Consider the following 72,089-nt stretch of genomic DNA (forward strand, 5'->3'; position numbering starts at 1 on the left):
TTAGTTAAGCTCACAGAGCCCTCAAGCATACCCTCTTCTATCACAGCCACCACCACGGGTTCGGGTTGGGATATGGACGTGCTTATCATGCACAAGTCTGTGCTTTCTGGGATGAACAGCGCCGGCTTAGGCAAGTGAGAGGGAGTGATGTATATGCTAGGGTCGTATGGGACGGCCATTGTTTGGATTAGGTTTACTTGCCTGGGTGGAGGGAATTTGTAGTGACGTTTGGTTTCTCAGGAGGCCCTATCACTTTGTTGTCAATGAGATCTTGAATCTCATGATGAAGTCTAAAGCATAAGTCAGTATCATGCCCATGCTGCTGATGGAAGGCACAATATTTGGCTGGGTTATGTGTAGGAGGGAAGGGATTTGGCAATGGGCATGGTTCTAGGGGCTTCAGACGCCCTTTTTTAATCAGAACCCTCAAGGCCGCAGACAGAGACATGTAGAGTGAAGTGAAAACCCTCTGGCCCCGAGGTGGGTACTTTGCAGGTTGTGGGGTGGCTCCAGATGTATCGGTAAAGGATGTGGCTGTTTTTGGTGTGGTGGCGACCATACCTACGTCAGAGGTCCTTGGAGCTGCATTGCTACTCATAGCTGCATTTGAACTGCATGTAAAAGCCCGTTTGGGCTTCTCCTTTTCATGGTCAATTAGACCCTGTTTCATTGTGTCCTCTATCTGTACCCCAATCTCATGAAGATCAGCAAAGATAGGTAAGGGCAAGACAATCATCTTCTGCAGTAGCTTCGGTTGCCGATTACGCACAACCATTCTTATCTGGTCTTTCTCAGCTGGCCTGGTGGTCATCATGGAGGCCTTGGCCCTCCACTGAGTGACGAAGTCAGAGAAGCCCTCCTTCGGCTCTTGCCTAGTTTCCTCAAGATCACGAGTTGTGACCTCGATTTGAGTATTATAAGTATATTGGGCAATGAAGGCCTCAGCCATCTCTTCCTAACTCCTTTTCACTAAATCCTCCAGTTTAGCATACCAGATAGCCGCAATACCCGACAGGGTTTGGCCAAAGAGGGATAGCTTCTGCAGTCTAGTCAGGCCCATCGACCGCAGAATATCTGAAAATAGCCTCAAATGGACCATGGGATCTCCCGAATTGTCGAAGCAGTCTATGTGAGGCATTTTAAATCTATCCAGCAATGTCACCGCCAAGTTTGTGTAGCCATCCTCTATATCTAGCATCGAGTTGACTCCCTAAGCTCGTTTGAACAGCTTCTCAAGCTTGCTTACTTTCAAAGCAGTAGAATCGACCTCAAACTCGAACGGTGCGTCCGTTGGGTAGGCCGGTGCTTTGGAAGTCTGGGATAGGACTGGCCCTGCTGGAATGTCTGTATTATCCTGGACATTGGTAGTATCCCCGGGTATCGGAACCCTAGGTGGGGGTGGGTACGAAACAGAAGCTACTGCTTGTTGTGGTTGCTGCCGCTATTGAAGCTTGGAAATCAGTTCAGCCTGTTGGGCTATAACCTTTGTTTGACGAGCGATATCTTCCGCTTATTGAGCAGCATCCCGCTGCATGGCCTCGATAGTCTGTTGGAGTTGATGCATCATGTCCTCCATACTGTTAGAGTGGTGCTGATCTGTCAGAACCAGTTATATTCCCTTTCTAAGGTGGAAACAGAAAACTGAGCCCAACTGCGCACAAGGGACATAGATAGTGACCGCTGAATTTGCGACTATTGAACCGGTGATCTACGCCTGACTATCCTCCGTCTCGTAACCAAGGGTAGTGAAGCGAACACTGGTTGTCCTCCAATAAGATCCTCAGATCTGTAAATCCTCCTGACTCTGGTCCAAAGTGCTCGGGGGGAAACTGCCTCGTCGGAAACAAACACTACCTTGCAAAAAGAAAAATAAAGCAAAAATGAAACAACAATCAACAAACGCACAACATCTCGGCTTAGATAGAGACAACACACAGTTGAAATCATAAGCTAGACAATCTGCACTCAAACACTGATTTCTGTCCCCAAATTTTCTGCTTCAAAACTGATATTCTCAAACTGATACCCAAACTTGCAACTGATACATACATTCCTGTAGAGACACACCCTAACAGCACATATCAAGCAAGTGAGAGCTAAAACACCCCTATGGTGGGGTAGGGTTTCCCTGTCCTAGTTTCGTCAGGAACTAGGGATTCACTGCAGACGCATGCGGTTTCATAAATTCCTGCATTCGGGTGAGCAACCTGTCCTAGTTTGGAACAGTCTCTCTGGCTTCCGATATGCAACTAGATCAATTGCTCAAAAAGGGTGCCTCAGCAAGACCACCTAATATACCTCTCGCTTCTAACACCGAGAAGTGAAAGGAGGATCAAATGGTACAGCGGTGATCCATATCCAAGGTTTATGTTCCCATTGTGGCAGAGCCCGTAACCGAACAGCCTTATGGCATGCTTTTCTAAGCAAGCCTCCGACAAACCGTTCAGGAATAGCAGATGGCAAACACTGTGACGTAGGCGTACCTATGCAAATGTAATGCAAAGAAATACATAAATGTAGATAAAACAACATATCATGCGTTCGAGTCAAGTTCTCTAAATCCCCAGCAGAGTCGCCAGAAACTATGGACTCGATTTTCTTCGCGCACCCCCCTTTCGGAGAGCTGGGAATTGGTCTCCTACAGTTCAGACTTCTGTCACAGTTCTGAATCTAATCTCACAAAGTGCAATATGAGACTGATAAACACCAAAGAGTCCAATCCGGCAAATTATTTGAAAAATTGATTTTAGATCAAATAATGCCGAAATTGGATTGCTTTGCCAGATTATAGAGTCGCCACCTAAATATTTTATTTTTGAAAAATTTAAGAAACCCTAACTCATGCCAAAGGCCACGTGTCTATCATCACCAAAGTTGTCTCGGCTCGGGAACTTGGGTACGAGAGGAGAAAGTCCTGAAATGAGCACCTCTACTTGCCCGATCAAAGGATCAGCCTCTACTAAGCATGATATGTTGTTTTATAAACCTCATGTGTTCTTATCCGGTTATTAGCCAACTTTACTATATGACGCACGCATACAAGTATAGCCTAAGTCGCGAGAATTTGAACAAATCGACTTGTGTTTGTTTTCGAAAATGGTTTGAAAGTGTCACTCGCAAGTGGGTGTAGACACCTCATTTTTGACCGACCTTAAGACTCAGACGCCACCGATTGAGCGCTTGGTGATGTTGCATATTGTGCTCGTTCTGAGGTTTCAGAGTCTCGGCTACGAGCCTCGCCTCCGGACTTCCGGACTCTTTCATGTCTTGCCTCGGTTTGCGAATCAGGCTCTATTTTCTCTTCCTGAAGGGAGGGAGAGGTCTCGTAGATCATCTCTCAGTGGCCATAGGCTACGTTTCGTGGTCGTAGGCCATTTTGCCCGTTTGGAGTCCGGTTTTCGGTTTTTCGGAGCCGTTGATCGTGTGCCTCGGTTCGAGACCGCTTAACCACCTCCGTTTGCTCCGGTTTTTGGCATGCATCTTATTTACTCCCTTTTGAAGGACACTGCGGGCCGAAAAACCAACTTCGTGGTCGAACACCACTTCCGGTGCCTAACAGTCAGTTTTCGGGGCCTCGGGCTGCGCGTTTCGGCCCTCGAACCTCCATTTTGCATCGGTTTGAGTTCATTTTTTGCAGGGACCTCTGTTTCATTGTTAGGAAGGTCATAGAAGGGTGGGAGGCCAGTAATTGTTCTGACAACCAGTTTTATTCCTCCATCGCCCTCCGTCGCCCGTTTTTCTCACTTGAAAGCCAATGTTGACCACCCTAAGGCCACTTTTTCTTGCCCCAAACCACATATTTGTGTTGTACACACCTGGGAGGCCACCAATATCATATGGCCGGCCAGTAATTGTGTGTGACCCTTTTGAACCCCTTCTAAAAGTGGCCTTTTCTCTCTCCTGGTTCATTCTCTCCAGTTTTTGACCACATGGTTGTGTTGTGCACACATGAGAGGCCCTCTTTTTGGCATGGCCGGCCATTAACCTTCATTGACCCTTTTGACCCTTGGCCGACCGGCCATGGGGAAGGCCGACCGGCCACCTAAACCCTAGAAAACCGGCCAGCCATGATCTTCTCTCCAGGTACTTTACAAAAATGCCCTCTGTTTCCCCCCAGATTTTATATCCGGGGGGGCCAACTTTTGCGGGGAAATTTAAATTCCATTCCCCCCCTTTTTCCTCCCCTCTTTTGCCTATATATCCAGGCCCTCCAGCTCCCATTTGAAGGGTTACAAAATTTTCTTTAAGGCTCTTGCATTGCATCTCTCTCTCTCTCTACACTCCAACCCTCAAAACCCCTCAAATCCCACACCCCTTTCTACACCACCACATAGCACCATACCACCACCATCCTTTCCAACACTTGGAGCCGGTTTTCCAGAGCTTAGGAGCACCTTTTCTCAAGCCAAGAGCTGCTGAAGCTTGGTCTACAATGGTGAGTCTTCATTCTCCCTCTTTTGTGCTTTATTTTGTTCTATATCTAAGCCATAGTTTCTTACATTTTTGGGCTCCAACCCTAACTGAAAATAGTCATGTTTTGATGTCTTTTTCATGATTGATTAAGGGTCCTTCCATGTTTAAGGTCTCTAGCTACCACTTGTTTCTTTACCTCTCTTGTATGCCTCTTTCTTGCATAGTATTTTAGGCTCATTTTTAAACTGTTTTGAGCTTGGTCATAAACTGAAAAGTGGCTTATTTTGAGCCCTTATTCAACATTATTGAAGGGCTATTCACTGTTTGAGGCTTCCTTTTGTCACTTGCCTCTTTATCCCTCTTTTGGCCTTATTTTTGCATGTTTTGTTAGCCCCTTGTGCTTGTATTTTTGGGCTCTGGTCCAAACTGTAAATAGTCTTATTTTGACCCCTTCTTCATGTTTTATCAAGGGACTTTTGCTTTTTGAAGCTCCCTTTTTGCTCTTTGTGTTTAAACCTCTTTTTAGGCCTTATTTTGCATAGTATTTTAAGCTTTCATGTGCACTGTTTTGGGTTTGGTCACTAACTGTAAAATACCATGTTTTGGGCCCCTCTTCAACTTTGTTGAAGGGCCCTCCTCTGTTTGAGGCCAGCAACCATCACTTGCTTCTTTGTCTCCCTTTTGGCCCATTTCTTGCACAATAGTTTAGCCATACTTGTGTTTGTTTTCGTGGCTTGTTGTAAACTGTAAAGTGTTTCATTTTGAGCCCCTATTTAACTTTGTTGAAGGGCTCTTGGCCATTTATGGCCAGAAGACACTACTTGCTTCATTATTTCTTTTGCGGGGCCATTTTTGCATGCTAATTTAGCCCTATTTGTGTTTGTTTTTGGGACTTGTTATAAACTGGAAATATGTATGTTTTGGGACTGCCTTGAATCTATCTTCATGCTTCATGATCAAATAATGCATGCTTTGTATAGCTATAGGCCAATGCATATGCCTAGTTTTGTGTTTCGGGGCCATTCCATGCATCGGGTGCCATGTTTCCATGTTTCGGGTTCATTTTGCATCACATTTCAGTGCTAAAACTTGCATGTTTGTGTGCCATATTTCGTGTCTTGCCATGCCTTGTTAGAGTGGCATTTATGCCTTAGACTTGGTCCTCAGTTTGCGTGCACGTGTGCACGCATTTCGAGTGTTTTATTTTCATCTCATGGCTACTAATGTGAGTGTGGCTGAGGTCCACTCATGTTGGTGTAAGTCCATCGTGCATTGTGTATGCCATTTCATTTCATAGCATTGTGTATGCTAGGTTGCATGTTAATGCATTGTGTATGCTAGGTTGCATGTTAATGCATTGTGTATGCCATGTTACCTCGTGCATCGTGTATGCCATTCCATAGTATTGTGCATGCTAGGTTGTATATTAGTTGCATTCATGCATGTCATGCATATCGCATTGTGTTTGGGATAGGAGTTAGCCCGAGCACGGGAAATGAGGGACGTTTCGTACTTCGAGTGACGGAACGTGTCTCAATTCCCAGTCACCGACACTCCGGATTATCCATGATGGAGTTTAGGTCTTGTTGTGTTTATATGTGCACTCATTTCATATTGAGTCATGCAATTCGACTCATCGGCCATCATGCATCGATATGCGTGATTGGTGGCACGAGGATCAAGGACTACACTCCCTGAAGAGTAGTCAAGCATACATATGTGAAAATACTTTGCCATGTCCCTTTGTTGCTCTCTGTTGCAGCAAATCAGAAATCAGCAACCTTCTGGAGCCTGGCACGCATTCCAAGAACAATTGCAAACAAAGACAAACCGGGGCATCGCGAGGGATTCTCCGCACAAGGCAACCCGAGCATGCATCATTCATCATCCGGAGCAGATTTGAGGCAGTCCCTGACTTGCATGCCAATTTATTGCTTCCTAGTTTAATTTGTTAATTAATTAGGGTTTTGTAATTATTTGGACTGTAATTATTCATTCGGGACTGTATATTATTTATTCGGACCCTCTGCGCGAGGGCACAACTGTAATAAGTGTGCGTGTGTGTGATGTATGTCTTCCAACCCCACGTCTTTCTTCCTTTTATTTACCCGCTTATGATGGTTAGATTAGGGCATGTTTCAATTAACATACAGTATGATAGCATATTTGCATTCATTCATCTGTTTTGCATGCACCGGGCTCGGTGCATCATACTAACTGCATTGTATTTTCAATTCCAAGTTGAATACATGTTAGCTGTAGCATTTCATATACCATGTTTAGAATAGCCGAGCCTGCTATAGTTGCATTTTTGCATGTGTTGTATTAGGCATTTCCGTATAATTAAGATCATGCATGGATTTCTAATTAGCTTCTGTTTTGGCTTGGAGTACTCGGTAAGTTTTATGTTTTAGCATCCTTGCATGCGTGTGAGTGACTGCCATGAATAGCATGTTTACCATGAGGCTATATGCTTATGTGATATAACTACCTGAATGCCTGTGGGTGAAGGTTGGGTTATTTGAATTGGAACAATTCATCAAATGTGTGTTTTAAGCCCACTAAATAGTGGCAAAATCATGTTTTTCTAAGCCCACCCGAGGGTGGCAAATCCACGTCTTAGCCTACTTGCGAGTAGCACCATCAAACCATTTTCAAACAAACAAACACGAAATGTTTTGTTCCAATTCAGGCGATCCAGTCTATACTTGTATGCTGTGCGCATCATATAGTAAATCTAGGCTAATAACCGGAATAAGAACACATAATATTTTCAAAAATAGATATCATAGTTAGTAGAGGCCGATCTTTGATCGGGCGAGTGGGGGTGCTCACGAAGTGACCTTCCCCAATTGTACCCAAGTTCCCGAGCCATGGCAACTTTGGTGATGACGGACACGTGGCCTTAGGCAACGAGTTAGGGTTTCCTAAATTTCCCCCAAAATAAAATATTTAGGTGGCGACTCTGTATCTGGCAAAGCAGTCCATGTTTGGCACTTCTTTCAAAATCTGTTTTCTCAAAATGATTTGCCGGATTTGGACTCTTTGGTTCAGATTTAGAACCGTGACAATTTGAGAGTCCGAACTGTAGTGAACCCCAAATGAACAGAACGGGACTCATCCCTCCCGGGGCGTTCGGGGGACGTCTACAGTTTTTGGCGACTATGCTGGGGAGTTAGAGAACTTGACTCGAACTCATGATATCTGGTTTTGACTACACTTATGTGTTTCTTTGCATTGCATTTGCATTGGTGCGCCTAGGACACCGTGTTTGCCATCTGCTATTCCTGAACGGTTTGCCGGAGGCTTGTCTTGTCAAGACATGACCATAAGGCTGACCGGTTATGGGCTCTGCCAGTATGGGAACACAAACCCCATTTTTACCGGGGCACCCTTTTGACCATTCGACCTAGTGCATATTCAGAATCCATAGTGACCATTCCAAACTAGGACAGGTTGCTTACCCGATTTAGGTTGTTTGAAACTGCTGCGTGCGTAGTGAAACCCTAGCTCCTGACAAAATAGGACAGGGAAACCCTACCCCAACACAGGGGTGTTTTGGCTCTCACTTATCTGTTATGTGCTGTAAGAGTGCGTCTCTACAGGGGAAATGCATGTATCAGTTTACAAGTTTGGGCATCAGGCCTGCGGGCACCAGTTCAGCATTTTGGGATTCGGTTTACCAAAGGGTAACAGTTTACAGGCCGAATTTTGGGGCAGAGTTCAGTAGAGGGCACAGTCATCCTGTTATGCTCATATCTGTTTTGGTGAAATCAGGCTGAGATGTTGCATGTTTCCTCTTTTGCTAGGGGTAGTCCTGGAACTATAGCTTCAGAAAGCTTCGATATCCTTCGGGTACATTGGACTGGTGCTGATAGACTTTGTTAGGCCAGAGATTCAATTCAAGGGCAACCAGTGTTCTTTCGCTGAGGCAAGGCAAAGAAAAGCTAGTCAGGGCTCACCGATTCATCTGATCCGTCAGTCGCCAGTCACATCACCTTTGTTCAGACTCAGCAGACCATGATGGCACAGGGTTCGGAAGAATTTGTGGCCGTGACAGCAGCGCTAAATCAGGGAACTGCCATGCAGGCTAAGACCAGTATTGAAACGCAACGCCCATCTAGGGCATCTGCCTCACATCCAGCTTTGGGACCCCAGCCGAACTTTGACCCACTTCCGCCAGCTGAAGATTTGCACGGTCCAGATCCTCGAGAAGGGTTGGCTCAAACCCGAGTTTCCAGACCCCTGGTGCAGCCTAATGAGAGGCTTTATCCCCTTGATGCTAGTGACCTCGATCCAACCGCGGTGAAAATCGCAAACCTTAAGAAGCAATTCAAAAAGGCACATGGCCTTAACTCCATTCCCGACATTGAGGATGGGCACACGGAGTCTACCGTACGGCTCCTAGACAGATTCAAAATGCCATATATTGACCATTTCGACGGGTCTGGGGATCCAATGGTACATATCCGACTTTTCTTGGATGTCCTAAAGCCGATGGGTCTGACTAAGCCACAAAAACTCTCTCTGTATGGAAGAACCCTGTCGGGTGTAGCAGCCACTTGGTACGCTAAGTTGGAGGACAAAGTGAAGCAAAATTGGGAAGAATTGGCTGAGGCCTTTGTCGATCAGTATTCCTACAATACCCAAGTTGAAATGACCATCCAAGAACTTGAAGCAACCTGCCAGAACCCAACAGAGCCTTTTGTGGAATTTGTTACAAGGTGGAGAGCAAAGGCAGCACAGATGACAGATCGTCGCCCTTCTGAGAGGGATCAAGTGCAGATGATGGTGCGAAACCTCGAGCATGATATGTTGCAAAAGTTGATAGTCGCTCCGCTATCCACTTTCAAAAGTTTGCACGAACTGGGGGTCCAGATTGAGAATGCGTTCAATAGTGGGATCATTCCCAGAACAAGTGAACCGACAAGGAGGGTGATTTCAGGGAGTACCAACGCTGGTAGTAGCGCTATTCCCAACCCCACCGAAATCAATACAGTTGCCACAGTTGACCCTTTTGCCAAACCAAGCCTACAAACAGCTGGCCCAGCCCGAGCTTAGGGCAGAACTTTCACCCCCTTCTATATGAGCCTGACTAGCGCACTAAAAGCCTTGATGGAAAGAGGGCATCTCAAACCCCTCGATCCTCAAACTCTTCCTGACCCACTCCCAGCCAGACATAACCCCTCCAAGTACTGTATGTACCATCAGCAGCGCGGTCATGGCACCGACCATTGCTACCGCCTTCGTCATGAGGTCCAAAATCTCATCGACAATCAGACGATAGCTCCACCTTCAGACCCCAATGACCAAACATCTCCTGCCTACCTCAATCTCATCCATATACTGCCATCCACCTATGACCCCAGCATATACATCACCCCGACCCATCTACCCAAGCCTGAGGTGTTTATCCCAGAAAGCATGAACTTATGCATGATGGGTGCACCTGAACCTCAACCATCTCAAACCCCTTGAGCCTCGGCCTCTCCTGAACCCTCTTCCGGCTACGCATGATGTCGCCCAGTACTGTACCTTCCATCAGCAAACTGGCTATACTACCGACAACTGCTTCCGTCTTCGCCATGAAGTACAGGATTTATTTGACAACGGGGTCATTGTCGCGCCAAGCTCTACAAAGTCTATCGGCACTGGATCGGTGAACTTAGGGGATAATGTGATCATGTGATCGGGGGATGAACCAGCTGTGGGTGGCACTCGATTAAACTCTAGACGTAGGAATGGCACGCACTGTTCTGAGCAATACGCAAACACCAGTTTTTGTGCTTTCTAACATGGACATTGAGTTAGTCTTGTTGTTTTGTTTTGAGTCTGTCCTTTTGTTTTGAGTCAGTCTTTTCATACTGAGTCAGTTGAGGTCTGTCTTGTCGTATCAAGTCAGTCCTGTTGTATAGGAGTCGGGTGATCCCAGGGGCGTTACCTCAGACATCACTGTTTTGTTTCGTGTTTGTCTTTTTGCTTTCTTTGAGTCTGTTTCTACCGAGGAGCCAGTTGTGCCAACAGATCTCAATGAAACAGCAGTGATATTCACACTCTTGTATTTGCTTCGGCCGTGCGCCAGTTGTGCCAGAAAATTTGAATCGAACGGCAGTACTTTTCACCTACTTTTCTGTGCCTTGAATTCATTGCATTGACCTAAGTTTTTCAAAACTTTTTGAACACTACGGTGAAAACAAAGAGGAAAAAATTCCTCGGGATTTGAAAAAAAAATTTGATCAAATGAGAGAAAGAGAGGCATGCTAAGCCTTTAATGATCGAGATCATGCTTCTTAATATGAGTACTGAGAAGGATCCTGGCTTAATCCAAATTGGTTCTACATTGTCTTCAGCGCAAGCGACTAGTCGCTTTCTTAAAAGATTTCAAAAAATGTTTTGCGCGGTCCTGCGAAGACCTGTGTGGAATCGCTCTTCAGATTGTGCAGCCTAGGATCGCTCTCAGCCTCGAGACTTGACCCCTTGCTTTCAAACCTCAAACTCGAACTCAAAAAGTTCAAAGGTCAACCATAATGTGAGGCCTGCGTGGCCAGATTCGGAGCAGCCCTCAAACTAGGGGCAAGAAAAGTCAGATCAAGAAGATCAAGTGTTTTCAAAGGAAGCTTGCGAAGCTAGATCAAAAGCCCTCAAACTAGGGGCAAAACTGTCAGATGTGCTCGAAGAGTCAAAAAAATTGGGATGTTTCTCAAGCTAACAAAGATCGGCAAGAATGCCAAATCCCAGAGGGGAAGAAAGAAGAAAGTATTGCTGAAGAAAAACTGAGTTCTGATCTACAACACTAGGGGCAAATTCAGCCTCCACGGGATGGACTCCTGCATCGTCAGCGAATAGCAGCCACTCTCTTGGATTCAGACGAATTCAAGATCTCAGAACCATTTGACATGGACCAAGCTACACTTTTACCCTTGAGAGGCTCGCTGGGCCGAAAACCCGGAAGGGCGACCCAGGCAAAAGTTAGAGCAAGAAAAGAAGAAAAAGAACAAAAAAAGAAAATCAAAAAAGAAATGAAAAGAACACAAAAATTGAAAAGAAGAAAAACATAGCTCGCAAGGTTGAAAACCCGCAAAGGGCGGCCTTGGCAAAAGTTAGAGCGCAAAAGGAGAGGTTAAATACCTAAGTGTACCTTAACCCCGAACTACGTGAGGCTTGATTCCCATCTTTGGGATACGTAGGCAACTTCATTCTGAAGTCCAGCCGTAAAACACTGCGCCCATGTAATGGTTTTGATCATCTTTGCTTTCTCTGAATCTGAAAATTTGGTTGTGTTCGTCACTCTGAGGACTGACTATAATGCGCCGCGGTGCTATCCAAACAAGGGGCAACTTTCCGTTGCCATTCAATACACTGTGGTGCCGTTCAAACAAGGGACAACTTTCCATTGCCATTCAATACGCCGCGGTGCCATTCAAACAAGGGGCAACTTTCCGTTGCCATGTAGCTCTCCTCAAGCAAGGGGCAATTTTCCTTCGAATCTGAGGTTGTGCATCTCGAGAGTGGGTTTTATGCTTGTTGAGCAGTGGTTGTTTGAAAAAACAGTTTTTGAGAATTTTTACTAAGGTTAACTGATCTTCTCTCGAAAACTATTCCATTTTTCCAAAACTGGACCTTTTTCTTGGACCCAAAAAAAAAAAAGGAAAATTTTCAGTGCTCAGAACCTAACTTGCATGATTTTGAATCAGAAAATCGAACAAGCGTGTTAATCTAACTCTCATTTTGGTTAAAATTGTTTTAGTAGAAAGCCAAAAATAAAAAATGGTCAAAATGATGAACTAGGGGCACAGTTGAGTCAGGTGTTCTGTCTTTTCCCCATTGTCAACATACCTGCCAGAAAAGGCACAACTAAAGGCGGTAGCGAAAGGGCTGAAAGCTCTCTCATCCTCCAAGCAGCAAGATATCAAGCCAAGTGCGAAGCACAAGATTGGAACGGATCATGATACTCCATTCCCTCATCCAGCGCATCGACAGATGTCACTGGAGGAAATAGCCGCGAACTGATTATGTTGGGCAAGAACCCGCAACTTTCTGTTTATCCATCAACCACCCAGGGGAGGGATAAAAATGAGAGATTGAAGAATAGAGAGATGTGCGCTGAGAGAAAAAGTGAGGAGAGGGCTTTTTCAGAAAAACAGAGCCTGAGGGCCGAGTGATGTGAGAATCATAAATAAGAAAATGGTGGGAAATAATACCCGGAGAAACTGGCTCCTCGTGCACCAAGAGGTCTCTCGTCTTTGTAACACGTCTGAGTGTTGTGTCTTTTGTTTTGTCTCGATTCTTGCTTTGAGTCAGTCCGAGTATGTCTCAATGTGTTTAGGTTGTTTACCTTTTGTTTTCCATTATTGAGTCTTTTTCGCTGTGTTCAGTTGTAGGCTCAATACTCGGTCGAGAACTCATTTCTCAATTTCAAAAAAATCATCTTGTGCTTAGAGTGCTGTGACATTCTCCACATTTGTGCAAAACAGGATTTGTTCTTTCATAAAACTGCAGGGTCCACCCCCGATAAGTGTGAACGGTAAAACAAGGACCTATCTGAAGCTATTTAGGTTCCAAACTGCAAAGCAAAAGAAAAGAGGAAAAATTTAGAGCATCTTAGCATGTTTCAACTTTAGCAAAATCTGAGAATGCATTCCAAGTGCACCTTCTCAGGCCTCGCTGTTTCTCTGGAGTATGAGTGTATCTCGACCCCAAATGTAAGCCTGCTTCAAGTCAGAATGGCAGTCCAAGCAGCACCCAAGGGTTTCACATGCAGATGTTATCTCTCGCCAATATGAACAGGGTGTGCCCTTTTTGAGCTGAGTGTGTTGCAAAGTCCTCTAAGAGGTAAATCAGAGGCACCAGAGTACATATTTGATGCTCCTCTACTGCATAGAATGTGAACTTTCATATACACTGTTATTGCATGCGTGCCGCGCATCGTTATGATTCATTCATAGAATATGCTTGCTTTCGATTCCACATAGAATATGCTTTGCTTGTTTCATGCATAGAATATGCTTGCTTTCAATATTGCATAGAATGTGCTTCCATACTTGCATAGAAAATGCTTGTATCTTTTGCATGGAAAATGCCCCCATACTTGCATAGAAGATGCATTTTGTCGCACTTTCTTGTGCATTTTATCTCACTCGTACTGTCTTGTGCACTTACATTTTGTATCTCACTTGCACTGTCTTGTGCATCTTGTGGTTGTATCTCACTCGCACTATCTTGTGCATTTCAAATCACTCGCGCTGTTTAGCGTATCGCGCTGTTTAGTGTATCGCACTGTCTTGTGCGTTTCAAATCACTCGCGCTGTTTAGCGTATCGCACTGTTTTGTGCATTTCTAATCACTCGCGCTGTTTAGCGTATCACACTGTTTTGTGCATTTCTAATCATTCGCGCTATTTTGCGCACCTCCGTCGCACTGGTCTGTGCAGTTTATCACTCGCGCTATTTTGCGCACCACAATCGCACTGTTTTGTGCAGCGCTATTTTGCGCACCTCCATCGCACTGTCTTGTGCATTGCATTCATCGCGCTATTTTGTGCTTTGCATATCACATCACACTATCTTGCGCATTTCAAATCAATCGCGCTGTTTAGCGTATCGCACTATTTTGTGCATTGTATCATTCGCACTATCTTGCGCACCTCACCTGCACTTGTTAGTGTATTACATCGCGCTATCTTGCGCTGTGACCATTACTTGCATTGTGCATGCATTTTATCGCGCTATCTTGCGCACCTCACCTTTAGCATTGCACTATTTTGTGCATTCACTCTACTCGTACTGTTTTGTGCACCTTTAGCTCACACTGTCTTGTGCACTCACCTAGTCTAGGAGACCTTAAATCCTCCGGTCTAAGGAGACCTTAAATCCTGTATCATCACTCGCACTATTTTGCACATCGCACTTGCATTTATTCGCACTGTCTTGTACACTCACCTGGTCTAGGAGACCTTAAATCCTCCGGTCTAAGGAGACCTTAAATCCTGCATCATCATTCGCGCTGTTTTGCGCATCATACTTGCATTTCATCGCATTATCTTGGGCACATTCGCTGGTCTAGGAGACCTTAAACCCTCTAAAGGTGCAATTCCTTTGGTGTTTGTCGTGCCCGAACGACTTCCAGTGGTCTGGTATAGCCACCTGCCTGTGTTTGCGGTGAGTTCCTAGGAGACCAACTGAGACGGTGGAAACTAGAGTTCGAATGCCTTATGCCTAGAACGCAAAGGTTCGGGATTTCCGAGACTAAAGTCTGGTTTAAATACCCAGGGGTATATCCTCGACTTGAAATCTGTATGGCAGCCCCATAGATTGAGATAGCATCTGTATGCGCCTCAATTCTGGATACTGATCCAACCTAGTCTGTCACCTTGTTGGAGAATAGGGAAAGCTGCAACCATAGTCTGGGAGAAAAGTAGTACCTGTGGTTCAACTGAGAAGAAGAGGAAGATTCCCACATCAGTATGAGGTAGGACATTGCCGAGGTAAGTCATTACCAATTGCCCCTGTAAGATACCTTTACCTCTTAGCTATTACATTGCATCTTAGCCACTACATTGCAGTGCATTGCATGAGTCCTCAATTTTCAAACCGGCTTCGCGTAGCGTATAAGTCCAATTATCAAACCAGCTTCGCGTAGCGTATAAGTCCAATTATCAAAATCTTCCTGCATATCATTTTGCATCTTGCCCCCCGCCTATGAGCATGCCTGCGGGCACATTTCTTTGTTATCTAGTATGTTTGTCTAAGTCTTCGGCTTTGTCAAAAATAGGTCGTCTCTAGGCTTTGACATTCACTCCCGTCACTTACGACTTTCGAGTTCTGTCAAAGAGGGGCAACTGTAGACACCCCATTTTTGACCGACCTTAAGACTCAGACGTCACCGATTGAGCGCTCGGTGATGTTGCATATTGTGCTCGTTCAGAGGTCGCGGTGTCTCGGCCGTGCGCCTTGCCTCCGGACTTCCGGACTCTTTTGTGCTTTGCCTTGGTTTGCGAACTAGGTCCCGTTTTCTCCGTCTTCTCTTCCCGAAGGGAGGGAGAGGTCTCGTAGATCATCTCTCAGTGGCCGTAGGGTACGTTTCGTGGTCGTAGGCCATTTTTCCCGTTTCGGAGCCCGGTTCCCGATTTTCGAAACCGTCGGTCGTGTGCCTCGGTTTGGGACAGCTTAACCACCTCCGTTTGCTTCGGTTTTTGGTATACACCCCACCACCATCCATTCCAACGATTTGGAGCTGTTTTTCAGAGCTTAGGAGCACCATTTCTCAGACCAAGAGCTGCTGGTCCATTGGTCTTCAAGGGTAAGCTTCTTTTCCTCTTTTTTGTTCCTATCTTGCTCTATATCTAAGCCTTACTTGAAAGCATTTTTGGGCTCCGATCCAAACTGTAAATAGTCATATTTTGAGCTCCTTTTCATGTTTTATTAAGGACCTTTTGCTATTTGAGATCTCCTACTATCACTTGCCTCTTTAACTCTCTTTTAGGCCTATTTTTGCATGGTATTTAAGGCTTATTTGTGAGCTGTTTCGTGGCTTGATGTAAACTGTAAAGTGTCTTATTTTGAGTCCCTTTTCAACTTTGTTGAAGGGCTCTCTTCGATTTGAGGCTAGCAGCTACCACTTGCCTCTTTATCTCTCTTTTAGGCCTATTTTTGAGGGGAAATTTGAATTGATTTTCCCCCCCTTTTCCTCCATTCCTCCCTCTATAAAACCAGCAGCTCCAGCTGCATTTTGGAAGAGAAAAATTTTTTGTTTAAGCCTCCTACATTTAATTTCTCTCTCTCTATATTCCAAGCATCAAAACCCTTTTGTTTTTTTTTTTGCCCCTTTCTACACCACCGCATAGCACCACCTCCCCACCATCCTTTCCAACACTTGGAGCTGGTTTTCCAGAGGCAAGGAGCACCTTTTCTCAAGCCAAGAGTTGTTGAAGCATTGGTCTTCAAGGGTAAGTCTTCTATCTCTCTCTTTGGCCCTATTTTTGCTCAATATATTAGCTCCTCTTGCTTGCATATTTGGGCTCCAACCCTAACTGAAAATAGCATTATTTTGAGCTCCTTTTCATGTTTGTTTAAGGGTCTCTCCCTGTTTGAGGCTTCCTTTTTACACTTGCTTCTTTACCTCTCTTGTATGCCTCTTTCTTGCATAGTATTTTAGGCTCATTTGTAAATTGTTTCAAGCTTGGTTATAAACTAAAAAGTAGCTTATTTTGAGCCCTTCTTCAACATTGTTGAAGGGCTCTTCACTGTTTGAGGCTTTATTTTGTCACTTGCCTCTTTATCCCTCTTTTGGCCTTATTTTTACATGTTTTGTTAGCCCCTTGTGCTTGTATTTTTGGGCTCCAACCCGAACTTTAAATAGTCATATTTTGACCCTATATTCATGTTTGATCAAGGGTCTTTTACTGTTTGAGGCTCCCTTTTTACACTTTGTGTTTAAACCTTCTTTTAGGCCTATTTCTTGCATAGTATTTTAAGCTTACTTGTGCACTGTTTTGGGGTCGGCCATAAACTGTAAAATACCTTTTTTTAAGCCCCTCTTCAACTTTGTTGAAGGGATCTTCATTTTTTGGGGCCAGCAGCTGCTACTTGCTTCTTTATCTCTCTTTTGGGGCCATTTTTGCATGTTAACTTAGCCCTATTTGTGTTTATTTTTGGGACTTGTTATAAACTGGAAATATGCATGTTTTGGGACTACCTTGAATCTGTCTTCATGCTTCATGATCAAATAATGCATGCTTTGTATAGCTATAGGCCAATGCATATGCCTAGTTTTGTGTTTCGGGGCCATTCCATGCATCGGGTGCCATGTTTCCATGTTTCGGGTTCATTTTGCATCACATTTCAGTGCTGAAACTTGCATGTTTGTGTGCCATATTTCGTGCCTTGCCATGCCTTGTTAGAGTGGCATTTATGCCTTAGACTTGGTCCTCGGTTTGCGTGCACGTGTGCACGCATTTTGAGTGTCTCATTTTCATCTCATGGCTACTAATGTGAGTGTGGCTGAGGTCCACTCATGTTGATGTAAGTCCATCGTGCATTGTGTATGCCATTTCATTTCATAGCATTGTGTATGCTAGGTTGCATGTTAGCGCATTGTGTATGCCATGTTACCTCGTGCATCGTGTGTGCCATTCCTTAGCATTGTGCATGCTAGGTTGTATATTAGTTGCATTCATGCATGTCATGCATATCGCATTGTGTTTGGAATAGGAGTTAGCCCGAGCACGGGAGACGAGGGACGTTTCGTACTTCGAGTGACGGAACGTGTCTCAATTCCCAGTCATCGACACTCCGGATTATCCATGATGGAGTTTAGGTCTTGTTGTGTTTATATGTGCATTCATTTCATATTGAGTCGTGCAATTCGACTCCTCGGCCATCATGCATCGATATGCGTGATTGGTGGCACGAGGATTGAGGATTACACTCCCTAAAGAGTAGTCAAGCATACATATGTGAAAATACTTTGCCATGCCCTTTTGTTGCTCTCTGTTGCAGCAAATCAGAAATCAGCAACCTTCCGGAGCCTGACACGCATTCCAAGAACAATTGCAAACAGAGGCAAACCGAGGCATCGTGAGGGATTCTCCGCACCAGGCAACCCGAGCATGCATCATTCATCATCCGGAGCAGATTTGAGGCAGTCCCTGGCTTGCATGCCAATTTATTGCTTCCTAGTTTAATTTGTTAATTAATTAGGGTTTTGTAATTATTTGGACTGTAATTATTCATTCGGGACTGTATATTATTTATTCGGACCCTCTACGCGAGGGCACAACTGTGATAAGTGTGCGTGTGTGTGATGTATGTCTTCCAACCCCACGTCTTTCTCCCTTTTATTTACCCGCTTATGATGGTTAGATTAGGGCATGTTTCAATTAGCATACAGTATGATAGCATGTTTGCATTCATTTATCTGTTTTGCATGCACCGGGCTCAGCGCATCATACTAACTGCATTGTATTTTCAAATCCAAGTTGAATACATGTTAGCTGTAGCATTTCATATGCCATGTTTAGAATAGCCGAGCCTATATTAGTTGTATTTTTGCATGTGTTGCATTAGGCATTTCCGTATAGTTAGGATCATGCATGGATTTCTAACATAGTTTCTGTTTTGGCTTGGAGTACTCGGTAAGTTTTTATGCTTTAGCATCATTGCATGCGTGTGAGTGATTGCCATGAATAGCATGCTTACCATGAGGCTATATGCTTATGTGATATAACTGCTTGAATGTCTGTGGGTGAAGGTTGGGTTATTTGGATTGGAACAATTCATCAACTGTGAGTTTTAAGCCCACTAGATAGTGGCAAAATCATGTTTTCTAAGCCCACCCGAGGGTGGCAAATCCACGTCTTAGCCTACTTGCGAGTAGCACCATCAAACCATTTTCAAACAAACAAACATGAAATGTTTTGTTCCAATTCAGGCGATCCAGTCTATACTTGTATGCTGTGCGCATCACATAGTAAATCTAGGCTAATAACCGGAATAAGAACACATAATGTTTTCAAAACTCGATATCATGGTTAGTAGAGGCCGATCTTTGATCGGGCGAGCGGGGGTGCTCACGAAGTGACCTTCCCCAATCGTACCCAAGGTCCCGAGCCGAGGCAACTTTGGTGATGACGGACACGTGGCCTTAGGCAAACGAGTCAGGGTTTCCTAAATTTTTCCAAAATAAAACATTTAGGTGGCGACTCTGTATCTGGCAAAGCAGTCCATGTTTGGTACTTCTTTTCTAAAAAAAATCTGTTTTCTCAAAACGATTTGCCGGATTTGGACTCTTTGGTTCAGATTTAGAACCGTGACAATTTGAGAGTCCGAACTGTAGTGAACCCCAAATGAACAGAACGAGAATCATCCCTCCCGGGGCGTTCGGGGACGTCTACAGTGGGCTAAAGGGCGGATTTGCCACCCTCAAGTGGGCTTAAAAACATGATTTTGCCACTTCGCAAAGTGGGAGTAAAACTCACAATCATCGAATTGTTCCAATTCAAGCAACAAAGCCTTCATCCACAGGCATTCAAGCAGTTAAGCACTTAAGCAAACAGCCTCATGGAAAGCATGCGAAACATGACAACACTCACACTCATGCAAGTATGCTAAAGCGTAAAACTTACAGTTTACTCCGAGTCAAAACAAAAGCTAGTTAGAAACAATGCATGGTCCTAACTATACAAAAAAAAAAAAAAAAAAGCCTAATGCAACATATGCAATATGCAACTAAATAGGCTCGGCTATCTAAGATGGCATATGAATGCAACGATTTGATAACATGTTTTGAAAAATGTATTCAAAGAAGTGTATTGAAATTACGAAGCAGTTTGAATGATGCACCGAGCCCGGTGCATGCAAGACAAACGAATGATGCACGCATGCAAGCATAAGGTATGCTAATTGAAACGTGTCCCTAATCTAACCATCGAAAGCGGTTAAGTAAAAAAGAGAAAGAAGTGGGATTGGAAGACATGCACACACACACGCACGCTTATTACAACATTGTGCCCTCGCGAAGAAGGGTCCGAATAAATAAGGTAAACTACACTAAGCTAAACTAATTATTACAAACACAACTAATTAACTATTTTAAGCTAATTAATTATTACAAACTAATTTTGAATCTAAGTAACTAACTTATTCTAAGCTAATTAATTACAACAAATGAAATTGAATAACAAGTTACACAAACTAATTAATTCGCTATAACAAAATTAACTTTTTACGGCACCACATCAACGACATACAATAAATGCACGCCGTAGTTTCTCACTTTTACGACTTGTTTTTTTTGCACGTCGTAAATACTTTTTCAACCACGGCGTGTCTATTGTGTAGGCCGTGAATGGTAGTAACGATGATTTTTTTACGGCTTGCAATGTTTGTCGTAAATAATAAAACTTTCTATGATATGCATATGGCATGCCGTTATTACATCAACTATATACGACACATATACGTCAGTCGTGAAAAATATTATACTTTTCACGGCGCACAAAATACCTATTGTTAAACGTTTTACACTTTCTACGACATATACAATACTTATCGTTAAAAATATTATCTTTTTACGACGCACAATCATGTCCTGTATGTTAAAAAAATAGGCGCCAAGGCCAAATTTTCTGCTGCCAATTCAACCCCAAATAAGAAAAGAAAAAAAAAGAAAAAGAAAAACAATATATACCTCAACTATTTGGCTTATTTGGCTTTTGACTGATTGTAATCATCAACTGTTCGAAGGGTTTCTCTATTCGGTGGCGAGGGAGAAGGATCAGACGATGCTGATTACAACAGCGGCAGTGGAGCTGGTGGTACGGCCGTCGGACAGCGGCAGCGGCGGCGCGGCGAAGCTGGTTGTGACAGCGATTACGAGCCTGGCGAGGTTCGTCGGGATCCACCTCCGTATTCTCGCTCCGATCGATTCTCCAATAACCTGGTCTGTCTTTGCTTCTACATCTTCTATATATATATATATATGCTATTGTTATCATTTCCCTAACTTATCTCTGCTTCTGAAGAGACTTGTTTGCAAAACCTTAACCCTAACCCTAACCCTAATTTGAGTTCTAGATTGAGGGTGGGTTCTTTGAATTCTGGGTCTGGTAGGTCGGTATTGATTGATTGTTTGAAGAACAAAGAGGGTGGGGTTAAAGAGGAAGAGAATCAAGAAAACAAAAATGTTGATGTGGGTGGTGTTGAAACTTCGTTTGGAGAAATTGTGTTGGAATTTGAAGGTATAGAGAGGTGGGTTTCTCATTTAATTGTTTTTTTTAATAAAAAAAAAAATTGTTAAAAGCATCATTCTTTGGTCACAGTTACTTTTCCCCAAAAATGGTTTTCTTTGCACTGTTTGGTTGCTAAGAAAATGTGGAAAAAGGACGAAATAAACATTTTTGAACCTATGTTTTGGAGATTTTTTTTTTTGGTGTGAAAATGGGCTTTCTTCGTTCTTTATACTATGGAAAATGGCATTGTAAAGGTCAATTTTATGCCTGTTTGGTTGTGGGAAATTGTAAAAAAGATAAACAATTAAAATTCATATATATTTTTATATTTGCATGGGAAAATTTTTCTATGGTTTGAGAAAGGAGAGTGGGTTTTTAATTTGGTTTTAATAGTTTGGTGTTAGGACTATAGTTTTTTAAGTTGGTCTTTAATTTAGAGCCTTCTTTCCTGCTTTGTTTGGTTGCTAAGAAAATGCAGGGAAATGAAACCAAATCTTATTTTTCCATTGTTTTGGAGTGTACGGAAAGATGTAGGATCCTTTTGTGGGTTTAGTTTTTGAAATCCATGTTTATCAATTAGGTCCCCCTTCTGCAAATACTTGGGTGGAAATTGGAAATTGGAGTTTTGAATATATTTATACTTCTTGTTTCCTTTTTCTTGTTTTCATTTATCTCTGTTTAGCCTGAGGCAAAGTGCTTTCACACACTGTTTGGCTGCTGAGAAAAAGTTGGGTAAGAAAAGAAACTATAATATGCTCTACTTTGTTTTGGATTGTTTGGAGGCAGGAACTTTTACTCCTAAGATAACTACTCTTGATTAAGTTGATGCCCTCTGTTTATGTTGCTTAGACAACCATTTCCATTTTACTCTTTCTTTCCCAGGTGGATTGGTTCTTTTAGAATAGCATTCGAGAACCTAATAATTATGTGGTTGTTTGTGTTTTCATTTTTACTTTCTAGTGTTAGCAAGGTTCTGAAAAGCGGTTGCGGTCGCCGTAATGGTGGCGGTGACGCAGTTGCGGTTGCGGGGTGTAAAGGCCGTAGCGTAACGGTTGCGGTAATCGGAACTGTGAATTTTTTTATTTTTCGCACAATTTGAAAAAAACTTACCGATACGCACATTTTTTTTCCATGATCATTTTTATTAGGTTTTAAAATAAATATTGATCAATTTTTATAAATTTTAAAGTTTGATCCAATATATTTCGTATTTTTAAAGCACTATAAACTGAGTTTTTTACATTTTATTTTAATAATTAATAACTTTATATTATACAAAAAATCAATCACTAACTATTATATATAAGATAAACAATGACAAAATTAAGAGAATAAATAAAAGCTTAAATATATATATATATATATATATTTTAATCAAATCAAATAGATAATGACCACACTTATTATTATTATTTTCAAACAATATATAGATAGACACACACAAACAAAATGGTTGAGTGATAGCAGCTGAATACAATAGCATAGGTCTTATAGCTTCAACAAATCAATAACATGTTCTTCATCTTCCCTCTTCTCTCTCTCTATTTCTTGCTCTTCCATCTTCTCTCTCTATCTCTCTTCCCCCATTTTCAGTTTTTTTTTTTTGGGCATGTTTTTTCGAAAGAAGCAATTCGGAACCGTTATGTAACAGTGCGTAACAGGCCGTTACGGCCATTACGGCACCGTTACGACCGCTATAGCAGCCGCTACGGCCGATACACCTGTGAATCTCAATCACACAGCAAAAGCGGCCGTAACGGGTGGCGGCAACCACCACAACCGTTACGTAACGGCGTTACGTAACGGTTGCGGCCGCTTTTTAAAACCTTGAGTGTTAGTGTCTTAGAGTTGTTGATTTATTCGAACTTCTTTTTTATGTTTTTCATGTTTTTTTATGTTTGAAAAATATATATTTGTGTCTCCCGCATCATGGTGTTACTTTTCTTTAATCTAAATGAAAATTATTTCCCTTTGTGATATATCTTGATTATTTAAGAGGGGATTTTTGTGTGCTTTGGGAGAGATTATCTATGGGTTAGTATTTGGAATGGAACTCATGTGAAAATTGTTTGTCCTTGAAGAAATGGCTTTAAATTTGGGTGTTAAAGAATTGAAAGGTTGGAAGATTCTGGTTCTTGTTTGCTCCTCTGTATATACTGATCTATTTCAAGTTTTATTTATTTTTTGATAATTAAAGATAATATTGTATTGTTATATCAGTTTCAAGATTTTTCTTTGGCTTTTTGCTTGACCCTAGTTTATAAAATGACTAATTATTAGAAAATCGTTTTACTGAAGTGTGTGTATATATATATATTAAGAAGATCATATATGCATGTGTATTACAGACTTTTTGCAGGAATCTTGGTGATTAAATCATTTCCTAGTGGAAAAATGTTTCTCATTGCTTTCACATAAGCATGATCAAATGCATTTGGTGTGTTGTCTTTTTAAAGTGCAAAATTATAAATGATTATTAGGGTCCCGCTTCATAATTGGAGCAGTGGTTCAAAGATGAAAAATAATGTGCTCTGAAGCCATGGCTACCAAAGTTAAAGCTTTCAGCTTTTAGTTATTGGCAGCTTGCTATTGGCAGACCGAAACACATAATCTCTCACTTATTTTCAGATCAATCTAAACAACTGACCGGTTGTATGCTAGTGGACTGACATTTATAATGTATACTATCAGTACTAGGTAGCTTAATTAATTACAAAATTTGTATTGTCTTCCCCATTTTTTGAAATGTAGTGTAGTATGGAAATAAATTGCAGAAATGTAGTAAGTGCTATTCCAAACTGAACTGCTTTATGTCAAATTGTGAAGCTATTTGCTTCATTATTATATAGTCTTACATGTGTTAATTATTAATTACTTTGAAGGTCTGAAACACTTAGTCTTAAGTGACATATGAGTAGTTCTTTTCAAACCTCAAGCACATGGGTGCTTTTGGCTTGGCATGGGTGGGGTCTGCATTATTATCACTAGTTGAACTTATTTCTGTTTCCCTTATCTCTTTGATTATTTATTTCTATAGTTTGTTTAAGTAAAAAAAAAAAAGGGTTCATTTTACTGTTGAAGAGTCATTGGACCAGTGTGTTCATGATAGAGTAATGGGCCCATACCTGGCCCGTATTGTATTATATTTTGGCAGCTGGAGTAAATCATTTGTAATTTTCTGAGCCCTGAGCCTTTCTGAATGTTAGGGATGTTTATTTTTTCTTGTAGAATTGAGGGTGGGAAGTTTTTATCTCAATATTGAGGGTTAAGTATTTTCCTTTTTAAAATTTGGTTTCAATCCTATTTTTAATATACTACTATTGAAACAAATTTACTAGTCCCATAAACTGTTGAATTTATTATTTTTGTTCAATTTAATTTTTACAATAGTGAATCTATCAGGATTTCAAGCCATTGGGTGGTAATAAAAGTTACTAGCTGGTCATTTGCCTATCCATGTTTAGAAAATCATGAAGACACTTGTTAGTTTTGTTTTTCATCTTAATGTTCTTGGAACCTGCATGTCATCCATAATTTGTGTTCAATTGCTCCAATTTAGTGTACTAACTGCGGCACATCAATTTAATGTTTGAAGATGATATCTTACCAAGAACACTGATTCCCTTGGAACATTAATTTAAATTTCTCTTCTGGTGGATTGTATTCCTTTTATATAATAAATCAAAAATTCTATGAAGCCTTTGAATCTTCTGTTTACTCTATTTATTATCTGTTAATCTAGGCCTTAACGCTTTAGACAACTTCCCCTGTTTATTATCTGCTAAAATAAGTTAGTGGAATTTTTTTTTTTTTTTTTTTTTTTCCCCCAGTAACTGTTTTTGGTTTTCTTTTGACTTTTGATTTCTACATGGTTATTCTTTGATCCCTCATGGAACACATATCACATGCATATAGATATATTTTCATATACATGTGTAGATACATATACACATACACATATATACACAAGTGTATATATATTATTTTGGTTTGTTTGTTTGATAACATGGTGTGGAGAAGTGGTTTTGGGGATACTCTTCAGATCCTGGGGGACGCTTTTGATCCTCTTCTAGTCACCTGAAAAAGAATGAACACTCCGGTTGGGGTTGCAGAAATTAGCACTCCGACGGGCAAGTCAGTCTCCCACTCAAGATTGTTTGTATTCTAAGTTAAGCACAATAATTTTCACATACCTTTTTCAGTCTGCTATTCCTCTATTTATACTCGTTCCCTGTGCCTCGGGGCAAGGCCCACTTTTCACTCATTATCCTTCTATTCCCTCGGCTCCATAGTTCAATAACTGTTCGGCCTATCTATCCATTTTATTCGGCATCCTGAACGTACCGGATAGAGCCGAATAGTATCTGACTGGAATATGCTTCTAATTCTTTTTAATATTCGGCTCCCACAATTGTCCCCCAAACACCCCACTAGCATTATCTAGTCGGTGTGGTTGGCTTCTAATCTGGGGAGACTAAAATTCGGCGGTTAATCCTCTTCCCGATGCTTGTCGGGACGCGTATACGCTTTTTGGTCATTATAACGCTTTCCCGCCTCATTCGTGCTTCTCTTGCATTTATTATGATCTGAAGCTTAAGTCCTGTCGAATACATGCTTTTTCGAATATTTCGAACCTTTCGAACTGCCAATCGGTATTTATTCTCTGGCGTTTTTTGCAACTCCTATCCGTCTTCTCCTTGTTTTCTTTGCCTTTTGTAAGTCTTCTTCTCTTCTCTTTGCAATCCTACTTTCCGTATTTATTTTTTGATTTAGAATATCCTTGAGTCCTCACTAAAATGGCTAAGCATTTGAATGACCTCCTCTCCGAGGATCGAATTTCTGGGTTCCGGAGACATTTCTCCATTCCTGATAATGTTTATTTATCTCTACTAACGGACAATTCCCCTGATATGGAGAGGGACGACCGAAATATAATCGTCTTTCCTCTTCTATCCATTACGGAGGGCGTAGTTCGCTTTCCCCTACATCCATTTCTTAGGGCCGTCCTCCGACATTGGGGTCTGATTCCCTCGCAACCTAATGTGAATTTCTTTTGAATCGTGATGGGAATTGTAGAGTTGAACCGGCGCCTCAGGATCAACCTTGGCATTCCGGCGATTCGGCACTGCTACGCTTTAGCCAAATCCTCCGGTCGGCTTGGTCGTTACTTTCTCAGGGCCAAGGACACTGACCATCATCTGGTAACGATGCTTGCCAGCTCTGGCAAACGAGTTGACGATGTAATGGCCAATGTCCGAGGCAACTGGGAATTCGGCGAAGGCGAAGATCGCCTAGACCCTATTCCCAGACGGAGGGGTGAACCAGGTTGCCGTGTAACTCCTTGTTTGTTGACCCTTCTTTTATTCGGTTCCTTTTCCAAATCTAATCCTCTATTTTTGCAGGCAATAAGTTGAAGAAGGTTCTGACCTCGGCTGACGACACAGTCCTTGCGGAAATTAAGACTGCACTAAAGTACTTTGGCTGTCCAAACGTACAGAAACAAGGTAGAGCCGCCCACATTCTTCAGCGGTATGAGCCTACCTATACTACGTTCTCGGCCGCAGACAACATTCTGATCCCAACCGGCGAACAACACCATACGGCTCTTGTCTTCCCTAGTTTCAAGTCTCTTAGGCAAATTGGTCTCGAAACTCCTGATTCGGAGCAAAACTTAGAGTCGGTGATCGAGGTAGTCGCCAAATCAATCAGGGAGTTCGCTGCCGAGGCCGAAGAGGTCGACGAAGCCCAGAGGTGAGCGTTTGAGGCTGCCGGTCGTAACAAGCCTGACTCACCGTCCACTTCGGGTCGGGTAGAGTTTTCCTTCGGAGATATTTTTACAGACTTGGGGGATCTACTCGGGGATTTTTCTGAAGGCATGGCTGGGGAAAATCTCATGCAGATGGCGAGAAAGAGAAATGCCGAGCGAATGGCCGCTCGAAAAAAGGCGGAGGCCGCTCGTTCTGAGCTTGCCCCGGTTGAGTCTTTACAACCCATTACTGAAGGGAAACGACTCAAGTTGTTGTGGATGAGACGGAGAAGGAGGCCGAACAGCAGATTACGGAAGAACAACTAGTTCCGAAAGAGCGGGGCGAAAAACGTAACGCCGAGGGAGATGTTGGCTAGGAGGATAGCCCTGCTGGCAAACGGCCTCGTTTAGAGGAGTCCGATGTCGTGTTTCCTTTTGTTGTTCAACCAAAGATCAAAAACACGCCAATCTTTGTTGACGCATCCGCCATGAAGGATCTGGCTGTAGCGTTGAGCTTGGCCGCCTCAGTTTCACTATCGGCTGACAAGGCCACCTTTCAAGAGGAGTCGGATTTGGCGGCTATAGCGTTCGCTGCCCAGTCGGGCCCTTCTGGTATGTGTACGATTTTCACTTTTTTACTCGTTTGGTTTGGTTTGCATATGATATTCCTTGGTGTGATGATCCTAACCTGTTTTGAAGACGGTTGGAAGAATAGCCGAACTAGGCCGCTGTCAGCATGATGCCATTGAAAGAATTGGCCGCTTGAAGTCTGAAGCTGAAGGTGAAAGGAGCAGGGCCGAATTCGAGGCGATGATAGCCGCAATGGAAAATGCTCGAGCCGAAGCAGAAAATGAGAGGGCTCAGACTGCTGACAAGCTTAGATCCAAAGCCGAGGATAGGGCGAACGCGAGCGAGGAATCACTCGAGTTAGCCAAGGAGGCGCTTGCCAAGGCAGAGGCCAAGTTAAAGGAGTTGAAAGCGGCCAAGGAAAAAGCCAAATCTGAAGTTTCTACGGCCCTTGAGGCTGGAAGGAGCGCCGCCTTCAAGGAATATGTAGACGAGATCCCCAAATTCGAGAATCGGGGATTCAAACATGGGTGGCTCAAAGCTCTTGCTGCCGTTGGAGTTACATTGGCCGTGCCAATTCCATACAAGCAAGTGGATGTTGAGCCATTTGAGTCTGATCCTGAGGATTGATCTGGGAGACATTCTACTTTTATTAAGTATATTCAATTTCAATTTCAATGTACGTTTTTTAGTTTTCATATGTAAAATGTCCACTGCCAGCGCCCAGTTTATGGATGAAAATTTTATATGCTCTCAAATTATTTCTCGTATTGTCTGCTGTATGAGTGTATAGTTAGGAGAATCAGCAGTTAGAACCAAATGTCAAGCTTGCGTGAGACGACAGACTTAACAACTGATTGAAATTAGGGATCTGATCTAATCATAAATAGAATGAATTCATGACTACTGTTCAGATAAATCGATTCGTGGAACGGCTAGGGCGCTTGAGCCGTATTGATTGACTAATTTGCCCTTGCCCCAGCTGGTTCATGAACGCAGAACGTCGAGATCTGACTTAATCATAAATAGAATAAATTCATTACTGTTTAGACAAATCGATTCATGGAACAGCTAGGGCACTCAAGCCGTATAGATTGATTAATCTGCCCTAGCCCCAGCTGGTTCATGAACGTAGAACGTCGAGATCTGACTTAATCATAAATAGAATAAATTTATTACTGTTCAGGCAAATCGATTCATGGAACGGCTGGGGCACTCAAGCCGTATAGATTGATTAATCTGCCCTTGCCCCAACTGGTTCGTGAACGTAGAACGGCGATTGTCACGTAATGAATATTGTACGGAATAATCGACGCGTGGAACGGTTGGGGCACTCGAGCTGTATAGATTGATTAATCTGCCCTTGGCGCTTCAATATTAATGAGACAGCCTCGGAGATGCTGCTCTTGTAGGGAATAAATAGGCGTGTACTTCGTGAACGAGGGTCCTATTTATGCGCTCAGTGAGCATCTCAGTCCCGTTCTTTGAGGAAAGATTAAACAAGTGTGAATGTCAAATAAGCTTTTCTTCAATAGCAGAGGTGAAAGGAAGACACTAGCTGAGCTGGGAGGTGTTATGAATCGAAGCGGTGAACCCAAGGTTCTGAAAAGCGGTTGCGGTCGCTGTAACGGTGGCGGTGACGCAGTTGCGGTTGCGGGGTGTAAAGGCCGTAGCGTAACGGTTGCGGTAATCGGAACCGTGAATTTTTTTATTTTTCGCACAATTTGAAAAAAACTTACCGATACGCACATTTTTTTTCCATGATCATTTTTATTAGGTTTTAAAATAAATATTGATCAATTTTTGTTAATTTTAAAGTTTGATCCAATATATTTCGTATTTTTAAAGCACTATAAACTGAGTTTTTTACATTTTATTTTAATAATTAATAACTTTATATTATACAAAAAATCAATCACTAATTATTATATATAAGATAAACAATGACAAAAGTAAGAGAATAAATAAAAGCTTAAATATATATATATATATATATATATATTTTAATCAAATCAAATAGATAATGATCACACTTATTATTATTATTTTCAAACAATATATAGATAGACACACACAAACAAAATGGTTGAGTGATAGCAGCTGAATACAATAGCATAGGTCTTATAGCTTCAACAAATCAATAACATGTTCTTCATCTTCCCTCTTCTCTCTCTCTATTTCTTGCTCTTCCATCTTCTCTCTCTATCTCTCTTCCCCCATTTTCAAATTTTTTTTTTTGGGCATGTTTTTTCGAAAGAAGCAATTCGGAACCGTTACGTAACAGTGCGTAACAGGCCGTTACGGCCATTACGGCACCGTTACGACCGCTATAGCAGCCGCTACGGCCGATACACCTGTGAATCTCAATTACACAGCAAAAGCGGCCGTAACGGGTGGCGGCAACCACCACAACCGTTACGTAACGGCGTTACGTAACGGTTGCGGCCGCTTTTTAAAACCTTGGGTGAACCCTTACGAACGGGCGGTATGACTTTGAGGGATCGGGTGAGACACCCATCTCCTCGTCGTCGAAGTAGATCGCCTAGGAGGGACAATCAGTCACAACGTAAGTCTCCTCAGTCCCGTCCTGGAAGGGAATCCGATGCCACTCCTCGTCCATTGAGTTTCGCGATCTTCGTGGGTAATAGACCAATGATGGAGGCGGATTCGATCATTCGAGATCCAAATGTGGCAGTCGAGTTTGCTCGACAAATTTTTCCACCCGAAGTTCAGCAGTCGATAGCAGGTCGACCAGACTTCGAAGTGTTTCGTGAAGGCGTTCATGGGGCGGTGAGGGGACTGTACACGGCTTATGAGATTGGCATGCGTCTCCGCGCCGTTCGCCGCGACATAGAACAGAGAGATGAACGAATTCAGAAGTTAGAAGCTCGTGCCGAGAAGGCCGAGCGTGAGCTAAGGAAAATCAAGCCTGTCGGGGCGCAATCAACGGGCCAACCCAACCCGGTTGTCGAAGAAAGGGTCACTCAAAGGTTGATTAGTGATGCGATCGCCGATTGTAATATGGCTAGCATGTTCGCGATTGAGACTGCGAGAGGCGTGGCCTATGAAAAAGGTTTCCATAACGGCCAACTGGTCGGAATTCAAAAGACCAAAGAGAAACTCGCTGAGGAAGTTTGCCGATGTGAAAATCGTGGCTTTAAGCACGGTTGGATCAAGGCATCTCAAGCCACGGATGCTCTCCGAGCGTCGGGAATTGATTCGGCGCTGCCACTCTACCAACGTAATCATTTTCCCTTTTCCGCGTTTGAAGTCGAGGAGAGTGAGGATGAGGGCGAGGTCGAATAAAAATACTATGTAATTGTGTAGTTATTGCCTAATTGAATAAATTGTCCTATTTTAAATGTTTTATTGTAACCTGCATTCGGCACACTCGTGTTTGCATACATTTTCATTGTATAAACATTGTCCGGCCTAAGTTAAGTAGGCATTTAATACCGAACGGTTATATGCCGGCTTGTCATGAGCATTCTTGGTTAAATGTCATTCGTTTCACGCACGATCAATCCACCGATTAGGCTCTGAATTTGGAGGCTTAATCGGCCCAAAGGTGTCACGCTCCAAGGGCTTCGAATCCAGAAACTGTCAGCCCATCTATAATTGTCATAATTAGTCCATTTTAACTCCAAAAAGCCAAAAATTAGTATATGGAGCGGCTATGGCCAATATCTACCGGCGTCCGTCTTTTGGGGTTCAGTATTAATGAAATCGCCTCGGGGTCACCGCCAGGATTAGAAATAAATTACCTCGGACTTTTTGCCCTAGTAATTTCACTTATTGTGTTCAGACTCGCTTTAAAACAACTTTGTTGCGTGGGGTCAAACGAATGTGAATTTTCTTCATCAGCAGAAGGGAGGCTCGAACTTTGGCTGAGCTCAATACTGCAATGAATCGCAGCAGAGAACCCACCTGTGCGAGAGGTGGGGCGTTCAAAGAACGGAAAAAACGTCAGCCTCCAGGTCGTCGAAGCAGATCACCCCGAAGGAAGGATGAGGTCGACGTAGCGTCGCGATTGTTGAATTTTACTGTTTTTGTGGGGAATTCCTTTCTTGTCCTGGATCTTGGCCTTGACATTGTCAATGGTGTTAAGGCTCTCTACCTTGAGGGTGATTGTCTCGCCGGTGTGAACATTGTGGATCCAAGCGCGGTCAGATCAAAGCATTTTAAGCTACGGACGCTCTCTGAGCAGTGGGCGTTGATTCGGTGTTGTCGCTGTACCAACACGGCCACTTCCCCTCTTTTGCCTTCGAAGCTTGAGAAGGGTGAGAATGAAGGCGACGCCGTATGAAAATAGATATTGTAATGCTCGAACGCAGATTCGTTTTTGTAATTACTGTTTTAATCGAATAAAATATTTTATTTTAAAAGTCTGTATCTCATTGTGAATTTTTGTTAAGCATCTTATTTCGAGTGTTGGCACGCTTTGTTCTGTTCATGCGGTTGCGTCAGCTCAAATTACATATCCCTGCTTTGATGTGAACCTGGAGGGCGCTCTGGTTTGCAGGCTTTATCGGCCCAACGACGTCATGCGCCGAGAGGGCTCTGAATGCGGAGACCAATCGTGAACCCACGAGGGGCGCTCCGAATCCGGAGACTTAATCGGCCCAGCGATGTCATGCGTCGAGGCGGCTCCGAATCCGAAGACTTAATTGGCCTAGCGACGTCATTCGTAAAGGCAGCTCCGAATTCGGAGATTTTTTGGCTGATCGTGATATCCACGAAGGGCGCTCTGAATCCGGAGACTTTACCGACCCAACGACGTCATGCGCCGAGGGGGCTCCGAATCCGGAGACTTTTTGGCCAGTCGTGATATCTATGAAGGGCGCGCTCTGAATTTGGAGACTTTATCGGCTCAACGACGTCATGCGCCGAAGGGGCTTCGGATCTGGAGACTTTATCGGCCCAACGACGTCATGCGCCGAGGGGGCTCTGGATTCGGAGACTTTTTGGCCAATCGTGATATCCACGAAGGGCGCTCTGAATCTGGAGGCTTTATCGGCCCAACGACGTCATGCGCCGAGGGGGTTCCGAATCTGGAGACTTTATCGGCCAAACGTCATGCGTCGAGGGGGCTCTGGATCCAGAGACTTTTTGGCTAGTCGTGATATCCACGGAGGGCGCTCCGAATCCGGAGGCTTTATCGGCCCAACGACATCATGCTCCATGGGGGCTTCGAATCCGGAGACTTTTTGGCCAGTCGTGATATTCACGAAGGGCGCTTCGAATCCAGAGGCTTTATCGGCCCAACGACATCATGCGCCGAGGGCGCTTCGAATCCGGAGGCTTTTTGGCCAGTCGTGATATCCACGAAGGGCACTCCGAATTCGGAGGCTTTATCGGCCCAACGACGTCATGCGTCGAGGGCACTTCGAATCCGGAGGCTTTTTGTCGGAGCACCTTTCAACTAGATTTCGCAGTGGGTGGGACTACAACTGTTCAACAAGAATCCTTGCATTACAAAGGTGGAATGTGTACGTGGCGAATCTTTTAGAGCTAAGATCATTCCCTACAAGTCGGGTTTAATGACAGAGTTTTTGAGTTCCAGGACCGCGACGTATTTCTGAGCCAATAAGGAATCCTTCCGATAATGGTCGTCTCAGTTATGACCTAATTGAGGATCCACTCTCCCGGTGTGTAGCGGCGCAGCTGAACGCGTTGGTTATATGACTTGGCAAGTTGTTGCTGGTGTCGCCTAAGACTATTGTGGCTTTTCGCTATGGAGTTGTCCGACATTGTTGAGGATGTTTCGATTCGGCACTTCGGAGGAGTTGGCTTGCGACTTCGTAGGCGTCTTTCCAGAAAGGAGATAACATGTTTGTGCGGATTGCCGGGAACCACGAATTTGCTCAATGCCGTGTACGGTCGGGAAGCGCAACACATGATGCGATTATATGGCGATGGGAGCTTGATGACCAAGAACTCTACATCCATTGTTTGAGAGCCTGCTCGAACGGTAGTGAAATTTTCCCCAACGGGTACTTTGATTTGCGTTGAAGCCGAACTAAGGATGAGGGGCTGGAGACAGGTCTGATTCTTTGAAGCCGAGTTTGATAAAGGTTTCGTAATACATAACCTCTGAAGTGCTCCCTTGGTCTATGAGGACGCGCTCAACGATAGATCGACTCACGTGTAGCTCAATGACCAATGGGTCACTATAGGGGAGTGTTACGCTGATAAGATCGGAATCGTTGAAGACAATACTCGGAGCTTCGTAGGGCTGCTTCGATGGTGTGCGTTGCTTCTGGGGGGGCTGACTGAATTGTGTGTATGGCAAGTGGCGTTGGAAGGCCGTATATCATATGAATGATGCTGAGCGGAGGTGAATCTTGCCGAAGGGCAACTGTTTTGATTGCGTTTTTTCAGACATGTTGCTGGAGTCGACCATCTTGCACCAATTCCTCAAGGTGGTCTTTCAGAGCATAACAGCTGTCCGTATCATGACCGTGATCTTTGTGAAATTCACACCGCTTGTCTCGTCGTCTCGTGTCGGGAGGTCCCACCATTTTGGACGGCCATTTGAAGAACGGAAGATGTTGGATTTAGGACATAACCGAGCTGATTGGCTTTGACAGCTCCGTATATTTCTTGTCGGCGCGCTTTGTGCGCCTATTATCAACTTGCAATTGCTCATTTGTTCGGTGTGAGCATTGTTCGCTTGATCAGCGAGAATCACGTTTCTTGTCTCGTTTAGCCCGCTGTCGTGGTTTAGGGCTCTGAGGAGGTACAGAACTTATTGGCTGAGCAATTTCGGGGGGGGCCGTTTTTTATGGCAATGTGTTCCGCTTTAACCTGCAACGCGTCATCTTTCACTTTGCAGTATTCCTCTACTTTCTTCATCAACCCCCAGACTGTTTTGGGGGGTCTTCTAGTCAAGGAACTGCAGAGGGCGCTATCCGGGTGTAATCTCATTTTGAAGGCGGTGATGGCCATGGAATCGTTGCAAGCATCATCAACAAGATTAAAGCACTCCCAATATCGTGACGAATATGCTCTTAGTGTTTCTCCTGGCAAGATTTGCATTGCCCGGAGAGAGTCGGCTTGTTTCGGCTGAACCTCGTTGGTGATGAATCTAGCCCTGAAGGACTTCTGTAGTTGGTGGAAGGTTTTGATCGAAGCCGGTTCTAGTTTATAATACCACTTGACAGCCAATGGTCCTAAACTGCTAGGAAATATTCGGCACATGAGGGCCTCGTCATCTGCATGCAATGTCATGGCTTGCTTGTAGTGGCGGATGTGATCAGTGGGGTCTGACTTGCCATCATAGAGAGTGAATGACGGGGCTTTAAACTTTTTGGGAAGGATTGCCCTTGTGATCTGTCGCACAAAGGGATCATGTTGGTCCTCGTCATCTGAGTCGTTTTTTCTGCGCTTATGCCTTATACGTGGGCCCTCTTCAAAGGAGCTGGAAGTTGCAGGTCATCCTTTCTTTTTGGGCTCTGGAGATAGTGAGTCAGAGTCGCTATCAGTGTCTTGTTGTCGGGCTCGAGATCGTCGACCAGCTGCTTTCAGAGGTCGTTCCAGATCTTGGCAAACGGCTTGTTTGGACTTTGCCACCTCCAGGGCCAAATCCTGACGGAGACGCTTGTTCTCAGCAACCATGTTCTCCAACCGCTGCTCGTTTTGCTTTGCTTGTTCCATGATCGCTTGCATTGCCTCATGCTCTGGGGTCGAAGGTGAGACGAAGTTCAAAGCGCGTCGTGCAGGGATTCTCCGGTCCATGCATGTTTGTTGGAGTAAAATCGTCTAACTGCGTGGTTTCATCAGTGGCTATTGGAGGGTCCTCCGTAACGCCCGCCATGGATGTGCTTGAGTATTCCCACAGACGGCGCCAATTATGGAGAAGTGGTTTTGGGGACACTCTTCAGATCCTGGGGGACGCTTTTGATTCTCTTCTAGTCACCTGAAAAAGAATGAACACTCCGGTCGGGGGTGTCAGAATTAGCACTCCGACGGGCAAGTCAGTCTCCCACTCAAGATTGCTTGTATTCTAAGTTAAGCACAATAATTTTCACATACCTTTCTCAGTCTGCTATTCCTCTATTTATACTCGTTCCCTGTGCCTCGGGGTAAGGCTCACTTTTCACTCATTATCCTTCTATTCCCTCGGCTCCATAGTTCAATAACTATTCGGCCTATCTATCCATTTTATTCGGCATCCTGAACGTGCCGGATAGAGCCGAATAGTATCTGACTGGAATATGCTTCTAATTCTTTTTAATATTCGGCTCCCACACATGGTATCTGGCCCACTAACTAATCCGGGAGGCCCAATTAAAGCCAAGGCAAAGCCCTGTATGGTCTTGTCCCAACGAATTATTTGCACCTGGGATGTTTTGAACCTGAAACCTTGGAGGGCGTCAACCCCTTGGGGTTATACACACAGTTATAAGTGTATTGAGTGTATATACATGGCTACAAGTGTATACGTGAAATAGAATTAGAGCAACATATACACAGGTATATACACACATAAACTTCCACATTATCAATGTAATTGCTAATATAGTTAAATGCAATAAAATTAGAACAACAAATATTGAAATCACTTTAGCTTTATGGCTTCTGATGACAGTACTGGTAAATTCTATGCAATTTTGGTCATAGAATTGGGATGAAATAGATGTCTTTACATATTTCAAGTTCTAATAATAATATAAAAGTTACAAATCAACATAAACATTGGTGTGTTCCTGAAAACAAATGCATCTCATCATAAATTCAAAAAAAAAAAAAAATGCTCTGTTGACTATTTTCTTTTACCAATTGCATTTAATATCTGATGTGACATACTCCACTGCTGTTAATACAATAGGTCCCATAGACATATCACTGATGTCTAAAGATAATGGAATGTGCCACATCAAAATCTGAATGGAAATGGTCAAAACAGTTGATAAGCATAGCAATACTCAAATTGAATTAACAAAATTGACAAGTTGCTACAACATTGAGAAAATGATTGATGAACTGCTGGAGCATTGATAAAATGATTGAAGATCTTAAAATGGATATCTACATATTGAAAACTTTCTTTTTCTCATATAAATTAGATTGCATCTTCTCTTTTTTAATGTTATTATTTTACTTTAATAATGGGATGAGCTAAACAGTAGAGCTATGTTCATCTTGTTCTACTCTCTTTCCTCATAGTAAATTTCTTCCCTCAGTCTTCAAATGGAATTCTTTTGTCTTCTTTTATGGGTTTCTAAATTATGTTATTATTAGATCATCAAACACCTAGCAAACCAAACTATTCATTTTGGGAGAGATGGCTTTTGCTTGAATGACTGATACACCAATTTGTTCTTTGAAAGGTTGTGAGTAACTTGCAAAATGTAGTTAAGGATTATGATATTGTTGTGAATAGGTTTCTTTCTATTGAAATACATGAGTTGTTTGAAGAGCTCATTAACATTGAGTCTGGCAAAGAAAGTAGAAATATAACAACTTGTAACTTCTCATCAATGAATAATGTGGTCTATATACTTTTTTCCTATGAATATTTTGTTCACATTCCATTTACACTTGTCATACATACTTGGGGCAAACCAACAGCTATGCGACCCTCACATTCCATTTAGCTTCTTGGTACTACCAATGGAGGTTGGCAGATACAGTTGGGAAGAGGGAAAGTGAGGCTTATCAAATTGTAAATGTAACTTTTTCATTTTTTGTTTGTTTTTCTTTTTAAACAGAATTTTTGTAGTTGGTGGTGCGTAAATCCAAATGTAATGATATAAAATACCAATTCTTTTTAAACAGAATTTTTTTCAGCTGATCTTTCAAAGGTATCCACGGGCTGAGAAGGAGTACCAGTCCTTCTCTCTTATATATAACGACAGGTCACTGGATTTGGTAAGCATCTCATTTGACATATCCATTTCCTTAATTTTCAGTTGCTGCAATGATCTTCCTAAAATACCAATTCTCTCCTGCTATTTTAGAGTTGTTTCCAAATAGATATATATTTTACTCTATTTGTAATTTGGTAAATGACTTTCATTGCAGATTTGTAAAGATAAAGATGAAGCTGAGCAATGGTTTATTGGTTTAAAAGCATTAATTTCACGTGGCCATCAACGGAAGTGGAGAACAGAATCAAGGAGTGATGGTATTCCATCTGAAGCTAATAGTCCCCGAACATAAACTCGAAGGTCTCCTTTGAACTCTCCATTTGGTAGTGGTGATAGATTGCAGAAGGTATGATTCCTAGTTTTGCACACATGCAGAAAGTTCACCTTGAGACACACATAGGCACCTTTATGTAAAAACAAATGCACATGGACACAGTTCTCCTTAAGAATGCTTAAACTGGTCTGCATTTTCCTATAAGTTTTACTTACTTTTTTCCTTTTTGGTTTCATTGGTTAAAGCCATATCTTCAGACTTCAACAAATGTCATGCTTTAAGTTACCTCATTGAACTCCCTTCTTGGCATCATTCATGCTTTGTGTATATTATATTCTACTCCTTTGGGAAATCATCATTTTCCCCCTGTTTTTTCCTCTATGTCTAGACTTGTTATAAAGATGGCCCAATGATATTCTGTTTTATTGGTCCTAGGTAAACAAGTCACGTGTCTTAACATTTTCCACTGTTTTTGACATGTTTTGACTGTAAGTTCAGCATGTGTCCATAAAGAATATTTATTTTGTCTTATATGGATTTTTTGTTCTTAACTATCATGGATTCTAGAGTTTGACTTATGAGCAGATCAATTTCTTAGGGAGTGTATAATAAGATCATCGTTACATGTTGGTTTTGATGTTGAAATACTGGGTGAGTAAAATGGCATCTTGATATCTGAGTTTTTTTTTTTTTTGGGTCATGCATAGTTTTGGTGGTGTTCTAAAGATAAAAGATGTCTTGAAGCTAAACAAATAAAATAGAAGTCTTCTAGGAATCCACATTTTGGTACTTGTGTTTTGGAATGGAAAACTTTCCGTTAAGAACACAAATTTTTTATTTTTTGTTTTGAACAGCCAAGAACACTAAATTTGGAAACCTGGATTTTTTTTCTTATTAGGTTTCTTTTATAAGACAAAACATCAAATAATTTCGAGTGCTGCTGACCAACTGTCAAAGCCTCCATGTGAAAGATCTAAAATAATTATTTCGATCTAGGAGAAGGAAGGAGTCGAGCAATTTCGAGTTTACAAGGTACACTTTTTTGTTTATTTGCCTAAAGTTTGTTGAACTTTTTCACAGAATAATTATCTAGTTGTCATCTAGTATGTTACTAGGTTGCCTATCAAACACCAAAATTGATATTCAATTGTTTGTTGCGTACTTGATATTTCCAGAATTTAATGGTATTTTATTACAATTCTAGAATCTAGATTATTTGAAACTCTAAAATACCATCTTAGTGTATTTGCTAATCATTATTTGAATTAGCTTAATATGTTATTAAAGGTTGTGATTTCATTCAATTCAATTGAAAGATTGCTGGCTGTTGCTTTACACTTGCTCCTTATGTTAAAATTAAAGAAAATCAGAGAAGAACTTGAATGTGTTTGCAGTCTGATGCAATTGCTCTGTTGGACTGAGTTGTGGCTGCAACTGCTGTAGTTGTTCTGAGCTATGGCCATGGCTGTGGCCTTGGCTGCAGCTCTACCTTGGCTTGTAATGCTTTAGCCAACTGCCCATGTTGTGGATCTGGCTGCAACCATGTAGCCCTTGTGTCCTTCAATTGTCTTACTGATCTGACCTCCTAAACCTGCTAGTGGTTGCATAAATATGGTTGACATTCAGATTTGGTTGACATTCAGATTTGGCATACCTTATCCTACCCTTAGGCCTCGTTTGGAAACAGGCTAATTTAGTAACTTTTTGGCTAATTGGCTAAAAAGGTAGGTAAAAAAAACTTGTATGTTTGGGATGACTTTTTGGCTAATTACGAAAAGATGTGCAAAAAGTAGAGAGAAAAGAGAATCTTTGACTTTTTGGTATAGGTTGTTGGCTTTTTGGCTAATTTAGTAACTTTTTGGCTAATTGGCTAAAATAGCCTCTTGCCAAACGAGGCCTTAGAACCTATTTTTATTTAGCATTCAAGTTTGTATTTTGTTAGAATTCAAGTAATTACAATTTTATCATAATTAGTAAAAATTACCAAAAAAAGGGTTAATCACATCTGTTGATTTCTTGATGAATAAAAACTATGGAAAAACAATAACTTCACAAAGACGGTAAAAAAGAGAGAGATTGAAATGGAAAAAGATAAGTAGATGTTGAGCTTAAAAATCACACACAACACCTTTTTCATTATTAATTATACAGTTCTTTTACGTGCACAAAATCGGATCAGAGAAATTAACAAGGAGATTGGGATTTGCTTAATCTCTCTCATAAGCCAAATGAAAAATGACTTTCATTATTGGTCTTGCGGTGTTGCACATGTTGTACTAAGGATTGGAAACAGAGCTGAAAATCATTCAAAACAAGAAAACCAAGAAAAGGAGTTTGAATTAGTTACTTTTGTTTATAGGGAATATATAAAATTACTTTTGTTTATATATTGAAGAGTTTGACAAGTTTGAATTACTTTTGTTTATAGGGAATATATAAAATTACAATGTATCATATGAAAGTTGATTTTGTTGTAGAAATAAAAAATTTAATACAATGACATTGATGATAACTAGTTGAATGAAATTCTTAGTTACGCCATTGAATTTGTTTAGGGCATGAACGATATATACAATAAGATGACAGAAGAACCCTAATACCAATGATGAATTAGTAAACCATTTCATCAAAACATTTCATCGAACTCTGATATTTATTAGTTAAAATTAGGTAGTCTTAGGTTGTTTTGTGGCTAGCTAATAATTAATAAAGGCCCATAAAGATATTAATTTATTTTTTATCTATGGTCTTGCTCTCTGATAATTGGGTCTCTATAATTTCAATTCAATCAGTTTTGACTGTAATTTTTTTATATTAGATCTATTTAGTTCAATTGATAACAATGATTAAGAAATTTGGGTAGAAATTGAAAGAAAAATAGTTCATTCGAAATGAAATGGAATATTTTAAATTAGATGTCAACTTCTTAATCATTTTGTGAAGAATGAGTTGATTATTCTGTATGAACCAATGTTTTTGTATTACCTTTGTTGTTACATTTTTTGACTTGGGTTCCTTATCATAAATGTTATATATTGCAGAATAAGGCTCAAGAGCTTCACAAGCCTTCTACAGAAGAAGCCGTTAGTTTTTAAGGACTTTGATGAATAGATTTCTTTAATTTTTGAATAGTTTTGGGTAATGTTTACAAACTTATATATGTACAGTTTTGGATGATTTATAACTTTTTGGATAATTTATAACTTAAGAATAGTCCTTTTGGATGTTTGGAATGTATATATTGACAAATTTTGAATGTTTATAATTTATAGATATAGTTTATTTTTAATGGTTGAAATAATATTTTGATGGTTGGTTAATATTTTGTGAAGCTTGTTTGTAATATTACATTTTACAAAACAGGTCAAATATAGAATTTGTTGAATTAAAAAAAAAATGCACATTCTACGGCAAGCAAATTAGGTCATTATATGAAATATTTCACAACATTCCATGTACGCCGTGGTATGTTCTACTTATCTACGGTAGGCTGAGCAAGTCGTATTATATATTTTACGGCGCTCAATCAGCGGCATTGTTTGTCTCACCAATTAACGGTGTGCAAAAGTAGTCGCAGAAAAAGTAATAACGACGCACAAAATCTGTCGTTAAATTGTTTTTAACAGCGTACTGTAGCATGTCAGAAAATGTAACGACGCACAAAATCTGTCCTTAAATAGTTTTTAACAGCGTACAAAGCATGTCGTTGAAAGTGAATAACTTTTCATGACTGGTCATAATATGACGTGCGCTTGCACATCGTATAAGGGTTTTTACGGCGTGCGTTGCGCGCCGTGAAAACCTTTTTTTGTTGTAATGATTACACACTTGTGTTAATTAGCTATAACTAACTAATAAAGCAATAAAGTGGCCTCACGGGCGAGGAATGCATGCATGCTTGGTTATGTCTTCCCGAAAATCCATCGCCATGATCTCTGTTGCCTCTGTTTGCACTCACCTTGATCTCTGAACGTTGAACCAACTTCTAGACTGCTTCTGCCCTAACTCAGATACACTTTTGCACAAGTATGGACTAGTGGCCAGTTGGCCACAAAAAGTGGCTGCCGGCCACCTTAACTGGCTGGTCGGCTAGCATAAGTGGCCGGTCGGCTATCTCAAGTGGCCGGTCAGCCACCCCTTTTTCCTGGCTTCTGGTTTTGCTGCAGCAAAGAACAACAGAGGCACAACAATGTATTTTTCAAGGAATGTGTGTACTGTTACCTCCTTTATCATGTCTCAAGCTCAAAAGAGTGTGTCACTTGGCTCTCAAGCCACCAATCAAGCATTTTCAATGCATGATGGCCAAAGAGTCAAGCTTGTACAAGTTTAATGAATGCACATATAAGACTCAACGGTCCGCCACCCTATCATGCATGATCAAGGGTGACGACGACTAAGAAACGTAACACGTTTCATCACTTTGAGTATGAAACGTCCCATATTTCTTGTGTTTGGATTAACGTCCGATCCAAACACATACAATGCAACACAACATGCTTATCTTGGTCATAATTTACTTTGCTCATTTTGTTTACACATTTTACATTATCAAGCCATTCTTTAACCGGTTAAGTCCAAAGTGATTGTCCTCTAATGAGAGAGGGGTCAACCAAAGGATGGTTTAAGACATGAGAGAGATCATGCCTTTGGCTAGGAAGAACCCTCATAAGAGGGTTAAAGCCATTGAGCAGAAGCTCTATCTCAAGCTTAAATACAATCATAAGGTTAACCAACCCTTAAAATAAATGGAAAAATGAAGAAATGAAGGAGGTTGCAGACTTTTCAGTCCTGAAATGGCATGAAAAATAAAGCTAAAACATGCAAGCAACACATGCACAATATGTTAAGAACCAAAAGCATTAAAGCTAGTGAAGAGCATTACACTAGAGGCATGCCATATCAAACTCAAATGAATAAACCAGCTCTGGACAGAGCTTAAGTATGCCAAAACAGTGGCCAAAACATGTTGAGATGGTAGTACAAAGGGCAAGAAAAACATGCTCACATGTTAGGCTACTGTGGACGCGCTCTCGGGAACTCTCCGACATCCGCGCTCGCCCGCGATGGGGGTGGATCTCGTTTTGTTCCGAGCTACTACAGTTCGGACTCAAATGTCACGGTTCTGAATCTAATCTTACAATGTGCGATGTAAGACCGATAAATCACCAAAGAGTCCAAATCTGGCAAATCGTTTTAGAAAACTGATTTTTAGAAAGAAGTGCCAAACATGGACTGCTTTGCCAGATACAGAGTCGCCACCTAAATATTTTGTTTTGGGAGAATTTAGGAAACCCTAACTTGTGCCTAAGGCCACATGTCTGTCATCACCAAAGTTGCCTTGGCTCGGGAACTTGGGTACGAGAGGGGAAGGTCATGCAATGAGCACCTCCGCTCGCCCGATCAAAGATCGGCCTGTACTAAACATGATATTTCGTTTTTGAAAACATATGTGCCCTTATTCCGGTTAATTTGCTAATCTTTACTACGTGATGTGCACAGCAAACAAGTATAGACTAGATCGCCTAATTTGGAACAAAACATTACATATTTGTTTGAAAATGGTTTGAAGTTTGTTACTCGCAAGTAGGCTAAATTAGGGATTTCAACGAATTGTTCCAATTCAAGCAATCCAACCTTCACCCACAAGTATTCAGGCAGTTAATCAAATAAGCAGTTAGCCTTATGACAAGTGTGCTATCATGGCAACATTAACACACATGCAGTATGCTAAAGCGTAAACACTCACAGTGTGCTCCGAGCCAAAACAAAGAACTAGTTAGAAATCATGCATGATCCTAGTTCATGTTAACATGGCTAATGCAACACATGTGAGAATGCAATTAAGATAGGCTCGGCTACCTAGAATGTCATGTGAAATGCAATAATTCGATACATGTATTCAAATAGGGATTGAAATACAATGCAGTTAGTATGATGCACCAAGTCCGGTGCATGCAATACAGATGAATGGATGCACGCATTCAAGCATAAGGTATGCTAATTGAAACATGCCCTAAAACTAACCATCGTAAGCGGTTAAGTAAAAAGGAGAAAGAAATGTGGGTTGGAAGACATGCATCACACACACGCATGCTTATTACAACAATACGCCCTCTCGACGGAGGGACCGAATAAGAAGCTAACTAGCTAACCTAAGCTAATTAAACTAATTATCACAGCACAATTAATTAACTAATCCTATTTAACTAATTATTACAAAATAAATTGAAATAACTAACGCATTAACTACTAAAGGTACAAAGCAAAGCGTAAACTAGAGGGAGAGGAATGCATGCAAGCTCGGTCGCCTTGTTTGGAAATCTAATGCGATGCCCCGATTTGCCTCCATTTTCATTTGTTCTCAGAACACTGCATCAAGCTCCAGAAAGCTGAAACTTCACCTTGGGAGTCCTGTGGGAGGGTGGCCAACCACTTTTGGTCTCTGCAGCCACCTGCCGACCACTTTCTTTGTTGAAAACTAGAAAAAGTGGTCGGCTAGCTAGTTTTTCTGGTTGGCCGACCAGTTGTTGCTGCTAAATTCCAATTTGCTGCAACAGAGAGCAAGAAAGGGCTTGGCAATGTATTTACAAGATATGTGTGTATAACCACCCTTCCTATCATGTAATGAACTCAAGGGAGTGTAGTTCTCGACTCTCGGGCCACCAATCACGCATTTCAATGCATGATGGCCGAGAGGCGAAGTTGAACAATTCAATATGGAAATGAATGCACAAGTAAACACATAAGGCCTAGAACTCTATCATGTATGATCAAGAGCGTCAGCGATCGAGAATCGAGGCACGTTTCATCACTTTAAGTATGAAACGTCCCTCTTTTCCCGTGTTTGGACTGACACCTATTCCAAACACAATGCAACACAAGCATGGCATACACAATGTGACTCAAGCATGCAACTCAATGCAATATAACTTAAGCATGCAAACATGCAAAGGACAAGTGTGCAAACATGCAATTAGCATACTAGCACAAACAATGCTATGAACTACATGGCATACACAATGCTCATGACAACTAGCATACGCAATGCAAATGGTAACTAGTATACACAATGCAATGAACATGGCATACACAATACTAAATTAATCATGCAAACAACATGGCATACGCAATGCACAATGGACTTAAACGAAAATAGATAGGCCTCAGCCATGCTCAAATTAGTGGCCATAACACAAAAATAAAGGCATAAAAGGCAAGGTATGCACGCACAATGCATTGGCCAACCAACTAGGCCTAAGAGCACAACTCTCAAGAAGGCTCAAGGAGTGATAAAAATGGAAGTGTAACAACACTAAGTGCACTAAAATAAGACAAGAAATGATGCAAAATCATTCAATCAAACACAAGTATAGCATGCAAAGGTCCTAAAGCATGAAAGCTCATAAAGAGGACTACAAAGGAAGCATGTAATACATGGCAAGTATGCATGAACCAACCATGGACAGAGCTAAAATAAGTCAAAACAATGACCAAAACATGCTAAGATGGAGGCTCAAAGACCTAGGCATGCAAGCACACACACTAGGCCACAATAAGGCAACAATGCACAATACTCAAAGGCATTTAAAACATGAAAGAAGTGGGAATATAGTCATGCTATAAGCTCTGAAATGAAGTATTAAATGATATCAAATCATCTAAATAGCTCAAAGATAGCATGCATGAGTCATCAAAACACAAAGCTAGCAAGGCTAATTGCACTACAGCTATACAAAGCATGACGCATATGGCAAAGGCAACCCAAAACAGTCCTAGAACATGTCAAAATGATACTAAAACATGTATGGAAGGAAGTCAAAACAAGCTAATACGAAGGGCATAAGGCATAATACATACAAGACAAATAAGGTGGATTACACTACACTTATTAAGACCAAGCATGGGATGACTTAACCAATAAAAATCAGAGTTATATCATGGCATAATAACCCCAAATAAGCACTGAAATGATGGCTCGTAAGCTAAGGCATGAAGGCATACACAGTGGTTCATGTTAAGGCATAAAGGGGCCAACCTTCCAACGCATTGAATGAGTGATAAATGCAAGTGCATGAGCATGAAACATGAACTGAAATCATATAATAAATGATGCCAAATCATTCAAATAGTCCAAGTAAAGCATGCCAATGGACTTGATGCACAAAGCTAACAAGCTAGATTGAACTATGCCTATACAAAGAAAGTCATGCATGGCCAAAACAACCAAAATCAGAGCTAAAGCATGTTAAAACATGGATAAAAGTTTCATGAAGTTAAGCCAAAAGCATTCTAGAATGACATGTTACAACATGATGCATGTTAGGCTATTTCATGAAAATGCACCACAAGTGCATGGAGCATGCAAAGGGTGACCAAAGCAAACCTTAACAGAGGTATGACATGGTAAAACAAGCCCAAGAACATGCTGAAATAGAGTCAACATAAGCTAGAATGACATGCTACTTCATGAAGCATACAAGACTAGTGTGTATGATTTACACTACAAGTGTATTATGCATGCAAGGGATGACTAAACCAAGCAAAAACAGTGGTAACCCCCAGCAAAATAACCACAAATACAAACTAAGATATGGCCAATATAAGCTTAACAAAGATGCTTACACATGAGGCACATGAAATACGTAAACAAGATACAAGGAGAGGAGATGACCCTCTCCTATTTAGGATTCTAAAACCACCTTTCCACCACTGAAAATCCTTTGGATTTCAGTGGTAGAAAGGTCATGCAAAGGCAACAACAAGAGCCTAAAGGGATGACTCAAAATAAGGCCTGACAAGGCCTAAGAGGGAGTAGATCACCCCTAACGAAAAAGTGACCTTAAACAAACTTTTTAAGCACACAAAAACAGAACTTTTTCCAGTTAAGAGTTAAGCTTAAAAAAGTATGCAAGAAAGGCTAAAAGCTTAAGCAAGAATGGCTAAAAGCTTAAGCAAGAATGGGGGATTTAAGGATTAAAGACTCATCCTTGAAGACCTTCTTTACTACTACAACTCCAGCAACCTCTTTGAGCTCAAACCAGCCCAAGAACTTCAAGAACAACCTCAAGAAGCCCCAGCAACACAAGCAAGGTGTTTGAGTGTGTGTTTGTGTACAAAAGTATGACAAATCTACATTTTTGAAGCACAAAAATGAGATTTGATACATAGACACAACATAGATTGGTTTTTAATATATAGACCTTCTACATCTTAATCTATGTTGTGTCTATGTATTCATGAGATTGGTTTTTAATATACAAATTTTATATGATGTGTCTATTCACATTTTTAATAGGAAAATGTTTGAGGGCCACAATTTTTGTGGCCACAATGGCTCAAAACTGCCAAAACGACAAAAATTGTGGCCCTCTAACATTGTTGTTTTTAATATACAAAATCAATTTTATATAATAAATACAGAAAGTTTAAACCAACTGTATTCATTATATAAAATTGGTTTTGTCAAATTATTGAAAATATATATTCATGAGAGTGAATACTTTCTTTATAAAATTTGTTAAGATTTTTATTGATCTCAAAAAAGAAAAATCATGAAGTCACTACTAGGAAGAAGAATAGAGAGAGATGAGACAATATAATTGAAGCTGGAGAAACGTTGTCGCTTGATGCAACGTCACGTGTAATTTAAAAATAAATAAATAATATAAAGAAAAGTTTATTATTAAGAGACCAGAGATAAATAGTTATGGCTTATGGGTTTAAATTATTACTTACCATCTAATATGGATCTGCCCTATCCCGATTAGATTTTTTCCGTCCCGATGAGGAAATAAGTTCAAAAGTGTTTTGTTTTTCTCGCCATATTCTATTTGATCGTCGCATCAATTGTATAATATATATATATAAATATGTATATAATTTAATTTTTTTAACTATAATAAAATTAAAACACAAAAAAATATCACATAACATTATTTTACTCTTATTTCTTGTCTATATTTAAATTTTCATTAATTATAAATTATTATTCATAATATATTATATTATCTATAATTTTTATTACTATTCACATTCTTAAGGTCACAAAATTAAACCATCCATCCTTTGCTCTTGTTTCTACCACCGCCGCTTCTTGATTTGTCTCTCCACCGACATAATATAGGGCAGTAACGAGTTTGTCGTCCCAAAGCCACATGGTTGCCATCCCTAATCATCACCACCACATAGATATAATGGTCCAAGATGGCCTACATCCAATATAAAGAATGAATCCCCTAGGAAAAAAATTATGGCATTGCCAAAATTACTATGCTGCCCTCTTTGGTTATTATTGTTATTGGTTTAAAAAACCTTATAATAATGTTTTAATTCTTATTTATTTTATTTTGTATCTCAGTTTGGTTTGTTATCCTTGTCACACCATTCACGAATATTTATTTTTGAAATGCCTACGATATAATTTTTGTGGTGTTAATTAAGAATTATTGTGGTTATATTAGGAAAAGTCAGAGTTACAAATTATTATAGTTATGTTAGGAATTATTGTGATTATAAATATTTACAAATTATGAGCCATAAAAAAAATTATGGATCAATTGTGGTTTTATTATGAATCATATTGTGGTAAAATTAGCTAATTGAGTTTTGAGTCTTTTACAACAAATAGATATTTACAAAAAAAAAAAAAAAAAATCATAATGAATACTTTAAATATTTTAAATTTGTAGTTACTAGGTTCGACACAACAACTAGATACAAATTATAATAGTTACACACAAAAAAAGACTCTGCGAATAATAATAAATAGTTTTAACTCTTAAATTTTGAATGTTTAAAAAAGACTATGCGATTAACAAAGATATTTTTATCAATATTAAATATATAAACTTAATAAATTTTGTTTTATTAGATTTATGCACTTTATAATGGGTGCACCCTTTCACTAGTAGTGCACTAATAAATAAATAACGTGTAAAGTCCCAAATCCCAAACAAATTTAATATATATATATATATATATATATTGACAGCATATATTAATATAAAAATGAATAGTTATATGAATTGACAAAAGAAAAATGTCCTAGACCCCAGTGGGGTGACCCCACCACCTATACTGTTTTTTGATTAGTTCATATATATATATTTTTTCGGTCTTACATTTGCAGCCTCCACGTGGAGGTGGGGGTGCTGGGAGTCACCCCGCTGGGGCTCCCAGCATTGTTATTGAGAAAAATAAACTAGAAAAGTGTTTAAAATATAATAATAAATTAAGATTTATTCATATCGCGAATTCATAGTCTCAAAAAAAAAAAAAAAATTAAAGGCCATGTTTCAATTTTAAATATATACCTTCCATTACAAATTCGGAATCATTTTGTGGCTTGTTTTGTTTTATTTTATTTTTTTTCAAACAAGGTGTAGAAATTTTATTAGAGGATTACTAGTCTGTTTATATAAAAATTTAGTAACACTACAAATTGTGAAATTTTTTTTTTTCAAAATTTTATCTGAAATCATCAATGTATGTTTAGTATACATAGACCCCATAATACACTAATCAAATTTCAACAACACATATCCTTTCATAGTAACTTTCTTGACACCTTTTCATGATTAGTGCACCTTACTAAGAATTTCTTGAGTTTTACCCATAAATAGTAATCGAAGGTTCAAATTCATTTCTTACATGGTGTCATATTTCATCAATAATATGCACAACACAAACTGATTATAGGCTTGTCATCAAAGATTGCTCTTCGGGTAGGTTTGGGAAATGACTTTTTTGGTAATATTTTGATTATTTGATTAAAATAAGAGGTGAAAAAAAATTGAAGTGTTTTGAATTTTTTTTTTAATTATTTTTTTAAACTTTTTACCAAAAAAAATGTGTAAAAGAATAAAGAGGATTGAAAGAAATTTATGAATTTTTCGTATGATATTTTGGTTTTTTGACATTTTTAATGAATTTTTGAATTTTTAACTATATTAATCAATTGCCAAACGTGAAATATGATCCTATATATATAGAGTGATTATTTGGTGGTGTTGGAGCATATTTCACACCACTTATTATTTCATGCTTGTTGAATTATTTTTTAAAATCTTAATAAAAAATATTAAGGCCTCGTTTGGGAACAGGATAATTTAGTAAATTTTTGGCTATTTAGCTAAAATATGAGCTAAAAAAAACTAATATGTTTGGGATGACTTTTTGACTTTTTACGAAAAGATGTGCAAAAAATAGAGAGAAAAGATAATCTTTGACTTTTTGATATAGGTTGTTGACATTTTAGCTAATTTAATAACTTTTTGACTTTTTGACTAAAAATGAGGGCTTCCAAACGAGGCCTAAATCTTACAATTTTAATAAACAAATATTAAGGGCTGGTTTGGCATGTTTAAAAAAAGTCAAAAAGTCACTATTCTATTTAAGTCACATCATCTTATTTAAGTCACATCACTTCTCTAACACATCACTTCAAACCCAACCCAAACTCAACTCATATTTCATAAAAAGTCAAAAAGTACACTTATTTAGGCTTCGTTTGGAAAGTGGGTTGGCTTTTTAGTTTTTTGACTTTTTTGGCTATTTTAACCTGGGGCTAAAAAGCCTAGTTTGGGAAGGGCTTTTGATTTTTTTGACTTTTTTGTTTTTTTTTTTTAGAGAAATAATATAATGATTATAGATTAGATGTAATATTTTATCTTATTAGACTAAAAAACCTATTTTATTTTTTGTGGCTATTTTAGCCAAAAAAGCCACAAAACCTTCTTTCCAAACATAGGTTTAGACAATTCCAAACAACCCCTAAATTAAGACGCGTTATAAATTTGTTCCCAGATCACCAGATAATTTTTCTCTATATATTGGACCCATCCCTTGATTGTGTTCTAAATACAAAGTTTTCACAGCTCAAGTTCTCTCATCCACAGTGGAAACATCATGTCAGATCTATTGAAAGCCTCTTCCTTGCTATCTCCCATTGCCAAGAGGCAACCAACCCATCAATTCCTCTCCACAACCAAAAGAAAATTTCTCTCTAGCTATTTGATCTCACAACAAGCTTAAAATATATATATATTTTTTAATTTCATCATATTTTTAATGGTTAGTGTTCTTTCAAATTAAAAATTAATTAACATATCTAAAATAACGCCTCCAATTAATAATTAATAATTTTTTTAACATATCAATGAGCCATAAGAATAAATTTAAAAAATAGACTTCTGTATCATTTTTCATCCCGATAATTTTGTAGGCTAGAAGGTAAAGTGGCAGTGATAACTGGTGGCGCCAGCGGCATTGGCGAGGCGACCGCTAGGCATTTCGTACGGCACGACGCCAAGGTCATAATCACGGATATCCAAAACACCGTCATCTCCTCCACCTCCACCGAATCCGTTTCTTTCGTACACTGCAACGTGAGCAACGAGTGCGACGTGGAACACGCAGTAGACACCGCCATCGCCAAACACGGCAAACTCGACATCATGTTCAGCAATGCCGGGATCGGCGGCAAGTTCGATTGCACAATCAAATCCCTCGATTCCCAAGATCTCAAGCGAGTCTTCGACGTCAACGTCTTCGGTGCTTTCTACTGTGCAAAACATGCCGCCAGAGCAATGATTCCAAACAAAAAAGGCAGCATTGTGTTCACAGCGAGCGCGGTTTCTGCGATTTATGGATCGATTCCTCACCCTTACACGGCGTCGAAGAACGTCGTGGTGGGGCTGGCGAAGAACTTGTGTGTGGAGCTCGGGAAGGATGGGATAAGAGTGAATTGTATTTCTCCGCACGCTATGAACACGCCGATTCTGAGAAATGGGCTGGGGATAAATGAGGAGGAGGTGGAAGAGCTGGTTTGCGAGTCGGCCAACTTGGAAGGAGTGAGGTTGGAAATAGAAGATATGGCCGAGGCTGTGGTGTATTTGGGGAGCGACGAGTCTAAGCGTCTGTTTGGGAAAGGCTCAATAGCTATATGAGCCACATGCGACAAAACAATCTCATGTAGCCACATGCAACAAAACACGCTTGCTAGGGTTGGAGAGGAACCCTTCTACAGGTAAATTGACCAAAATACCCTCACATCTCTTTCCTTCCTTCATGTCGTCCAACGCCCCACCACACACACACACAACACAACCCAACGGTCCTAGGGCACGGAAGAAACGAGCGAGGCGATCTCTCCCAACCACCGGCGACGCCATCAAAATACGGCTTCGCAGAGGCGATCGGCACTGGAGTAGGCTTCTGGCGGCAGAGAACAAGACCGAACCCTATTCGATACACCACCAATTAACTGGTAACTCTTCCAAATCCATTCTGATTTCGTAGATCTTAATGCCCAATGCTTCATGAATGGAATAATTTTATTTTTTTCTACTTTTTTCCTTTCCCCACTTCAGATCGCACTGTATTTTGGCCTGTATTGATGGTATGTCGTTGTAGATTTGCCGATCTGGGGATATTGACATTTTTTCCTTGTTAATTTTTAAGCTACAATTCGAAATTTGTTGTTTCAGTTGTTATGAGACTCCAACTTTGGGCAAAACAAACCCATATATCCCTCAAACATGGTTGATTCTTCCATATTTTTCCTTCCCAAAATCTGTTCTTCATTTATACATATTATAAAATTATGTTTACATTTTCACCAAGTAAATAAATACTTATAATTTAATATTTTTCTGATAAGTACAAAAATTAATTAACGAACAAAAAAAAATTAAAATTAATATACATTTTTCTGTAAATTAACAAAAAATTTTAATGAATAAATGGTAACAAAAAAATTTCGTATAAATAAATATTTGTTCTTTATTAATTAACATTTTTCTGTAAGTAAATTATTTTTTTTTTCAGATTCTGTTCTTAATGAATAAATTATTTTAGATTCTGTTCTTAATGAATAAAAAATTTCGTATTCTGTTCTTAATGAATAAAAAATTTCGTATAAATAATTTTTTTTTTTTTCAAATTCTGTTCTTAAGTAAATTGTCACATTGTAATTTACATTTTTCTAGTTATATTCAGATACACTAATAAATTTGTTAATATTTAAAAAATATATATATACTCATTCATAAATTGTAATTTACGAAGATAATGTTTACGAACAATGTTAAGACAAAATTACACAATAAAATTAGTACTTTAGTTATATATATTACACAATAAAATTACAATATTACACAAGTTTACTCCCCAAGTGAATATGTTTCTCATTTTATTATTAATTCTAAATGAGCACTGTGAATGCACTTACGGTTTTGTCAATGCATTTCTGATTATGGTAAAACACTCTGACGAAACACTCTGATTGTTGTCAATGCATTTCTGATTATGGTAAAACATTGTGATGAAACACTCTGATTCTTGTGAATGCATGTCGAATGTTACGAATTCAGTACATGAATGAATTCTGAGTTATCAAATTAATGTATACATAAATTCAGCAGCTTGTCTCTACCCAGTTGCTATTGGTATTGTCAATGACCACTGCGAATGCATGTCTGATTCTGTGAAATACCTATTGAGGAAAAACGAAATCACTTTTTCTAGTTACGAAATATTTTTACCAAACAAGTATGTCCATTTTTCATGTGCATGTCAGTTGTGTTATACTTTCATCTGCAATGTTAAAAATAAGTACAATCTTGCATGTTATATATATTTTTTTAGTATTGTCAAACACTTGAGTCAACCAACTGAAAATAATTTGACATATTTTACTAGTCTAGTAATAATAAGTGTCCATGATCGGAATCAAAAACTTTTTTTTTGTTAAGATTTATACGTTTCGTTGTTCATTCATGTACATTTAAAAAAAATTACGCTATTGTTTGTAAATCGTAGCATGGCTTCGTTTACCTCTACTGCAACTTCCAGTACATGGCCACGAATGTGTGCCTGTGGACATGGACCCTGTGTTGTTAAGATTTCTAGGTCCACCAAAAATCCAGGGCGTCCCTACTTTGCATGCCCCCGCCCTTTGGTGAGTGACCCATTCTTTTAGGTCATAACTGTCCTTCGTTAACAACCCATGAAACTAATAGTTCCATAATTTGCACTCATCAGCCCTGTGTCAGTTGGATTGGTTGGTGCGATGAACCCAGGCGAGAAAACCAAGACTATACGTCACCCAGGGATGAATTTGTCATGCAATTGCGGGCTGATGTCATAGACATTCAACAATCCTTCCGTGTCCTTAAGACCATCGTGTATGTGCTATGCATTGTCGTTGTCGTTTTGTTGTTCCGTATGTAAGCAACGTTAAAAAATGTTTTAGTATGTACAAACACGTTACTATGTTGGTTGTTTATTGGTAGTATGTACAATAGTATGTACGAACACGTTACTATGTTGGTAGTTTCGAAACGGTAGACGTATTAATGACTATCATAACTATGTGCAATACTAACTTCCATGGAACCTGTGGTAGTATAAAATTAATGTGCAATGGTTAACTGCTGCGTTATTTGGCATCCTATCTCTCTGTTTCTGTGTTATTAATGTGTAATGGCTTATGAGTTTGTATATAACAACCGTATGTGTGATGGTAATCTTTTGTAACCGAACATTAGTAATGGCTTCCATACGTACTTCTCCGCATACCCAATCCAAAAGCAAAGGCGTTGTCACTGACAAGTCAAGCAATCTTGAAGATACACACAATCATTTAAGCCACAAGGCCACATGGGACAGTGCCTCAACCTGAGTTTTCCTGCAATTGATTGCGAATGAGATAACTAAAGGCAATCGCCCATTCCTAGTCCTCAGCCAAGCAGGGTACAAGTCCTTGACAAGAAAATTTGAGAGAAAAACAGGAAGAAAACATGCACTCAAACAGTTGAAGAATAAGTACATGCGTTTGAAAAAAGAGTGGCAAGCGTGGACAGAGTTGATGGATTCAAGCAAATGAGTGTCAGGGATAGGGTTTGACTGTGACACCGGCATGTTTCAGGCACCTGAGGAGTGGTGGGACAAAATGGAATCGGTAAGTACATGTACTCTTATATTTCATATGTGTCATTTACTAGTACATTTTTAACTTTTGTAGTTAAATTTTTATTAATTATATGAAACGTAACATCATTCTCTTTCATATATCTCTATTTGAACAGATAAACAAGGTGTGTGCCAAGTTTAGGAAAAAAACCTTGGAACATCGTGACTTGATGGGGATCGTCTTCATGGGGGCATCAGCTACGGGGAAGCACCATTGGACCCCGGGCGAGGAACTTCCTGAAGTTGCTGAGGACTCATCTGATTCAGTGCACAGTTTGGGGGCCCAGCCATTTGCTGATCCGATACCCACAGGAGTACAGGACGTGGATTCAGATTCTTCACTGGAGCATGTTCCGATCGAAAAGGGAAAAAAGAGAAAGACGCCATCAAGCAGTGTTTCAAAGTCCAAGAAGGCAACAAGTGGAGCATGAACACTCTGACAGATGTGGTGCGTACAAAGAATCAGCAGGTTACAGTGAGGCACGTCACAGGCAATGAATCGCTTTTTATTATTTCAGAGTGCATGCATCGCCTGATAGGTATTACATCGCTGGTTGGTACGCCCTTATTCCACTTCGCCACATCAGTTATGGATAACGCCGATTTACGGGAGGTGATGATGTGCCAGCCTGATGACGACTCTATCATAGGATGGCTTACCCAGAAGCAGCTCCAGTGCACTACGTCGGCGCCTTTTGCAAATCTGTTCGGGGCTCGCCGGATGTGATGTAGCACTGTTATGAGTGTTGAATATGCCTTTCCTTCTCTTGCATTCTATAAACTTTTACTTATGTTTTTTGTTGGCACTGTATTAAAATAGGATGGTTGTGTGTGCATTTTTTTTTTATCTTTCCTTTGTTTATGTTTTTTCTTGCAACATATGGTTTCCAAAACTTTTAGGTATGGATATGAATGGGACATGAATGGGATGCTGTTATGAAATAGGATGGTTGTGTGTGCACGCTTTGTGAGACATGAATGGGATGCTTCTATTCAAATTAAATGTATGGATATTTTGTAGAATTGGGTACAATGGATTTCCTTGCTAGCTTTGTGTATGTTTATATTTTCCAAAGTACGATGTTAGTTTCATATCTTCTGTTCAACTTTTGTGGTTGTCACCACCATGGTCGCCCTGTATCACAAAAGTTTAGCAGGTTCACAATTTTTCCATTTTTCATATCATTATGCGTAAAAAAATACATTTGTGATGGCAGTCCATAAATTGGGTTGTGAACATATTGAATTTTTAGTATTGCAAATTTTGAAATTAATTGACTCGATGAAGGGGAAGCAAACTGATTGAAACAGTGCCACTCTTGTAGGTTTCGCGTCAACGAAGACGTAATGAATCCCTGGGATGGAAGCTACAACGACGGAATAATGGAATTGCTTAATCAAATGGCAGTCCAGGTGCAACAAGAACACAACTGCACATTTCTACAAGCATGCCAATATGCGACAGAGTGGTACCAAAAACACATGGCTAAAACACCATGTCACACTTCTATACTGACCGGGAATGCATGGATATCCGAACTATATGCTGGCCATATGGGCCGATTTGAGGAAAACGTGTCCATGCCGAAGGAAGTTTTTCTCACCCTGTGTGAAACATTAGTAAATGATTTTGGGTTACAAGTCCCGCAACGTCCACATGGTTTAGCTGTTGAAGAAAGCGTTGCAATGTTTATCCATGTGTTGAAAGGGAAGCAAAATCGGGAAATCCAATAACGGTTCCAACATTCGGGGGAGACTGTGTCTCGGCATGTGCATAACGTATTAACTTCCATGAAGCAGTTCACTGTTGTTCATTGCCGGCCCACATACAATCAGCATCGTATACATCCATACGTGCGGTCTAGACGGAAATACCTACCGTTCAAGGTACTACCGAAATACATTCTTCATATATACATAAAGAGTGTCTGTTATTTTGTTTTTATTACTAACTGGACGTGGCGTATGGAAAAAACAAAACATCGTATATTTTTTTAAGCAACAAAAGAATTGGGTTGTTTGCAGGACTGCATTGGCGCAATAGACGGAACACATGTAAGTGCATGGGTTACGGGGCCAGATACAGCAACATATTTCGATAGGAAATACTGTCACACGCAAAATATCATGGCCGCAGTCGATTTTGACATGTGTTTCATATTCATTTCGTGCGGATGAGAAGGAAGTACGCATGATAGTCACATATTCAACGAGATACTGACTAATGACAATGTCCCATTCCCACATCCTGACGAATGTAACACATGCCGATGTTTGTGGATTTAGGGGGTTCTCTGTACAAATTTTAGGTATCATACATTGTTGTCATGTCTGCAGGCAAATATTATCTTGTCAATTCTGGTTATCCAAACCGGACAGGGTACTTAGCACCATTCAAAGGCCACCGTTACCACCAACAAGAATTTCGACGTATTGCACGGAACAGGACGGCAAACACGCCAAGGGAGTTATTTAACAAAGTGCACTCGTTCTTACGCAGTGTGGTGGAACGCACCTTCGGTGCCTGGAAAAATCGATGGGGGTTTATTCGAGACATGCCTCGGTATGACTTTGCAAATGTGCAAGTTCAGTTAGTAGGTGCGTCAATGGCATTACATAATTATATACGGCGCAACACAGGTAACCCAACAACTGTTCACCCAATCTGTGACGAGGAAGAGGCTATGACAATAGTAAATGCCATACCAGAAGTTGAACATGACGAGGATGGTTTAATGGTTGGGGATGAGGACCCACATATGGCATTGGTGCGCCTTCACATACGCGACAAATTATGTTACATGCGTAATAACGGGATGTTAGGAAATATATAAAAGTCGACCTAATTTCCGTAGGGTTGTAACATTACTAATGACACACGTGGAACAGACTGTATTGAAATATATTATCATGTACAATATGTATGTGTGTACACGGGGATAGACCCCCTTCCAATTGGTGACGTGCCGCACTCTGAAAAACCAAAATTCACAAGATCGGAAATGCTTAATCCATTTTTTTAAAATGTAAAATAAAAAATGTGAGTGAATAAGAAAATGACAAAATCGTAAATTTTAAAAAAAAAATGAAAAAAATACGCCTCATTCAAAAACATTTAAAAAAAATAACATGAAAACATAAATCATCATTCGCCATGTAATTTACAAATAAATGAAACACATAAATAACAAAAACAAGTGCTTCTATACCAATAAAAATAAAGAAAAAGAACTAATTCATGTAAAAAGAAAAAAACAAAGACAAAAACATAAATTTAAAAAAATAAAAAAATTTTAGCAAAATACGCCAAATCCAAACCCAAAATAAAAAAATTAAAACAAAAAAAAAAAACAATGAAAGCAAAAAATGCCAAATCCACTTCCAAAATTAAAAAAAAAATGGTTCGAAAAATACACCAAATCCAAACCCAAAAAAAAATAATTAAAAAAAGCAAAATATGGCAAATCAAAACCCAAAATAAAAAAAATTAAAAAAAACAATTAAGCAAAAAATGCCACATCCAAACCCAAAATTAAAATAAAGAAATAAATAAATAAATAAAGCAAAATATGGGAAATCCAAACCCAAAATAAAAAATAAAAAAAAAAAGCCAAAAAGGGCAGTTTGGTAATTTAACAGGATGACACCTTACCAAAAAGTCAAAAAAGTCAAAAAGTCCTTCCCAAACCAGGCTTTTGAGCCCTAGGCTCATATAGCCAAAAAATCCAAAAAAGCCAACTCACTTTCCAAACAGAGGCCAAGTATATGAGCGGGGTCAACCTGTTGATCGACGGTGGTTACAGCACCACTAATCCGGTTTTCATAGAGCTCTTCAACAAGATGTCATCCTAAAATATCAATACCACTTCTTGTACGTGTGGTGTATTATCATCAGTTTAGTTTAATAATTTGAATCATTTATTTTATGGAATATTATGATTATATTATTGTTAAAAAAATTTAAATTAATTTGATAATTGCATCTTTTTTTTATTTTTTTATTTTACTGCTTTTATTTATAAGTAAAAAAAAAGGTGATAAATGTATTTTTAAAAATAGATAATTTATTTTTTTAGATAAACGCGAAGATGTTAAAATTATCAGATTGGTCTAATTTTTTTAGGAATAATATTCACGAAGTATTCTACAAAATAAACGATCGAATCAACACGTGGTGGGCTCCATGGGTTTATATCTAGAGAGAAGCTCAACCCATATTAATAATATATATGTTGAGATCTTGTATTGATATATATTTGAAGTGGGTAAAAATTAATCAAGTCTTGGTGCTAGGCCCAATGCAATGCTCACCTCGAGGTTGAGCTAGGTTGGACCTCGGCCCTATGGCCAACACTTGCTTCGAAGCAAGACAATCATAGGAGCTCGGCCCAATGTACGAATGTCACTCCAAAGTGGGCCGAGCAACATGGTGGACCTCCTGGACGGGCAACCAACCACTCCGAAATAGGTTGAGTAACATGTTGAACCTCCTGGATGGACAGACAACCACTCCGAAGTGGGCTGAGCAACATATTGAACCTCCTGGTTGGACAACCATTCTAGAGTAGGCCAACTCAAAGAAGGCCAATTCATTGAAGATTTTTCTTGGGCCCACAAGAGACAAACAACTCTACTCCTCTCCCTCTGTATGAACAGAACGTGGAGACATGGAGGTGCAGAGGGACAAGGTGCATATATGATAGACCTGCATCTGAATGACAAGCGGAGTGGTCGTCCTCCTCCAATGAGAGATGTCTGCTAATGAGACAAATAAAACAGACCTACACCTGAGTGTCAGGCAGAGTGGTCGTCCTCCTCCAATGGGAGACGACCACAAATAAGACACATTGGACAGATGGCGAAGAGAGAATGACTTGAACGACAAACAACCTTCTCCTATAAAAGGTGAACACTATTCACTCTCAAGGGATCTGAAAATCCACACACTTAACACATACACACTCTTTGTATTCTCTCTTCTTCCTCTCCCTGAGTCCCTAACTTTACCATTGGAGGGGTTTCCGACCAAACCCCGGTCGAGCAGCCTCACATTTTGTTATTTTGTGCAGATCTTAAATTTCCAAAACACGCTGTTCATCCACGAAGTTTAACCCTTCTTCATAGTGCGGAAATCACCCCCGCACAATATTTTTTTTAATGATCAGATATCCGGTTATATATAGTTGATATAATTTTAAGATTTAAAACTAAACTAGCGTAATTGTTGGTGCATTTGACTCTATAATTATTTATTATTTTAATAAATATACCAACAATATTAAAAAAATCAAACCAACTGGTTCACGTTTGGCAATTCAATATTTTAGTCTAAAAGTTTAAAAATTATTAAAAAAATTAAAAAGTAATAATTTGAACAAAAAAATTAAAGATTTATTTTATCTATATTTTTTACATATCTTTTTGTAAAAATTAAAAAGTAATTTCAAATATAATTTTTTTTTTAATCTCATATTTTAATTAAAAAATTAAAAAATTAATATATTTCCAGACAAGACCAAGCGTGATTGATCCAAACACTCCCATTGGCACAAAAGGGTTACTCCCAAAAGCTAGATGGTAATAAACTTCATCTCCAATCACTAATATCCCAAGCTTTTTTTTGCACTCTCTGCTATCTGAGAAAAATAAAAAAAATAAAAAATCAATCAATGAAAGAATAGTCACCAACTATGGAATTTGAAACCATGATCACATATACACGTGTCTCCAAAGTATATAGCCTATTACAATTTAGTCTTTAATTTTTTTCACTTTTCATTTTGATCCTCAAAATAGGTAGACTGTTACACTTTACTTCTTGTCATTATGGTCATTCAAAATTAATAAAGGAATGAAGGGTATTTTCATAACTTTATTTAAAAAAAATTAAATTGAAAAATTACGGATAAAAATGTTACAGATTGTATATTTTGTGGATAATAATGCAACATAATCCATACTTCGAGAACCAGAATGCAACAAAATGCCTACTGATGATACTGTAAACTTGGAGGCTGGATGGGCCAGATTGATCCACACTTCAAATAGGTCTGTTGGGCTTATAGTTCATAGAACACACCTGCAAAAACGGTCCAATGAAGAGAGGTCCCCCCAGCGGACACTCCAACGATCAAGTTAGTTCAAGGTAAGGAGGTTTTTCTAGAGAGATAATGTACGAGCGGCGTGAAAGAAAACTTTATCTATATTGTTCTTTTGAAGCCTTTTATCTTCTTCATTCATCATTTCCTTGTCCTTTCCCAGCTGTCTTGTCGACCTTAAGTCTAAGGTTTAGCTGACCTCATTCACGATGAGCCTGTTTTCTCCGACGTGAAAAAGCTGCCGCATTTAATGCTACTAGGGTCCCATTAAGTGCTGATGTATGGGTGCAATAACTTTGCTACGTGGCTGGTTCCCCGCTTGACAAGTGTTTAGATGCCATTGGTCCCTGGTTCAACATTGGGTTCTCAAGGGTGCTGCGCTTTAGTACTTGAACCGTGAATTGGGTTCTAAGTCGTGAGCCAAAACCTTTTGTGGGCCCATCGATATTAGTAGTCCCCATTATCAAGTGCAGCTTTATTCCTATGAAGGGAGTAAGAAGGAAAATGGGAAGAGTCCTCTCAAGCCAAGGGGGATGATCGATCGAGAGGTAGGCCGACCACGGGGGGAGGCCGAGCAAGAGGACCGAGACCGCGAAGGGGGCCGAGTGAGAGGACCGACTGAGAGGAGGGTCGACCGTAAAGAGGGCCGACTGAGAGGATTGACCGTGAGGAGGACCGACCGTGAAGGGGGCAGAGCGAAAAGATCGACTGAGAGGAGGGCTAACCACGAGGGGGGGCTGAGCGAGAGGGCCGATCGTGAGGAGGATCGACCGCAAAGGGAGCTGAGCGAGAAGATCGACCAAGAGGAATGTTGACTGTGAGGGGGGCTAAACAAGAGAACCGACTGAGAGAATGGCTGACCATGAAGGGGAGCCGAGCGAAAGGGTCGACCGTGAGGAGGACTGAATGCGGAGGGGGCCGAGCAAGAAGATCGACCGAGAGGAGGGCCGACCGCGAGGACCAACCGTGAAGAGGGTCAAGCGAGAAGACCGACTGAGGGGAGGGCCGACCGTAAAGAGGGCCGAGCAAAAGGATCGACTGTGAGAAGGATTGACCACGATGGGGGCCGAGCGTGAGGAGGGCCGAAGAGGTAGTGACGGTGCGCGGGGCTCGAAGAGTGATGAGGCACATAATGATGTGAAGTGGAATAGACGGGGGAGGGGAAGAGTGTGATGAATCGTGGCTGTACATGTAGGATGATCTAAACCAGTGGTGATGGAAGGTTATGGTTAGGATAAGATGTGGAAAAGACGGGGGTTGTAACTTTTGAAATTTTCAAACTAGCGAGTTTTAACCTCGATCCTTGGAAAATAGGCAAACCGTGGGCATTTGGAGTTATCTGTTTTACATATCTCATTGCAAGAAACCAACACATCCCAGACCTGACCTCGTTTGTTTCATGTGACGCTTCCCTCCAACAGTTTGTGAACTTTCTCGCGCCTGCGCCTGAAGCAATACACAGAAACATAAAAGAGATAGCTCGAGACGAAACACAAGCCATGAGGTTAGAGGCACTAGGTGAGGATGATGCGGTGGAGTTGGCGGAGCAATATAGGACAGAGAGGTGGGAGGAAAAAGGGGCGGAGCAAGTGGCGCGACCTCGTCTGTCCACAATGATTGTGGCAGCGAGGCCAATTAGCCAAGTGGGGCCTGACCACTGGAACACCAAGGCAGACAAATTGACGTTTACGGTGGAGGAGTTGGAGGATGTGTGTAAGAAATACCAAATTCCAGCGGAGATAGAGTTGAAGTTGCTGACGTCGAATGAGAGGGCGGCGGATGCATGTTCGATGGAGTTTACACTATATGAGGAGGCATTGCCCAGGCAGGGGGGGTCTGAGGTTGCCACTCCCACAAATAGTGGCATAGGTCAACTTATGCCCAATGCATGGACAATATTATAGGCGTACGCGATCGCATGGCCACGGGCGACCGGGGGAGTAGCGATGACAGTGGATGAGTTCTTTTCTTGTTATAAGGCCTCTGGTCAACAAGAAACATGGGTGACCTTGCAGGCGGTGGCGGGTAGAGGATTAGTGACGGGTTTGCTGTCGTCGGTGAAGGGGTAAAGACCAAGGTGGTTTTATGTATCGGTGAATGGCGGTAGGGGGGGTGCGTACAATGTGGAAAATTCTAATTAAGTCGGTGGAGCCAAGGCTGGAGGCAGAGGCGGAGAATAGGGTTAAATGAGTAAAGGAGTGGAGGGAGAAGGAGGGCCTAAAGTGGGATGACCTTATCCAGCCTTCAACCTTGTTTGCCTTGAATCTGGGGCCATAGCCGACCAAGGAGGACCCTGCACTGAAAGAGTTGGAGGCGAGGAGGAAGATGCAGGAGGTAGAGAAGAAAAGAACGTTCGCCAAGGCAGATAAATATAAAGAATCAAAGTTAGGTCGTGTGCCCAAGCTGGCCATGAAAGAGCGAATCCGACCACGCCCCAAGCCGCTAGGAGAGAAGGACTTGATCGATTTTGCGTCGCTGCCACTGCCAGTGAATCCGCTAAGGAAGAGGAGCAAAAAGGAGGTGGAGGCGGTGTTGAAGAAAAAGAAGAAAATGGGGGTGGCTGTGGAGGAGAGTGAGGGAGGGCTAGTACTGAAGAAGGCGAAGGAGGGGATGGCAGAGGTATCCCCAGAAGTAGAGCTGGGAGAGACTAGGATTGGGGTGGGAGAGGCCAAGTGGCCAAGTGGCGAGTGGAACAACTAAGCAAGAACAGTTTGCAGGAGGCGAACAGTTAGAAGACCAATCGTCCAAGAATGTGCCTGTACAAGAAGTGTCCCCAAGTCCAGGGGTGGGAAGGGGGCAAGTGAGCAGAGCGGAGACGAGCGCCACGTTGAAGACGACCACGTATCTTGTTCGTGCGGTGGCCAATCATTCGGCAGAAGAAGGGAACGAAGCCAGGATCGCTGCAGATCGTCTCTTGGGGGTTGTGGAGGATGCGGCGGTGTGGAGGATGGCATAATTTATAGAGGCTGACCTCTTGAAAGGGTTCTGTTCGGCGCAGATGGAAGCAACGACCTTGGCGGCGGCCCTACTGAATAAGGCAGTGTAGGAAAATGTGGATGTAGAGCCACTAAAGGCCTAGCTGGAAGGGGTGAAGGCATAATTGCAAAACTTAAAGGTGGAGATGGCGGGCTGGAGAAAAGCAGCGCGAAGTGCTTGTGCAAAGGGCCTGGACTATGCGCAAAGGGCGAAAAAGATAGAAGTATTGGCGGTGGTGCAGAGTTACTTAGCAGAACCTGCCAGAATAAGTCAAGCCGAGGTTGCCTCCAAGCTCGCCGTTGCCAGATCGGCACTGGAAATGGTGCGCTACAAGGTGGTATCGCTAGAGTTTGAGCTGGCGGGCGAGCGGAGGAAGGTAGGTGAAGTCCAAGAAGCCTGCAACACTACCAAGGAAAGGTTGGAAGAGGCCCTCACCAACAATGAAGAGCTGCGTGACCAGGTCCTAAAAGACAAAGAAGAAGCAGATGGGTGCATCGCGGAGTTGAAGAAAACCCTGGAGGAAGAGATGACCAAAATGGCCTCTGAGAGGGCTGCGTATCTGGACCTTTGCATGGCAGCGGTGGAACAGTTTAAAGGGTCTGCTGAATTCCAAATGGCCATCGACGCAGCGGTCGCGAGGAGTTTGGCCAAGGAGGGTGAAGAGGGTGCTGGGCCATCAGGAATGGCTGCCGCTGGTAGGTCCGAAGAACAAGTAATCCAGGGTTTTCGGCAGTCAGACTTCTATAAGCACGAAATGAGCCAGTACTGGGACAACGGCTGGATGAGCTTCAAATATAAGATGCAGGAGCTGTTCCCAGATGTGGACTTCAGTCTGGTGAAAGTAGGAAATGATGATATCGCCCAGACTCCCCTGGATGAGCGGATGGAAGAGGAAGATCTGGCGTCCAGTGAAGAGGAGTGAGGGCTGGGTGTTTTTCCTTTGTTTTTGTTGTTGTTGTTGTTGTTGTTTTTGTTTTTGTTTTTGTTTTGTAATGAAGTGAATGTAATGAAGTGAATGTGATTTCTGTAATAAAGTGTATAGTGGTGCAAGTTATTAATAAATAAAGGTGCCAGTTCTGTAACGGTTTGTTCTTGTTTTTTTTGTTTTGTTTTTGTGAATGGTAAAGTTGTTGATAAAGTGTATGAATGGTAAAATTGGATAAGTAATCTAACTTTGGTAAAAATGACCTGGGATAAGAATGAACTTAGATTTAACTAAGTAGTGGCACTATGTACAACTCAGTCTGGCTGAGACTTGAGGGGCTCAGTTTGGCTAAGACTAGGCCTAACTCAGTTTGGCTGAGCTCTTCACGCTTAGTCTGGCTGAGGCTTGGAGGGCTCAGTTTGGCTAAGGCATGGCTTAACTTAGTCTGTTTAAGGCTTAGAGGGCTCAGTCTAGCTGAGTCTTGGCTTAACTTAGTTTGGCTGAGCTCTTCATGCTCAGTCTATCTGAGGCTTGGAGGGCTCAATCTGGCTAAGACTAGGTTTAACTCAGTCTGGTTGAGCTCTTCATGCTTAGTCTGGCCGAGGCTTGAAGGGCTCAATTTGGCTGAGGCTTGGCTTGGCTTAACTCAGTCTAGTTGAGCTCTTCATGCTCAGTCTGGCTGAGGCTTGGCTTAACTCAGTCTGGCTGAGTTCTTCATACTCAGTCTAGCTGAGGCTTGGAGGGCTCATTCTAGCTGAGTCTTGGCTTAACTCAGTTTGGCTGAGCTATTCATGCTCAGTCTGGCCGAGGCTTGGAGGGCTCAATCTGGCCGAGAGTCGCCCAAAACTTGACATTGAAGCACAACACAGATAATGAGGATGCTAAATTGCTATCATTAAGGCACAGCTTGTCGATCACAAATTTACACCATGTATGGAAAGGGCAAAAATGAACAAGTGTTCAGATCGACAAAATAAAACATACAACAATTGAATGATACAAAAGCAGGACACGCCATTTTATTGGAAATAGCATTTTAAGTGCTTGGCATTCCATGGATGGGGGAGGTCTCGGTCTTCCATATCTTGGAGACGGTAAGTACGTGGGCAGGGTCTTGCCTTGACAACATAAGGTCCTTCCCATTTGGCTACTAGCTTGCCCTCGGTCGGATTTTTAGTGGCAAGGGTTTTGAGAGTCTTGCTTTGGTGGATTTGTTGATTTACACATTCTGAATGTGAAACTCCAGTATTTTGCTTGTGGCATATTCATGTGGTGCTCCAATTAAATTTGGTTGGTTATAATTAAGGGTGCTAATGAATTTGATTGATCCGTCAAATTGATCGATCAGATTCAACTAATTTGCTTTTAAGTTGTTTCAATAATATAGACGGATAGATGGAAATAAAGATTTGTCAAATCCGTTTATATTCAGATGGATGGCGGATAAGAGATCACTTAACATAACCTGATCAGCCAATCCACTTAGGAAAATGATATTATATTTTTATGTTAAAAAAAGTACATTTTATTTACACTTATGAAGTATGAAGTTTAGGCATTCATTTTAATTATAAAACATGAAGAATAAAAAAATTCGGATTCAAATAAGGCCCAAAATAATATAAAAAAAACTCTAAAATAGTTCAAAAAAAGTATAAAATAGTAAAGTCCAAACCGTCAAATTAATTCGCATCCGCCCGTCAATTCACACAACCCGCTCAATTCGCATCCGTTAACCAAGCGGATTAATTTTTTCCAATCTACCTAAATTTGAATGGATGACGGATATGATGCCACCTAACCTAACCCGATCACAAGCACTCCTAGTTAAAATAATAGATCTCATTAGTTTTGTATTTCTTTTGAAAAGTTATTTGGTGGTATTTGGACAAATATTATGTTGTTTCCACAAATGAGACTAAAAGATAGTAGGACCTACTATTTTAACAACAATATTGACTACAATAAATTAAGATTTTAGAGGTAAAAATATAGAAATAAAATATTTTTAAGTTAAAAGTATCATTAACATTTTTAGCAACAAAATTAAATATTTAATGATAAATTACTATTTCTTTTCTTCAAACTAATGAATTGCTATCCTTTAAAATTAAATTTTTTTCTCAATAAATAAATTTTTGTAGGCCAAATTAATTTTAGGGAGAACAAACTGTAGGTGGGGTTAGGAAAAGAAATTACAAATACATGGAATGTAATAAGGGGGGATTATTTACTGTGCGGATTGTAATTCGAGCAATCATCCAATTCGATGTTTGTTTTTTTTTTAGTCCGGCGGACATGGAATCCGGCCGGACTCCTTATCCCCCATATGGGAGATTATACTATCCTAGGGGGAGTGTGGGACAATTTGGGGGGGATTATTTACTGTTGGGATTTGGTGATGAAATGTCCATTTTGACCCTCTACTATTTAATTAAGTATTATATTTAGTAAAATTCAATAAAATTTAAATGTCTCAATCTAAAAATAAAATAATTTTATTTAACTTTTTATTGATGTTTTATTTTTATTTTTTTAAAATAATTTTTTATTGATATTTTATTGATGTTTTATTTTAAAATTTTGTTTATATTTTATTTAATTTCATTATTTAAATGTTAATAGATGTTTTATTTAATTTCATTGTTTAATTATTATTATTTTTAAAAACAAATTTATTTAAAATTTTAATTAAAAAAATAACATATATTTTTATTGATATTTTATCTATTTAGTTTTAAAAAAATAAATTTATTTAATTGTGTAAAAAATAAAATAAAATAAATTTTTATTTAATCTAGCTCAAAATAATTAAAATATTAAAGATATGTTTAATATTGCTATTACTTAGTACATAATTGAAAAATAGTAAAATAGTCTTTTGTTCATTTATCTTATCCAGTCCGTTCAACCAAACGTTGGATTCACTAAAAATAGTCTTTTCCAGACACTACAAGAAAAAACACCTTTGGCAACTAAATTTTTAGTCGCCAAAAGTCCTTTTTTAGTCGCCAAAAGTAGACTTTTCACTTTCCCCGACTAAATATTTTAGTCGCCGGTTTGTTGCGAATAGATGGTCAGCGGAGGTATTGGCGACTAAAAAAATTTTAGTCGGCAAAGTTTTAGTCTTCAACGACCAAAGAATTTGTCGCCAATAGTCAATTACATTTTTAAAAATTATACATTTAGTGACTATTCTTTTTGTCACCAATAGTGAATTATTTTTTTTTTAATTTATACATTTGCCGACTAAGCTTTTCATCGCCAATAGTCAATTTTTTGGCGACCACTGTTTTTAGTTGCCAAAAGCATATTTCAGGAAAAAAAAATTTACCCTCTGCTATTCCCAAGATTTGAACCACTGACCCATCCCACATTCCAAACCTTTACCAACACACTCTCCGCACTATGCCACTACAACATCACATGAATATAATTGCAGCATATATTATTTATATATTACTTTGACCGGTATTTATACAAAACTATATATATATAAATAATTATTTTTATTCAATATAATTTATGTAAAAAATAAATTATTTATTGAAAAAAATTAGATCACTTTTGGCGACTAAATCTATTTTTTAGTCGCCAATTGTATAGTTTTGGCTACTAATTAGTTTTTAGTCGCTAAAAAAAATCATTCCCGCCTAAAAAACCAGTTTTGGCGACTAAACCTGTTTTTAGTCGCCAAAAACGTCCCCTTTTGGCTACTAAACTAAATTTTAGTCACCAATTGACTGTTTTTAGCTACTAATTTTTTTTTAGTAGCCAAAAAGCTTCACTTTCAGCTACCAAACTGTTTTTAGTCGCCAAAACCTATACTTTTGGCTACTAAATTATTTTAGTCGCCAAAAACTATCACTTTTGGCTACTAAAAAACCTTTAGTTGCTAAAACCCCTATATTCGGTGACTAAACTGACTTTTAGTCGCTAAGACCCTTATATTCAGCGACTAAACTCTTTTAGTCGGCAAAAGTAATCAATTTTGGCGACTAATTCCATTTTAGTCGCCAATTCTACTACTTTCAGCGATGAAAAATCCAGTTTTAGTCGTGAAATCTGCTTTTTGTTGTAGTGAGACATCTAATCCCATGAAAAAACAAATACAGGATACATATCCAATCCAACCAAATAGTCTAGAAGATTCACAGTCACAGGACTCAAGTCCGATGGATTTTAATCCCCCCTTATCCAGTCCGAATGAAAAACTATGGAGGTGCAAATGCCACTTACACCCCTCCATATGTTGGTAATTTTTTTCTCCAATTTTCACCAGCATGTGATTTCCCTATTATTTTATCTCTAAAAATGCAATAGAATAAGTGTTTTGTCACTGGTTTAAAAAAAAAAAAGTGTCTTGTTACCACGTAGATTTGCCTCAAAAACAAATTATAATTTCTTTTTAAGAAGCAATTGAATAGAGATGTTTTGTTAGGAATGATGTGAAATAATATTCTAAAATTATCAAATAATTTCTCCAACTATTGCAAACTACTCATAATTGTCAGTGATGAAAGTTTTAGAATTGTTTCTCACTTAAAAAATAAAAAATAAAATAAAATATAAGCTAGAACAATTAATGTGCGACTGAAATTGCTTTTAGGACTGATTTGGCATAGTCTATAAAAACAAAAAGTTAAACAGTTACTAAAAAAATCAAAAAATTATCACTATTCAAAAAAAATGCAAAAAAATAAAATAAAAAATACAAGTCAAAATTGTATCATCCAGTGATGGTACAAGCTCACGTGTGGACTCATGGGATACTTTTCATATATCTTATAAAAAAATAGATATATATATATATATATATATTCATTAAATTGGAGAGTACTGTTGGGCCCGGGAGGGTTATCCACGGGTCCCGTTTTGATAATCTAAATCATTTAATGTGTAGAACTTGTCGAGTACTATATGCCTGTAAAAAATCACGTTGATTGGATATTGATAGCTATGTGATCAAATCAAATTTTTGTCCGCCGTTTATTTTTTACCATCTATTTTTTCATACAAAACTGATTTGATCACATAACTATCGATATCCGATCAACGTGATTTTTAATAGACATATAGTACTCGACGAGTTTTACACATTGATTGATTTGAATTATTGAAACGGGACCCGTGATGGGCTCTCACGGGCCCAACAGTACCCAGGAAGCCTCATCATATATATATATGTTCTAAAGGCACCCTCGCATTTCAAAGCAGTCCGTACTAGTCCTTCAATCAACACTATCAGTACGCATAGGGCATAGGGATAATATGGTAATTTTGCTATTTTATACAATATTTTAATACATATTTTTTCGTAAAAAGTCAAAAAGTTACCCTAAACAATCATCTTTTTTTCCTATACTTTTTCATCCAAAAAGTCAAAAAATGCACTTATATAGTTCATACCAAACAACCCCTTAATTTGTGTGAACATTTGAATTCATAGGGATTATGAAGGTTATCCATTCACATGGAAGAATCACAAATTGTGGTTTGATTCAAGAGAGATTGGATAAGATTTTGGTTGCTTTTGAGTAGCAATTGCTGTATGACAATAGGTAAGAACAAGTTATGATAAAATACGTCTTGTTATAATAAAAATTGCTCATTACATGAAAACTATAGTAGAAAAATCAAACCAAAAAAATATTAATAGGAAATTAGGAGGAGATTTCAAACAAGACAAAATTATTTAGATTATGAGAGCACTATCTAGATTTTAGGGATTAATATACTAAGGGTTAGTTTGGCATACAGTTAAAAAAATTATATTTTTCTAAATATTTTTTTTGTCGTTAATGATCTTTTTTCCAAAATATGTCAAATTTTTTTACTTTTTAAGTTTGTCAGACCATCTCCAACGTTGCATCAGACTCAGTATCAAATTTGAATTTGATGAAAAAAGCCACCTTTTTCCTCTCCAATGGTTTCACCAAACTGATATTAAACTGAGAATGAAGCAAAAATTTCATCAAACTGAGAATACGTGTAAGGTTTCACCATTTTACTGTGCAAGAACGTTGGAGGTGGGGCCACCAGTCCACCGGCCGGTCGACCGGCACCTTTCAAATAAGTAGGTTCAAACAGGGTCCAAAAGGTTCAAACAGGTTAAAAAAAAAATTTCTGCACCTTACCGGTCGACCGGCCGATCGTTCCACCAGGTGTCCCCAGCCAGTATTATTTTGATGCAACCGTTGGAGGAGGTAATACCAAATTGAGAAAATCACCCTTTTTTTTTTATCAGATTTAATGAAAAAAAAGGTTCACCATTGGAGATGCTCTCATGTATAGACAAATTTAAGAGTTTTTACACTCAAACTTTCAAAATTTAGTATGTCAAATTTTTTTGAAGGCTAGGATGACAAATTGACATGAAAGCTCTCTATTTAATATGTCAAATCTATTAATATATTATTTTTTTTAAAAAAAAAGAGAAAAGACATGACATGACATGGGAACAACCACAGTTTGTACCAAATTGCACAGTTAGTTGCTTTTGTTTGAAGACAAAAGAAAAGAAAAACAAGAAAAGAAAAAAGAAAAAATGAAAATGCATCAAGAAATTTTCATATCAAAATTGACATAAAAGATGATGCCAAAAGTCATGTTAACTTTTGGTACAGCCGATGGAGTTCAAACTTGATGCCAAAATAATTATTGGAGTGCAACATCAGATTTGAAGTATCGGGTGAAACTTTGAAGTGTTGGATAAAGGTGTTGTAAGAAGTTTAAAAAAATAATTTAATCCCACAAAGAGTTTTTTGAAATTTGAAGTCGAGTAGAATTTATAAATGTGAAGTTTTTTGAAATTTTTTTTAACAAGTTCACTAAAAACAAAACAAATAAATAAATAAATAAAACAAATAGCAAAGTTACAAAAAAAAAAACAACCCCAAAAAACTATACATTGGTGATGATTACAGCTGGTGTGGACTACTCTACATTTTTATTAAGCAAAAATTTAGTTTTGTTTGTACAATTCAATTTGACTCTCAATATCACATAAATTTTATTATGTAAGTAGAATTAGTTTGAGATATGATGTATCTATTAATTACAGTATTGTATGAGAGGATTCAAGAACGTCATTGGAAAATTCGAAGATCTTCAAAGATCTTTGAAGAAAAATTCGAATTCTCTAGAAGATTATGAGAGGCTTAGATTCTTCAATAGTCTCAACTAAGAACACAAAAGTAAACAGATGATAGAGATAAGAGATTAGGTGAAGAAGAAGGCAAAATAACTAGAGAGAGAATAATGGCAAGGCTCTCTCACGGATCTCCCACTTTCACTCTCAAGGTTGATAATGGAGAAGGGAAATTAGTTCTTTCCCAAGAGTTTTCTCTCCAAAATCCCCTCCCCTTGTAAAGCTATGGGTGGGTGCTATTTATAGGCACCTCATGATGTAGGATGGAGCGCATCACATGGGGAATATTCCTTCTAACCACCTTGTCCGAGGAGGTGACCTCTCTGAGGGTGAGAAAAACCCCGGAGAGGAAATCAACCTCTCGGCGAACA

The 72,089-nt window shown here is 39.9% G+C and overlaps 1 long non-coding RNA gene and 1 pseudogene across 2 annotated transcripts; both read left to right on the forward strand.

The window, feature by feature from the left end:
* Positions 1-20,544: 20,544 nt before the first annotated feature.
* LOC145822500 (uncharacterized) lies at positions 20,545-40,835 on the forward strand. Its single transcript, XR_014363822.1, has 5 exons — positions 20,545-20,850; positions 37,233-37,325; positions 37,479-37,670; positions 38,497-38,630; positions 40,640-40,835. It is a non-coding gene; the product is annotated as an uncharacterized LOC145822500 (long non-coding RNA).
* A 9,669-nt stretch (positions 40,836-50,504) lies between these two features.
* On the forward strand, positions 50,505-58,421 carry LOC114269985 (secoisolariciresinol dehydrogenase pseudogene; annotated as a pseudogene). Its single transcript, XR_014363346.1, has 3 exons — positions 50,505-50,554; positions 50,785-51,512; positions 58,324-58,421. The product of XR_014363346.1 is annotated as a secoisolariciresinol dehydrogenase pseudogene (transcript).
* The last annotated feature ends 13,668 nt before the right edge of the window (positions 58,422-72,089 follow it).

The sequence above is a fragment of the Camellia sinensis genome, chromosome 3 (genome assembly GCF_055761805.1).
Source record: "Camellia sinensis isolate YWXY chromosome 3, ASM5576180v1, whole genome shotgun sequence".
NCBI classification, from domain to species: Eukaryota; Viridiplantae; Streptophyta; class Magnoliopsida; order Ericales; family Theaceae; genus Camellia; species Camellia sinensis.